Below are 72,089 nucleotides of genomic sequence, written 5' to 3'. Positions count from 1 at the left end.
ATGCTTTGGCATGCTACTTTTCTAAGCTATCGGTATCAATAATGATGGTTATCGAGCTTTTACCTGCCACTAGTATGTTGATTTTTTTTTGTTTGAATGTTGTGGTTTGAGTCTTTTGAGACTTAACTCTCCATTGTTTCATCGATTTTACAGTTTGCGGAGAGGATAAGTGCTCCTTTTTCTTCTAAATCCATTTCGTGTTAAGTTCCCTGCTAAAGGATGATCTTCTTTGTGTTTTGAACCTTGGAATCGTCTTTGATACTGTAGATGATGTTTTGAGTATCCAAATTTGAATCGGCTTGTCCTTAAGCTGTGCTTTTGATACCCAAATTTTCCTGACTCCTTGCATGCTACTTGTAGCATTTTCTTGTCTATAGGATGGAGAAGATTGATTGCTTTGTAGTTTGCTCTGCTGTTAACTTCCTTTCCATTCCTCCTTGCTTGGTGCAATTGGAATAATGAGTTGTTCGTCTTTAGCTGATAGCCTGAGTTGATTGGTATCCCTATTTGGTACTGTCTTGTGGGTTCGCATCCATAAGATTCCAAGAATCATTGTTTCATTCATGTGTTCATCTGGTAAGCATACAAATTGATGAGGACATGAACATCCATGTACTATCACATTTAAGTTGACTACTCCCAATGTCGGTGTTCGGTTTTTGTTGCATCCTTTAATAGTCGATATTCCTGTTGTCAAGGACTGACTTGTGGATTTCTTGTACGTGGAATAACTGACTGCATTTACTCGAGCTCGAATATCGACCAATGCATTTGTGCTATGATTGTTCAACTGTACTTTGATGCGAAGGTCCATTACATCCAACCATTTATCATCTGTTGACACTACATCTTTCGGTAATTTCCATAATCGTTCATGTAGTTCCAGAGTGTTGAAGGGAATAGGTATTCATTGATTTTTGAGAGCAACTTTTCTTTTGAGTATCTGAAGCCGTGCTTCCTCTTGAGCTTCATCAATAACCTGTTGTCGTTTTATCTTTCTTTGCTTTGTTGCATGCATCTTTTATAGCAATTCATTGGTTAGTGGCAATTTGTACTTATTTAAACGGTATCCACTAATCTAATTAGTCATTGGTTCACCATCTAGGGTGGACAACGTAACTGCTCCACTTGGAGATACATCTTCAATGATAAACAATCCGTTTTTCCTTTTTCTAAACTTGGGAATGTGTTGCTTAAGAGAATAGACTAGAACTAAGTCCCTTTTTTTGAAGATTTTTGTAATTAGCTATGAATGAAAAAACTGTTTTTGTTTCCGCTTTTGTGCATAGATGTGAGCTACAACACTTAATCTTTGCTCATCAAGCTTTTTTAAATCTTCAAGTCTCTGACAATTCATGTTCAGTCCACTCAAGATACTAAGCTACCCTTAGTGTCGACAATAAAAATTCTATTGGAAGTATGGCATCAAGACCATAAACAAGGTTAATGGATGTAACATTTAAAGTTGTTTTGAATGAAACTCTAAGTCCATAGAGCAGCATGGAGATTCATTTCCCAATCTGTCCGTCCTGAACTAACCACTTTAGTCAATATCGAGCTGAGAATTTTATTCGTATGTTCAACTTGTCCATTTGCTTGTGGGTGATAGGGAGCTGATTTATTATGGATGACCATAAATTCATTAAGCAGATACTCAATTACCTCATTGAGAAAATGAGTTCCTCTATCACTCACAATTTCTATTGGCAGTCCATATCTTGTGAACATATTCTCATTCAAGAATGCTGATGTGGTTCTGGCATCATTCTTTTGAGTTGCTTTAGCCTCTGTCCACTTGGTCAAATAGCCTGTAGCTACAATGATATATTGAGCTTGGGTTTTATAAGCAGGTGGTTGTATTGGCTCAACAAAGTCTATACCCCATTTTGCAAAAGCTCTAGCCCCCATCATTGGTCTTAAGGGCATGCTATCTACACGGATTGTCATTTTTGCTCTTTGACATGCATCACACCTTCAAACATATTCCTTGGCATCTGCAAAAAGTGTTGGCCACCATATACCTGTCATTAAGATTTCTCTTGCGTTGGTCTCACTAGAGAAGTGACCTCTAGCTAATTCAACATGTGCTTGTTTTATAATGGGATTATATTCGTCTTCATTTGTACAGACGCAGATGTTGATCTTTACCCCTCCGATACAATTGGTTTCCAATAAGAGTATAGTCTCTTGCTTCTGTTTCAATTGCTCTTTGGCGGCGTTTACTCATATCCTCAAGAAATGTTCAGCTTGATAAGTAAGTAACTAGATAGTTACTCCACTTAGGAACGAGTGATATTTGGAACAATGTTACATGAGGTATGGGTGCTTGTTTTTGGAATTGAGAACACTTTTTCACAAATGGGTGAACATCACTCCTCATATTTGGCCAAAATACTCCAAGTCTCAAGATCCTTTGCATAGTTTGGTCTTCCGCAAAGTGAAGTCCTACTATGGTAATATGTGCTTGACTTAGGTATTGGGTTTTCTCCTCAGGGTTAATGCATAAAATCAATATTCCATCTCGATTTCTTTTGTATAGCCTGCCAGCTAGTAATAAATATATAGCCAATTGCTCAATTAATCCGATTGTAATAGGAAGCGGAATTTGCAAATCCACTTGAGCTATGGTCATCAATGATACCATATTTTTCGACCATCGAGGTATCATTTCCACTAAGAACAGATATGCATCTGGTAGATCATCGTCTGCTCCCTTAGGTGGTTCTTCTGAGACAATCCTTGACAAATAATCTGATCCTTGATGAGTGGTGTCCTTTTTCACAACTACAGTGAAATCAAATTTCAGAAGAATGATGAACCATCTCATTATTCTTCCTGTGTTGCATGGCTTGTTGACCAAGTACAATAAGGCTTGGTGGTCCGGAACACAAATTTGTTAGCTAATAGGTAATGTCTATACTTTTTCATGGCATAGATCATTCCTAATTCTTCCCTTTCGGTGGTGGTATAGTTTTTATGTGCCAAATTCAATTGTTGGCTAGCATAAGAAATAGGAAAATCAATTTTTCCGTCTCTTGGTTGAGCTAGTATACACCCAATGGAAAAATTGGAAGCATTTACATGTATGTGGAATATCTTATTTCAATTTGGTGCTTTCAATAGTGGCACTGAAGTGAGAGATTGCTTAAGCTTCATGAAGGATTCTTCACACTCATCAGTCCATTCAAAGAGTGTAATCAAGTTGTACATGGGTTTTGCAATTATAGCGTACATATAAGTGAATCGTATGTAATATCCACAATGTCCTATGAAAGCTTGAACGTCTTTGACTGTTGTCGGTCTACACAAATTAACAATAACATGAATTTTATCCATATCAGTAGCTATGCCATTTTTAGACACTATATATTCAAGAAATTTTCCTTGTCTACCCATAAATGTACACTTTTCAGGATTTAAGCAATCCTATAAAGTCTATATTTTTCGAAAACCTTTTTGAGGTGTTCAAAATGATCAGCCCAAATTGATGAATGTACACATAGATCATCCATATATACTTTCAAGAAATTTTGAAGAAATTCTTTAAAAGGATGGCTCATCAATCTTTATGGCAGGAGCATTAGTGAACCCAAAAGGCATAACTCGATAGGCAAAAATATCCCATTCAGTTGCAAAGGAATTTTTATGGTGATCTTTGGGGTCAACCAAGAGTTGATTGTATCTCGAAAGCCCATCTAAAAAACTATAAGCTTCTTTTCCTGCAACTCGTTCTAAAACATGCTCAGTGATTGGAAGAGGAAAGTTGTCTCTAATGGTAGCTGCATTCACTTTCTTGAGATTGACACACACCCGTAATTTTTCATTTTTTTTGGGTACTACCACAATTGGAGAAACCCAATCTGTGTATTCAATTTCATAAATGAATTCGGCCTCCTTTAGCTTTTCAATCTCTTCTTTGATCTTTTGGGTGAATGTCTCATTATAAGTGTATGGTCTTTGTCTACTTGGTTTCACATCATCTCTCATCGGTATGGTATGTTGACAGATTTCTGGATCAACATCTTTGAGATCCTTATAAGACCAAACAAAGATATCTCGGTATTCTTTCAGTAAGCTTAACAAGAGCTCTTTTTCTTCGTCCGTTAGGTCATTTGCAATGTAGGCAAGTCTAGGCTCTTCTACTGGTTCGGCCAGATCTATCTTTTTTGCGTTTTCAGGTCCCTCGTAGGACTCGTCCTATTTTCGTAGTTCCCCGACAGGTTGTTCGACTATGATTTTTCGGTCTTGGAGAGTATATCTCTTGTAATGGGAAGGAGCACTTATTACATCTTTACCTTCCTCCACAGTGGTTTCCATTTCGGTTGTATATATCTCCTTTAGAGCTTTCTTCAATTCTTGATATTTTTTTCTTCGCTCAACTCGTGTCATAGTTGAATCTTTGTTCTGGTATTTAGGTTTTGCTTGAGTTTCCTTTATCATTTTTCTCAATGTTTTTGACATTTTCTAATTTTCGTTTAAAGTATATCTACCAGTGATTTTGTCTTTGACACAATTATGTGCATCTATCTGCATCAAAAACTATGTTCGACTGGAGACTACGACTGGAGACTAATGGCATAGGTATAGCTTTCATGTCTCTTTTTCTTCTATACCATTTCTGTCTTCTAGGTTTTTGGTTTGGAAAGTCAAAAAACTTTTCCTCTCCTCCTTTCATGAGTAGTTTAGTTTTCACATATTCTTTTTTCGACCTCGAATCATCTGAGGTAGATGAATGTTCTTCTAACTCATCTGTTGCATCATAATAGAGGTCTGAAAAGATTTGTTGAGTTTTCATCAAGTCCTTGGATTCTTGAATTTCGTTTTCAATGTGAAGGGTTGAGATCATTTGTATGGGAATTATGTCATAGCCGTCCTCATTGCAAAAGTGAGTAGGCCTAGACATATTTACACATACATCCATTGTTGTTAAAATTTGAGTCCACTTAAATGGCTCAAATAAATGCTCTGAAAAGGGTTCAGGTACATAGGCTTCATGTGTGCAATCCCTTTTTAAGATACATTCTTCTCGTTTTAAGCTCCCATTTTTCTAAGGCTCCACAAATTCAAATAGGTGTGTCTTTGTTCAACCAAGATGGAAGCTTAGTTTCAGCCGAAGAGGCTAAGATAATTGTTTCCCCAATCTTGGATAAGTTGTACTTGTCACATGAAAGGTCTTCACAAGATGATTTCATAATTGAGTTTCTTTCCAAAGTCTATTATTGCAAAAGTGTGTTGATATTCAATCCCACAGGAATTAACTATCTCTTTTTCAAGCAGTTATAAGGGTCTTTCAATGTATCCATCAACCAATTGCAATTTCATTCGAGTTTGTCTAATGGCTGCTTGCCCCCATGATTCCCATACTGCTTTCGTGGCTATGGCTATGCCTGTCCCACTATCCAGTATTGCCATGGTTTCTATATCATTATATCTCATTGGAAGGATTGTGTTTCTTTCTTTCCCTTCGTAGTATCTTTCGGCTTTGCTCATTGGAACGGATCTAATTTCTTTGTTATTCAATTTTTATTATAATTTTTTCAAAAAAAAATCGATTAGTCCTGTATCCCCACCTTCTCTATTGTTTTCTGTAGATCATTCCATAAATATGGTCTGATTTTTAACAATTCTCCTAAAGTAAGAGTGCATTGAATGGGTGTAGACATGATTGAATGGATGTTATCTACCTTTAGGGTCTATTTCGATCTCTTTATCTGAGTGGTTTTACACACTATGGATTTATCTTTGTTATCTCCCAAGTAAAAGGGTAGTGTTTTCAGAGTCAATGGTTTAGACATCTCTGGAGCTTGTCTAGTCAGGAGGTAGATTGTCTAACCAAACTTCCTCTATAGGAGCTGACTTCAGAGTTAGACTCCTATCATTAATTTCTCTAACTTTTTCTAATAAGTGTCATGGTCAGTCTTCTCTTACGAATGGAATTCCGTATAAGGCATCTTCACTATCAGGCACTATGAGTTCTAACTTTTTTTTCCAAGTGGGGTTCTACCATCACTTTGGAGTTCTCTTTACTGGTTCCTACCTCATGCTCCTCAGGTTTTGCCATACTCTTGAGCTTGGGTTTTTGCTTTTCCAGCATCTCTTGTGTAATTCTTATCAGATTTTGATAAGCTTCAAGCTTAGCTACTTCCATGTGGAGACAGATAGTTTTTCCAATTTTTTTCCATATTTTGGCCTGCTTTAAGTCCCGATTCGTAAGCTTTCAAGGCTACATTAATTGGTTCAAAAATTTTGTCTACCAAAATTGATTCTCCGGATTTCACGGTGGTTTCCTTGATTTCATTTCCAATTTCTTTCACCTTTTCCTGGAATAGTTTCTTGGCGTTCTCCTCAATTTCAGCCCTTTGTTTCTGTTTTCTCATCTCATACCTTTGCTTCTGCTTCTTTTGGTCTTTTGAGAGGAATTTTTAGTATTATTCAAATCATCAGAGGAGTTATGTTTCTTTTTCTTAGCCTGAGCTCTAGTGATTACCTTGATTGGAACAATCGGCTCACTCTCAGATGAGCTACTAGGTATCACTTGGACTACGTTCACTACTGTTTTACCCTTGTTTAAAGGATTTTTGGGACAATCTTCAGAGAAGTGTCCTCCCTTTTTGCAACATTGTATGCAATAAGATTCAACTGGCTTAATGTTCTTGTCAGGCTCTGGGCATTCATTTTTCCAATGATCATCTGCACCACAGTTATGACAGTTCCAGTTCTTGGCTTAATCATGGGTCTTACCATCGGAGGTTGAACACTTTGATTAGCTACATAGTACATCGGTGCAAGCTCTAGTGTAGTGTAATTCACAGGTTCTTCCATCGGTGGTAGATGTGAATTATACCACTCTGCTTCTACCATTACTGTAGATGGACTAGGATCAACATAGAGTGTAAGAGACATTAGTGCTTGTTCATCTATGACTCCCTCTGAATGCATGTACTTTACAGGCACTGCATTATGTCCCAGTATGGAGGTTGTGGATCCAATACGGGTTGAGGTCTTTCCATACCCATTGGTGGTCTTTGAGCTGGGGCCATATTAGGCTGATATCTGTACATGGATTGTCCTTGTGGCCTCATAGGCACGTATTGAACATTCCCACTATACTTTGGCCGGTAATAGCACTCATTGGTCTCATGGTTGGTGCATTTATCCTCGATTGCACACCATTTTTGCGGCATAATTGGTTGTCCCTGTTGAGGTATCACTTGCCCTATTCCCTTCATAGGTGCTTTTTGCATGTTATTCATCATGTCATTCATCCTTTTGAGCATGTCTTCTATGGCTGTAAGCGGTGCTCAACAGACGTTTCCACTTGTGCTGGTTTGGTGGATGTTGTTTTCTTACATTATCCTTAGGAACATCTTTCATTGAAAATATCATAATTTTCTCCTAAGTCAATAGCATTTGACACACACTCTTCTAGGGTCATATGTTTCTTACTATACAATATAGCATGAAGTTCTTTGTTTAGCAGTCCCTCTAGAAACAATGATACTAGTCTTTCTTCTGTAGGTATTTCTAGCTCTGGGCATTTTGCAATGTATTGTTTCATTCTAGTGCACAATCCCTAACAGACTCACCTTGTTTCTGTTTGAAGCTATAGATTTGAGCTACCGTATTATGTTTGATCCCCATTTTGGAACATGCAGCTACAAATCCTTGAGCTAATGTATTTAAGTCCACGATTGACCTTGGTGGAATGTTTTGGAACCATGTCAATGCTTTTCCTTACAATGTCATTCCAAATCCCTCGAACTGAGTATGAAAATCAAATATGCGTTCTGCTCTTAGCACTTGTTTAAATCTTGCTAAGTAGTTATATGGATCCACATATCCACTATGTTTTTTGACCCATTTTTGAAAATCAGATGGTCTGACATGTCTGTTTGGTTCAACTCCTGGCAGTTGGTCCTGTTCCGAGTCTTTCAAACCAATCTATTGGAAATAGTGACTCGTGTAGCTCTGGACTGACTTTAGCGTCACCCGGTTTTCTTCGTGATGAGGTGGTTTTTGATTTTTTAACATTACTCTCAAAAGATCTGTCGCAGAGTTCATCTCTTGGAATAGTTTCTGGTCCTTGGCCCAATATCCAATCCCTTATGGAGTACCCTTGGTGTTTGGTTTGTTCCATCTCCTCAAGAGTCATCATAACGAAGTTATTGTTATAACAATCCCTAAGTAGGTAGGTTGGTAGATCTGCTGAACCCTTTTCTTTTGATTTTGAAGATATAAATGATCTTCGTGGGTGTTATAACTGTCCTGATTTGGCATGAGAAAGTCATAGAAGATCTTTGACGTTTCTATCCTCCCAACAGTAGACTCCAATCCTAAGATTATCCGTACTAAGCCGTTTCAAAGGCTTCAAATCAACTTGATGTATCCCTCGAATTCTAAAGTCGGCGGTCCTTCTTTTGCTGCCATATCTGGAATTATGGCCCCTTTACGGTTGGCCCCGTGTTGAGATAGATTTGTAAGAACATGTCTATATTCTAATCCTTGTTCTTGTTTATTCTCTCAAATTAAATGATCGGTTTAATAATCATTTGGGTTAGTTAGATATTAGATTTTATGACAGGTACCATCGGGAGGTTCAGAGAAGTAGTGGTGGGCCACGATGGCCACTGAGAGGTGCAACGCAAGACGCAACAACGGGGGAGGGTGCGACGTGCCTTATGTAAGGAGACATGGTATTTGTACAATTTAAACAGCTTTGTAGTAGCAGCAACTCCACATCGTTTCTTTAGTGGTTACGGGAGTTTTCCTAATATCGACTTTAGTAAAATGTGTGAGTTTGACTCCATGTTCCCCTTTTTTGTAAGGGTAAGGGAGAAATTCTTGAGTGGCAAGGTTGGGATGGAGGGAATCGCGATACTAACAATTGATTTATAATTGTTCGTTCAATTCTCTTTTTGACATTGCGGCAGCAACCTAAATGCGGCATGCCCGATGTACAATATTGGTTCAAGATTGGTGATAAGGAAGAAAAGAATTAGTGAAATTCAATGTGTGAAACACTTGGAATGGATGTATCATAGACAATTTCTTAGGGATAATCCATCAAATTTGTGCGCGCACGTGTGTGTGTGTGTGTGTGTGTGTGTGTGTGTGTGTGTGTGTGTGTGTGTGTGTGTGTGTGTGTGTGAGAGAGAGAGAGAGAGAGAGAGAGAGAGATCACTTCATTGACTTACTATAGGAGCACACATGAAGGGTCAAAGGTGGCAATAGGATTGAGCTCATAACAAAGGAGTTGTATGGACGATCACAATAGCAAGAGTAACCTTTTCGAAAGTTCTGGGTGTAAGATAGATACCGAAATAGTGATGGCCTTACACAATAACGATGCCCATTGTTTTATAGTGTGCCCCTTGAATTGTCTCACAAGGTTATGTGCACAATGTGTAACGTAGTCAAAATGCAATTTTGCACACAACCAACGAGACCTTGGTTGACATGGAGCTTGCACTAAATCTTGGAAAAGGTGGGGAAAGATTTCTCTGAAGGCATGGTTGATTGTTTTAAGGTTTGTCTCATCTTTCTTAATTGGTTGACTCGATAAGATTTAAAGTTTTCGTGAATAGTGCCGGATAGAGTTGTATAGGGGATCAACAAGCTTAGGAAGTCTTAACCATGGTTCTAACATCAATCCTTTGCAGTGATAAATCAATGATAATCAAAGAAGCATAATTGTAAAGTTTATGAAGAGAAATCTACTTTTAACAATATTTCTCTCCATCTACAAACTATCATTGAAGGTGAAAGAGTGGGACATGCCAATACCAACCGATGTCTGGACCACTAGTCTCCCTAATATATCATACAATATGTTACTTGAAGCATGCTATAATCTCAACACTACTATAACATACAATTTTTTGCTTGATTTTTGTAGGAGGGAACAACTTCCACCTATTTAACTTTTTTGCTCACTTGGGTAGGCCTCGTGATTTTATCACTTGTTACGTATGGAGAATAGGTTTCATTTATACCACACACACACAAATGAGAGAGAAAAATAGAGAGGATACGCAAACTACCCTCTACTGATCTTATTTATTCTTTTGATTATATAGAACAACACACACACACACACACACACACACACACACACACACACTTGTATACTGTTCATTAGTGATATCTATTCAAAGAAACTTCCAAAAAGAAAAACAAAACAACCCCCCCTCCCCCCTTTTTTTTTGGGGCTCTTTCTTCCTGGACCATACTAGGTCTAAAGCTTAATAAATTGATTTTTTATTTGACCACTACTACCGGGGGCCAAGCCCTCTATTGAATGATGATGATCTGTCAAGCGTGATCAATGTCTACTACTCTCAAGGAGTAGTGCAGGCGGCCTTCCTTCCTCCCTCCTGACTGTCGATCCCCATTGAAAGCCATGGGCGTGTTGCTCGATGTTGTATCTCACACTCATGGTGGAGCATGGCCTTCTTCTCTCGATACCGTGACACTGCACACGGGCAAGACTTGCCTCCTCCTGCTATAAAACAGGTGAGGGCAAATCTCTGCTCCTCACTTAGCTATTGTGGGTGTGTTGAGTTATTTTTGTGAAAAAACCTCCTGTCTGCTTTCTACTACCAAGGAGAATGGAGATCTCCTCGGAGGTGACTCAGGTGTTCAATCCTACCTCAGCTGAGTTTACTGTTTTACTGCACTATTTTTGCTCATACTAAAGGTTTTAAAGAAGGTAGTCCTACCTTTTTCTTGATAAAAGCACGCATACTGTGTAGGTTTTTTGGCTATGGTATTCTTGCAAAATTTGTGCAAATGGTATTTTTTTCAAAGGACTTGACATGGTAAAACTAGGAATGGAGCATCCCTGCCTTGTATAAAAACTGCCCTGGACCTCGGACTGGTTTGATCGCTTCTGTGACGTACTGTAGGCTCTGTCGAATCTTGTAAATGGTTGCAGGTTGAGAAAGTTATAAGCTTGACTGGCTTTTCTTCTGCTGAAAGCCTAGACATTAAGGCTGACCATGGGTCTCTTATGCATAAAAAATGTTCATCCATGATTGTCTACATAAAAAAATGGGGCTGGCCTCAGTACGATGTAAAGGGCGTAGAAAATTGACCGTTGCAGTACTTCACCTCCACATAAAACATTTTGTATGTATGGCAGTATGTGTATGTGGGTATATGGTGGTGAGTATGATGGGTGGCTTGATGGCCGTTCATACTACAGTTGGACATGTATTAAAACGTGGGTTGTTACTGTGTCACCGACTGCATAAATAGTGGCTACAAGGGGAGATGGCCAATGGGCCACTTGGCTCTGACATTGGCGAAAATAAACAGCTGGTTCACAGCGCTGCGGTTACTAGCTTTTTCTAAAAAGCTAAAGGTATCTAATTATCTGACAGGTTTTGAAAACGAGAGGGTTCTTTTTTTATGTGATTAACTGGTTGCTTATCATAATTGGGAGCTCATATTAGGCCGAACACTACATATTGTGATAACTTGGCATTTTGTGAAGGTAAGTATACAACATCTCATTCTTTTGGCTTTGGAAATAAGGCTATGGTTGGTATGGCCGGACACTAATGTTCTTGATAATCAACAATGACTTTTTGATAAGAAGTTAAGTATATAGCCGAGGATGTTTTGGCTTGGGTATAGCTTCCAAACTTTTGGCAAAAAAATGATGAGGTTTCAAAAAAAAGGGGGGGAGTTTTGCTACTCTCTTAACTAATTACATTGTTGTCTTATTGGTGAAAAAAAACGAGGTAATCCCCACCATCATCCATAACCTCTGGTTGACAAAAAGATGTCGGATTTCACATCTCTTTATCTAAAAAAGTACCTTTGGTACCATGGGTTCTAGTGATTGTAAAGGTAAGTATATGGTTTCTTCTTTATGCATAGCCATTGAGCGGTGGCTCTTGGCTTTACTTTTGATGGACTTCACCATAGTCTATAAAGTAATAAAAAACTGCTAACATACCAAATGAGTAAACTAGCTTGTCTAAAGTAATTAAAACCTATAAGATGGACATGGATAACAATTGATATAGTCCATTGATACCTGTAAAACACATCCAAGGCTAACAGAATTGTTGTCTTGTTTGGATGGATGCAGGTAAGGACTCTATCTTATCTTGGATGGCTTTCTTTTCTTTGGCAAGCGACCTTTCTATAATGAATTACTCATTGAGGAACGGGGAAGTTCTTCTACTTCTAGTTTTACTGAAAGAGGATCTCTTTCTTATAATCATTGTACCTAAATAATTCTAATACTGAGTTATTTTTGTACATATCAGTTCATTTTTCCTTGGCCAGCTGTCTTTTCAATGTAAAAATTCAATTATGTCTACACACACACACACACACACACACACACACACACACACATATATATATATATATATATATATATATATATATATATATATATATATATATATATATATATATATATATATATATATATATATATATATATATATATGTATGTATGTATGTATGTATGTATGTATGTATGTATATGTGTGTGTGTATTTTTCATGTAGTTTTCATGCTTGTGAAGCGAATTTTTATGTCACTACTTTGATAAATAGAAGAAATGGACGTGTGGCCGTACTTTGGTGGTGAAAAATTGTAGACTTTGTGGTATGGTTTGGGGCTTCGAACATCATTACATCTAGTATCAACCTTATTAGAGGGGTCAAAAAATTTTAGGGATTGATATAAGGAGTTGTTGATGGGAAATCCTTGTTACACATCTTGGGTGTAGAGGAATTGCACTTTGATTTCTTTAGAAACTTCAAAGTATTGGAGGACACTAGTGACTACACCCACTTTTGATAAAATTTTGTATCTCAAGTGAATGTCCAATATAATGTTATTTATTTATTTTATTATTTTAGGTATTTATTTCCCTTATTGACTTGAGTCTCGGACGGCTAATTCATGTGAGGGGCATATACGATTTTCATAGTAGTATATAAGTGCACTTTAGCTAGCGAAAAAAGAAATCTATGTAATTCATTGCCTTCTGGGTTGATTTGAGTAAGATCTCTCTCTCTCTCTCTCTCTCTCTCTCTCTCTCTCTCTCTCTCTCTCTCTCTCTCTCCACATTTTCTCTATTTTTATGGCTGAACATCGGATGTATAGGTACTTAATTCATCTCTTTTCTCACCTATGATGGCAGGCACATTTGGTGCCACGGACAAAGTCTTGGCCTTTATCCAACAGTTTGAGGTGGCCTTTGGAGATGAGGGTTTCACGCAGTCCTCCAAGCTACGACATGTAGCCATGCATTTTCAAAGGTTCGCCAGGCAATGGTGGGCTAGCCTACAAGCTAACGACAAAGCTCCAAAAACATGGAAAACCCTAAGAGCTTCCATAATGAAGCAGTTTCTTGCAAGCGATGCCAAAGACAAAGTTCTCATTGAATGGTGAAGCTTGAAGTTGTCTCCCTACAAGTCTATCCACAAGTATATGGATAAGTTTTGGGATTTACATATCAAAGCCACTGTCTACAAAAAGATAGACTTTTCTAGAATAAAAATAACACTTTTGAGCTAGGCTTTTTGAAGGTATGGTCCAGTATGTCAACTCTCAATGGCTTAGGATCATCTTTGCGGTCATACACCATACTATGGTCACCTCGCAAATCAAATTCCAACAAGAGGCTAAGAGGAATTCTAAGCCCATGGAAATTAAAGAGCAAAATGAACCTAGAGAGAAGAATAATGCTCAAAATTCTTCCAGAGGCAACTCTAGCAACAACAATAAAGGTAACGAAAAAGGAGTCTCCCAAAGCAACAATCGTCTTTCTCTCGAGGAGGTAGAGAGTTATTGCAAAGATAACGGTGCTTTAACTGTGGGGAGCAAGGACATGCCTATCGTGCTTGCACCCAAAGAAATGTGCACAATGAGCCGCCTAGAGCCTCTATGGTTGAAGCTCCAAAAGAGGATGCTCATTGCCAAGGATTTCTCGTTTCCTATTCTTGGGGGAAGGTGTGAGATGTCTTTATTTTGTTTCACCCTGGTTTGACTCACAACTTCATATCCACAGAGTTGGCCACCAAGTTAGGCATACAAGTCCACAAGATGGGAGATGCATTGAAAGCCGATGGAGCTTTCAAGGGACAAGACGTCTCAATTACTCCCTTAATTGAAAAATTGAGGCTTCATGTCCAAAGCTATGTGGACAAAGAGGATTTCTTGATCTCCCCTCTCAAACATGAGGATGTTATCCTTGGAGCACCATGGTTCACTCGCAGGGCTACCACTATGAAGTTCCTTGAAAGGAGAATTTATTTCAATTATCGGAAAAAGGCTATGTACATAGATGCTAATGAGTCTAGGAACACTATATCCCTAGTAAATACACTTGCTTTTGGTAAGTCAATGAAAAACTCTATTTTTGCGTATATGATTTTTGTTAGAGAATCTGTAAATGATTTTAATGTTTTCACAATTAGCAATAAAGGGAATCATGAGGAATTAGAGTTGTCTAATTTCTTAAATGGATTCCAATATGTTTTCATTGATGACATCCCTAGTGAGTTACCTCAAAAATGAGGGGATGATGACCATGCAATAGAGATTTTACAGAAAGCTCATCGCCTAATAAAACTCCTTATCGAGTTTCACAAGCTCAACAAGAGGAGATCATGAGGCAAGTGCACGAATTGGTGGAAAAAGGGATGGTGAAGCCTATCTCCTCTCTATTATGTTCACTAGTACTTTTAGTGCAAAATAAAGACGACACATATCACAAGTGTGTCGACTATAGAGCACTAAATAAAATCACTATATTGAAAAAAAAAAATCGTGCCGCGGGTAGAAGATCTATTTGATAAGTTACAAGTTTTGGCCTAACAAATTCTCAAGCCGCATTCAAACTCATCATGGAAAAAAATCTTCAAGCCACTCAAATTATCTTGAGGAGCGACACCTCCAGGTAATTTTTCAAGTTGTAAGAGAGAATAAGCTTTTCATTAATAATAAAAAAGTGAATTTTTCCTACAATAGATTCAATATCTAGGTCACATTATCTCTAAAGATGGCATCCGTATGGATCCAACAAAGTTAGAGGCAATAAAAGAATGGCCTAATCCAAGGAATCTACAGGAGCTACGAAGCTTTATAGGTATGCGTGCATATTATAAACTCTTCATAGAAAAATTCTCGCTAATAGCAGGTTCATTAGATGACTTTATGAAAAAGAACGTTAGGTATTCATGGACTGCAAAAGAGCAAGAAGCTTTTGAGATGCTTAAGAAGAATCTTAATTTAACTTGTGCTTACACGACTAGATCTCTCAAATCCATTTGAGGTCCAATGTGATGCTTGTGGTGATTGCCTTGGAACTGTTTTGATTCAAGAAGGGCATGCCATAGCATATGAGAGTCAAAGACTCAACTCCAATAAACGAGTATTTAGAAAATATGAAAAAGAGATACTAGCCGTTCTATATGCCCTAGACACGTGTAAACACTAACTCTTGGGGACTCCATTCATCCTACGAGAACAGATCACAAAGTCTCAAGAACTTCATGACACAACCAAGATCTCCGACAAACAATGAGGTGGACAAATTTTCCTTTGCAATTTAAATTTCATATTGCTCACATTGCTGGCAAGCACAATCAAGTGGCCGATGCACTTTCACGATGGCCAAGGATAAATGTGATGTCAATAGCAACTCACAATGATCTATCTTTTATGATACATAAGTATGCTACTGACCGAGACTTTAAGTATGTAACTACAGCCTTTGCATTAGGAAACAAAAAGAACCATTCACTTTGGAGGATGATTATCTTATTAACGACAATAGGCTATGTGTTACTTACCCATACAATAAGAAACTCATGTATGAATCCCATGCTTCTCCTTATGTGGGGCAAAGAGAGATTCCACAATCTACTCTTCGAGGAGTAGAAATGTATTTATGTTGGCCTACCATGAAAAGTAAACATACAAGAGTATGTTTCAAAATGCGTAGTATGCCAAAAGTCAAAATTTGACCGAGGGAAGCAACTTTGATTATTTCAGTCAATAGGCTTAGCAAGAAAACATACTCTATGCCTGTCAAAAAGACTATTAAGTCACATCAAACGATAACCCTTTTCAGATCTCAAATTTTTAAGTATCATGGCTTGCCAAGATCCATAGTGTCGGACAATGATCCTAGAATGACCAGTAATTTTTGGAAGGGTCTCTTTGAGAATCTAAGAATTATATTAAATTTCTCTTTCGGCTAATCATCCACAAACGGATGACCAAAGTGAAATAACTAAACTAACAATTCTTGATCTACTAAAAGCCTATGTCATGGAAGTAGATCAACGTTCTCAATGAGAGAAGTAACTACCTCTTATAAAGTATGTGTAAAATGACATTGTACATACTTGTAGGGGAAAAGCACCTTTCGAGGTTAAAGAGGAAAGATCCAAAAGTCCCTTACTACTTAAAGTACATGGGAAGATATTCACTGCTGATGAATACAACCGATACTTATAAGAATCTTTTCCGAAAAGAGGTTATATACATCTCACAGCAAAGCAAAAAAGGGATGCTGCTAATAAACACAGAAGAGATTTACCCTCTAAGAAAAACATAATTGGGTCTTGCTAAAGTTTCTCAAGGCTCGTCTAAGACATACTATGAGAAAGAACTCTATGGGCCACCAAGAGTATTATGCTAAACTAGCAAAAAGTTACTATGGTCGTTTTTAAATTCTTAAGTCAATCAATGAGATGTATTATCAATTAAAGTTACCCAACCATTGGCTCATGCACAATGTTTTCCATGGGAGCCTACTTAAGCCTTACAAAAGAGCGCCACCATAAGAAGCAATAGTTGTTGTAGTCCCTCCAAAAACCGAAGATCAAGAAGAGGTACTTCAATCTGAGTCCATCCTACGATAAGAAGATAAGGTATTAAGAAATGGTAAGGTTATCAAATAATATCTTATAAATTTTAAGATATATTCTTTTAAAGATGCTAGATGGATGCAAGGAACCTAGCTTAAGGATATTATGAACCTTGTCAATGCTTACAACAATGCCTTAGAGTAAGCATATGAAATTTATTTTAACTGAACAATTTTTTTGTCTTATAATACTCTCTCTTTCTTTTATTGTGCACAAAATTCAAGAAGAATGCATGCTTAGGATCATGTTTGTGGCAACGACGTCTCCAAAATACCAAGTAGAACTTGTCACTTTACTTTTGAAGTATGATATGGACTAAAGAGTAGACATGCTTGTGGTAGTTAAGTCTCCCGAACACCAAATGGATTAGTCATCCATTTTGGAATGATTTCATAAGATAAAAAGAGATCCTTTGCCCGTAAAGGAACATGGAGTAATGACTAGGTTTTATCTTCTCCCTCATAGTCGAGGATGACTATGATTTCAAGAGAGAGGTAATGTCATAAAATATAATATCTAAATTCACCAAATGATTTCCTCATATTAAAATGATCATTTAATATGGGAAGATGAAAGGGGAACAAGAGTTAAGATATAGATATGTGCTTCTAGACCTATCTTTGCAGGGGACCTAAAGGAGAGATGGTTGCATCTCAATAGAGGTCCAAAAAGGATGGTCTACAAAAGAGAAATGTGCAATAAGTGCTTCTAGACTTACCTCAGCAGGGGACCAAGAGGAGATATGGTTACATCTCAATAGGTATCCAAAAGGAGATAGTCTATCAAAGAGCAACGTGCATCTAATGGAGCCTAAAAGACCACAGGGTTAGCTTCATTAACACTAGGTTGGTAATGGGACACTTTTATGTCCTGGGACACTTTTATGTCCTGTTAAGTGATCATTTTCCTTGAATTATGTCAAGAGTTTCAAAATGGATTTTGAGGTGCTATCTATCTAGAAAGTTGTCTCATGAGCTGAAAAAAACTCGACATTTTTTTGGAATATCAATTCCATCTTTAACCTTGTCCTTGCACAACATTTCACAACCTAAACTGTGTGAAAAAACGGGTCCTATTTTTGGCTTTTTTCAACTTTTTGCAACTATACCACTCTAGAATTCATGTTTGTGAGGTCTATTATTCTAGAGAACTATCTTTAGTAGTCCTCAACATGTCCTGATGCTTTTAGGGAGAAATAAATGTTAAAGTTGTAAGTTATGACCAAATTACAAAAATTGTCAAATCCTATTTTTTAACCAATTTTAGCTCTTCTATGATTTTTTTGGTGGCTTTCATGATATCCAAATGTAGTTTTGATTTTCTATGTCCCATATTGTAACATAAAGCTAATATTCCTTGAGTTTTGGGGCACCTAATACCCTATTTTGCATAGTACACAACGATGGTTGATTTTTTCTATTATAGAAGAAAACGAAACATTCTAGTATATCAAGTATACCTTTTTCAATATTGCTAATTTCTTGTGAAAACTATATGCATTTTGTAGGTAGTAACCATATCTAGTCATAAGGATCAAATTTGGCTAGATATTCAATAGTTGCTATGGGATTCTACAACTCATAATGTTGAACCCAGTTTTTTCATGTTTGTTGTATTTAGCACTTCATCTTTGTCCCCAACATTCCCCTCCACAAGAGATGTATTATTCTTTTGACATGCTCCATGGCTCCTTATGAACCTAAAGAACAATAGGGAACTAAGAAAACATGCATATATTATTTGTATTCAGCGTGGCTATAGAAACTTTGATGATAGGTTTGCAGAATGGTAAAAATTCAACTTTTTTGTACCTATTTCTTTTGACAAAACAAAAAATAGTGAGTGAGAAGCAATCATATGTTCTGAACACCAACCCATTGAAGTTAACTAGGGAATTTATCTCAAGTCCTACAAAAATCCCTAATCTTATTTTTATACAAAAAAACGTAAGAAATGACTGTTTTGATGAAAATGTATTGGTCCATCAACTTTGGAGGCTTGGTGTAACCAAAAGATGAGAAATTTTACAAGTCTCTTATTTTTTCCATGTGTAGTACGCCTTGAACTATGACCTCATGAAAGGATTTTACAAAATGAGTGGATCTACTATGGTTTTGGAGGTTTTTTTCAAAACCCTGAAAGGACACTTTTATGTCCTGTTAGGTTACCAACCTAGTGTTAAAGCCTCCAAAGTTTAGTGTTAAAAGTCCTCAGACCTAGGACCATTAGGTACTTTATACCTTAGGCAAGGTAGGCATGTGCTTGAGGTGCTTGAGCTAACTAAGGTGCTTGTCATACTTAATGACTAAGGTGCTTGAGGTGCTCGTCGTGCTTGTTGGCTAAGGTGCTTGAGGTGCGTGCCAGCTTGATGACTAAGCTGCTTGTTGTGCTTGATGATTAAGGTGCTTGAGATGCTTGTCTTGCTTGATGACTAAGGTGCTTGAGGTGCTTATTGTGCTTAATAACTAAGCTGCTTGAGGTGCTCAAGTCAAAGATTATCCCTAAAGGTAGGGGCATGAGAGCGCGCGCACACACACACACACACACACACACACACAGAGTAAGGCAAGCCCAATACTCGGTATGAAGGCCACATGCCAGGCCCTAGTATTATTACCCTCATAATGTTTCCGAATCCTATTGGATGACCTATAGGAAGGTCCAATGAGAATTTAGACTCAATTAAATAATTAAGATCTTTCTCTCAAAGGGGAAAGGAGGATACTTGTCCAAATGCTATAATTAAATAACTAAGATCTTTTTCTCAAAAGGGGGAAAGGAGGATACTTGTCCAAATTCTATACCCCTTGCTTGTTATGACTAGAGTCCTTCATTGGTTAGGCCACGGCTTGAGACAATAGGCTTGTAACAAGAGGAAAGTAGCAAAATCAAATCCTCTCTCTTTCTTATATACTCCACAAGACACACACACACTCCCCCATTGTGTGTTGTGCACACAAGTCATCTCCTTCCCCAAGCTTGAGAAGTGGAGAGATGGAATGCAAATTCAACCAAGATTTATGCTCAAAGAAATTCTTATCAATCTCTCCATCTTCATTATCACTATGCTAAGCTATTCTCTAAGAGTGATTACATGTGAGGATACTAATTCTTTATCGTAGAGATACATATTCTTCTCTTCATCTTCCTCACTCCCTGCTAGCTCTCTCCACCTTTGAAGGTGTTTGAGGTCTTGGGACTGCGGAAGGAGACAAGTTCTTGTTTATTGCAAGTAGATTATTGTTGTTTTAAGCATAAGTTTGGTGCATGAATATTTCCATCTTCATGGCACCAAAGAGGTCTTAAGGAACACAAAGATTGTATTGTACCAAGTCTCTCTTCATCATGGGAGAACCTATGATACAAAAGCTTATTGGAGGGGGGATTGGCTCCAAGTAAATCCGGTCCTCAATTGTTGTCAATTTCTCTATTTCTCTCTCTTTTGCAAGTTATTGCTTATGTCATGTTAATTAGGAATGTGTAAATTGTTGCTATCTCCAACCTAGCGCTCTCTCTATCTTCATTAGGAATCTTCTTAATGAAATTCTCACTATGGCTAATCTATTTCCGCTACACTCAAAGTTATTAGCATTATCCATTACAATTGGCACCTTTGCCTACGATGAGATCTTTTGTGATGGGAAAAGACTTCGTGTTACTTGATAGTCCATCTTAGGAGACACTAGATAACTTTGAGGATGAAGATAAACTTTGGCTTTGACGGTTTCTCTTTCTTTGCTTTGATATTGAGCACTTTTTTTTGCTTGACACACCATGCTTTTTAGAGATGGGAGAGCTTCATGATCGGCTTCTTTAACTATCACGGTCCTGATCATTTCATTTCCCTTTGAAGAGCTTTTCCCATTTGCTTCATTTTGTTTGATGAAGAATTTTTCATTTTTCACATTTTCTTTTTTGCATTTTTTAATTTGAGAAGGTGCTCTCGGATCTACCGATTCTCCTATTAAACATTTTGAAGAGTTTGCTATATAGCACTTTCTTACTCCATTAGTAACAATAATTACGCCCAAAAATCATGTACTTAAGCAATGTCTATAATCACTACATGAGTAGGAGTCAGGATCAAGCCAAAGCTTTGACTCCATTGTAAGGGCTCTGTATATATATATATATATATATATATATATATATATATATATATATATATATATATATATATATATATTACAAATAGAAAGAGAGAATAGAGAGAGAATGAGGAATGAATATGGGCAACCTCTCTCTAAAGGAAATGAATTTATGCTCAACCCAAGTACCTTAGGATTGAACTCAATTAGAATTAACCCAAGAGTCAATTTAAGTAACTCACAATCGTAATTTATGCAAGATATCATATGGCATGTGTACACATGCATAAACATAAACCAAACAAAAGAGAAAATATGTAATATTTACACACACAAACACACACACACACACACACACATATACATACAAGAGCCCATTCTAAAGAGAAGGTAGTAGGGCATCTTCTGGACTGCATCTATGGTGAATCTTAAACTTACAAATGCCCTTATAAGTAAGTCTTTTTAGGCTTGCCACATGTCAAAATTCTCAAATTGGTCAAAGGGCTTTCATTTAATTCCTCTATGGCTTTTTGTTAGCAATTTTTCTTTTAAAAGCTTCTTGAAGATTCTAGGAGGATGATTTTAGAAGATCAAGTAAAAGGACACTTGTTGGGACACTTGTCCACTCTTTTACATAATTCAAAGGATACATATTGCAAAGCTGGGATACTTCTTCAACTTTTTTGACATGTGGTTGGACACTTATCACAAGGATCCTCTTTTCTCCTTTGTTCTTCATGCCACTTCACCTATATATACAATCCTTTCCCATCACTTGAGCATGATACCTCTTGCTTAATTTTCAACTCAACATCATTCGAAGAGGCCTTCACACCATCCCTACCGTTTCCCACTACATCTCCCTTCCCTCCATCTTGAAAGAACCCATTCCCTCTCTTTACCTTGTTGTTTTTACTGCAGTCAACCCGAGAATATGAACATTCAAAAAGGGATCATGGATCAGGAAACTAGAGGAAATGTTATAACAAATCCATAAATTGCCAAGAAAGACCTTTAGTTAAGAAGATGGAGATTTGGTGCTCAAAGTGCAGCTCAAAAGATCATAGATCTCATGAGTGTTCACAATGTACCCACTGCGAGGCCTATGGACATGTCTAGAATAATTGTGGCATTAGAATCAATCACTTTAAAAATGGAAAGGATATGTCAATGATTGCATTAACAAAACCTGAGGCAACAAAAGCAGATGGAGCCAATGGGTCTAAGGACAATGAGACCAGCACACAAGTACTGGTACTGGCAGGGGTAGGTACCAGGGAGGTACTAGTCAACGCAGGGGTAGAGGATACTTTGAAAAACGGAGCCTAAAGCCCTATTCTTGAATTTGAAGTTCTTCCCTTCCATGGCATTTTTTAGAGGGACTAAAAGCTCTTATTTTGTAGCATTTCTCTGCACTTTGAAGCTTTTCATAGCCATATCTACTTTGGGGGAGCCTCTTTTCATCATCATTTCTATATATACGAAGCTATTTTTCATCAAAATAGTTCATTATACTGTTGAATTATTTTTCAACACCTTTCTTGCAATTTAGCCATCCCTCTTTGATGATCATGTGGAAGCTCTCTCCTCAACCTATATCGACAATGAAAGAGTTTCATTTCAATCATTCAACAACTTCCGTAAATAAGGGTTGATTGAATCAACTCTAGTAGAGGCATTCTTGTCCTACGTGCTTGCGAAGATTATGGCTTTTTTTTGGAAGGCAATTGCATGTCTCGGGGGGGTCTCTATGTATGAATTTTTTATATCGCGTGCGTTCAAGGACTTTTTTTAAAAATCCATATCTGTGAAATTTTTACAAATAAAATACAACCTAATTCTATTCAATCTGTAATTTTTTTTTACCAACTCCATTTTATGGGACCCATCTATTTGTAAAAATGTGAGAAAAAGTGAAATTAAATAATCCCTTATGCTGCACTCACGCGAGTCGCATAATTACTAAGCGCTATGACCAGTTGATATTGTGCTAATTCTTTTCATCTTTTGTGGTGCATATGCCCTATCAACTACCTCATCTTTGTGCTAATCTTTTTTATTAATGCTTGTTTTAGTGCTAGGCTTCATTATGGTTGAGTCTGCCCTTGATATTCGGAGACATGACAGAAACTCAGTATGCTGAACTTTGTGTTGATGTATGCTCATGTGTGTGTGTGTGTGTGTGTGTGTGTGTGTGTGTGTGTGTGTGTGTGTGTGTGTGTGTGTGTGGTGTTTGTAAGCATATGTTAGTACCTAGTTCTACACCCACTATTGGGCACTGACAACATTACTGGGGATGTCGTGGTATTTAGTCAATACTATGCATGACGGAGGTGATGGTTATATTGTCTTTGTGACTGCCATGGGTCTTTACCTTGCACTTTTCTTTAAGGGTGAATCGGGGCTTATTGTGGATTCATCTAGGTATATTTTTTAGTCTGCATAGTGGACATGCAGACTTCACATTGTGAAGTTTTTGTCCGAGTTGAAACCAGTTGATATTGTGATAATTTTTTTCCATCTTTTGTGGTGTGTATGCCCTATCAACTACCTCATTTTTGTGCTAATATTTCCGATTTAATGCTTGTTTTAGTGCTAAGCTTCATTATGGCTGAGTCTGCCCTTGATCTCCGGAGTCATGATAGCAGCAAGCTAAAATTTGTGTTGATGTATGCTTGTGTGTGTGTGTGTGTGTGTGTGTGTGTGTGTGTGTGTGTGTGTGTGTGTGTGTGTGTGTGTGTGTGTGTGTGTGTGTGTGTGTGTGTGTGTGTGTGTGTGTGTGTGTGTGTGTGTTTGGGAGCATATGTTAGTACCTAGTCCTACGCCCGCTATTGGGCACTGACAACGTTAGTGGGGATGTTGTGGTATTTAGTCAATACTATGCATGACGGAGGTGATGGTTATATTGTCTTGTGGGTGACTTCCATGGGTCTTTACCTTGCACTTTCGTTTAAGGGTAAATCTGGGCTTATCTTGGATTCATCTAGGTATATTTTTTAGTCTCATAGCGGACATGCAAAAATCACATTGTGAAGTTTTCGTCCGAGTTACAACCAATAGATATTGTGCTAATTCTTTCCATCTTTTGTGGTGCGTATGCCCTATCAACTACCTCATTTTTGTGCTAATATTTCCGATTTGATGCTTGTTTTATTGCTAGGCTTCATTATGACTGAGTATGCCCTTGATATCCGGAGTCATGACAGAAACATAGTACACTGAACTTTGTGTTGATGTATGCTCACTTGTCTGTGTGTGTGGTGTTTGGGAGCATATGTTAGTACCTAGCTCTACGCCCACTATTGGGCTCTGATGACATTAGTGGGATGTCGTGGTATTTAGTCAATACTATGCATGATGGAGTTGATGGTTATATTGTCTTGTTGGGTGACTACCATGGGTCTTTAACTTGCACTTTCCTTTAGGGTGAATTTGGGCTTCTCCTGGATTTATCTAGGTAATAAAAATTATGAAGTGACCCCCCCTGAGTTGTAAGTAAGTTTAGGACAATTTGGGCACTTTAGAAAGTAGATGTATGCTCGTGTGTGTGTGTGTGTGTGTGTGTGTGTGTGTTTGGGAGCATATGTTAGTACCTAGTTCTACACCCACTATTGGGCACTGATGATGTTAGTGGGGATGTCGTGGTATTTAGTCAATACTATGCATGATGGAGCTGATGATTATATTGTCTCGTGGGTGACTACCATGGGTCTTTACCTTGCGCTTTCCTTTAAAACTAGAGTGGTAACCTAACAGGACATAAAAGTGTCCTTTCAGGGTTTTGGAAAAAATTTCCAAAACCATAGTAGATCCACTCATTTTGAAAAATCCTTTCATGAGCTTATAGTCCAATAACTACTACATATGGGAAAAATGAGAAACTTGTAATTTTTCTCATCCCTTGGTCACTACAAGCCTCCAAAAATGATGGACCAGTGCATTTTGCCCAAAACAGCAATTTCTTACGGTTGATTGCATATAAATAAGAGTGGGGATTTTTGTAGGACATGAGATAAAATGCCCCGTTAACTTCAATGGGTTGGTGATCAAAACATATGGTTGCTTTTACCTCACTAAATTTTTTTTGGGCAAAAAAAATAGGTACAAAAAAGTTTCATTTTTTCCATTCTGCGGCCTATCATCAAAGTTTCTATAGTCACGCTCAATACAGATACTATATACATGTTTTCTTAGTTCCCTTTGGGCCTTTGGATTCAAAAGGAACCATGGAGCATGTCAAAAGGATAATGGATCTCTTACAATTGGAACCTTGGGGGCAATGATAAAGTGCTAAATACAACAAACGTGAAAAAAATGGGTTTAGCATTATGACCTCTAGAAACCCATAGAAACTACTCAATATCTAGCCAAGTTTGTAGTCTGCGATTAGATATGGTTACTACCTACAAAATACACACAATTGGCCTAAGAAACTAGCAATATTGAGAAAGTTATACTTGCTACTCTAAAATGTATTGTATTCTTCAGCAATCAAAAAACTCAACCATCATCATATACTATGCTATATAGCATATTAGGTCCCCCAAAACTCAAGGAAGATTAGCTTTATGTTATACATTACACTTACACAATCAAAATTACACTTACACAATCAAAATTGAATTTGAATATCAAGAAAGACACCAAAAAAATCATAAAAGTGCTAATTTTGGCCAAAAAACATGATTATGCAATTCTTGTAAATTGGTTATAACTTTCAATTTTAACACTTAACTCTCCCTACAAGCATCAAAACATGTTGAGAACTATGAAGTCCTAACCTCTAGCCATCTAAACCTCACAAACCTGAAGTTTAGAGTGGTATAGTTGCCAAAAATTGAAAAAAAAGCCAAAAACAGGACCCGGTTTTTCACACAGTTTAGGTTCAAAAATGTTGTGCAAGAGTAAGGTTAATGGTGAGATCGATACTCCAAAAAAAATGCTAAGTTTTTTTCAGGTCATAAGGCAACTTTGTGGATATATAGCACCTAGAAATTCATTTTCATACTCTTCAAATAATTCAAGCAAAATGGTCACTTAACAGGACACAAAAGTGTCCAAGGACATAAAAGTGTCATGTTACCATTCTAGTGTTAAGGGTGAATCTGGGCTTATCCTGGATTCATCTAGGTATAAAAATTATTAAGTGACCCCACCGAGTTTCAAGTAAGTGTAGGAAATTGTGGGCACTTCAGAAAGTAGATAAAAGGAACAAGAGGCTTGGTGGAGAATTGACTTCGACATTCACTTGTTTGCAATGCTGAATTTTTCACATGCGTCGGTATGCAAGTTTGGCATTGTATTGCTCATGATACTATGTACAATTTTCCCATAAATAAAGAAACGTATGGTCATAGGTTTTGACTCATTGTGTGACTTGTTTCATTTTGGCTGTCTTTGAGCTATACAAGTGTTTGTCCTCTTAACCCAGTAACACCCTTGACGAATGAAATGGGAAAGAGTGAATATGTGATCATGAGTAGAGAAGACTGTGTGAATTAGGCTTGTCTCTGAGGATACAAGCCCTCCGTCTTCATGAGTTAAACTCTTATTTCCTTAAATCTTGTGCAAGGTTTTGCCGATCATGATAGTCATGTAGGTGCATGAATCAAAATTTTCTTAGACTTGTGGATGGGCACAATGCTTTGCATAGTCCACTATGGTGGAACTATACATAAAATGCAGTATGTAATCGGTATGTAAAGTACACAATCTTGCATGGATTGAGGTTTGAGGTACGTAAAAATAGCATTATTGATAAATAATAATAATTTAATGATTAGAAAAAAATAGGAATTTTGCAGTAAAAAATTAAAAACATATAAACTATCACCTTATAGCTGATCAGACAGATCTACCTACCTAGAATATCAATCAAGTTGCTTTTGACTTGTGACTTGTACGCTAACAATTACAAAATATCCATTACCACTTCAAACACAATAATTGTGACTTTTGTGATGATAAAATCTTGAATTAAAATACCACAAAGTGAAAATTGGTCAATGCTCATTGCCAAAACTACACCGTAAACCTTAATCAAGACTTGTTGATTATAATTTTTGCTCCAAACTAAAGTCGGCTTCAAACTCCAGTAAAAGGAATGGAAAAAACCTTGCTCCACCTAGCAGAACTCATACGGACAATCAAGCTTGAGGAGGGGGGGGGGGGGGGGGGGGGGGGAACAAAAGAAAAAAAAATCATAGGGATCATACTCATATAGTATCGGTCCGTACTATATGATGTACCATATGGATTGGATTCGTAAAAACTGTAGGTGCATGGTAAATTTCCATGCGTAGTCATGCCATCAAGGTTCCTTGATGGGGTTGGGTGGACGAGGCTTTCGTGGCTTGCGCCATGCTATGGTGAGTCTCTACTCATGAGTAACTGGAATAGATCTCGATCGAGAGCTTTCTCCAATTCCAACCTTTTATAGAAGGTTAGGGTCCTCATCTCTCTATGGGCTTGTTGGGAGTCCATGTTCTCATTTAATGTATTGTGTGTGCCAACTCACCTATATATATATTTGTTGAGACATAATTATACATTTATATAAGTGATGGTGCCATTTGGTTTGTGTCATTCATTTGAGTGTTGTGATAGTAAAGGTTGGAAAGATGGATAGAATCTAGATAATGAGTATTTCTAGAGGTGATGAGGGGCCTTAACTAGTAGATGCCATTACGTATAGAGGTGTAGACATCTAATATCTACATGCTGGAGGTGGTTTGTATGTAGGACCTAGTGTGGTTTCAAAAGTGTGAATTATGTGTTATGTGCATTAATGGATAGTGGCGATGTAACTAGATTGTAGGTTGTAATTGATCAATAATGGATAGTACACAATTGACCAATTCCTACACTTCTTACATTGCATGTTTTATTCAATAATGGATTGGGTAGGAGCCATTGCTAAAGAGGTGTGGTTTGGTGCAAATACTTCGTGCATTATCCCTAATGTTGACTTGAATTTCCTCTCCTTTACTACATCTCTTGTTTTATTGGGTGCATCACCCATTGTTGGATTCTCTATTCTCTTGCCAACCAAAGGGGGTAGGAGATATGCTGGAGGGGTGTACGCTTGGTTCGTCACCAAGGTCTGTAGGATGGATTGATCCACCTCCACTCCACAATTGCACTCTCATTGCACATGTTTATATATGTAGTTGTTTTCTTGAGCTTCTTATTTTATATTATTGTTCATCACCTTATTCATCCTTTATATGATGTTTTTAAACACACTTAAAAGATTTTCATATATGAGATACATGATTCAAGGGGCTAATATGTAGATGATCCTTTTTACGCTTGACAATCACATTTTTATTGAGAAGATCTACTCTCGAGGGGGTCACTATGTATAAATTGTGTATATCGCATGCATTCAAGGATTATTATCTATAAATTTTTAGCAAATAAAATGCATCCTTTTTCTATTAAATCTATATAATTTTTTCCAATTTCATTTTATGATACCCTTCTATATATGAAAAATGTGAAAAAAATAAAGATAAATAACCCCTTCTGTTGCACTCACGTGATAGCCACATAATTATTAACTAACCCCCCCCCCCCCCCCCCCCCCCCCCCCTCCCGATCTATCTACTTGAACGAGAGATCACAAGGTTTTTTAAATATGGTCCTTGTTTCTATTGTCAATTTTATGAACTTGATGGTGTGGAGTTTCTAATGTTTTCAAACACCCTTAACAAATTTTCATACATCCTATATGATATAGATAGTTTAAGGGCAGGGATTTTAATTACGCGATGACGCATTTTGTTAAATGTTCATTATTGTTGTTATTATCACTATTTTTTTCATGTTAATAACATATCTACTATCATGACCTACGAAAACCGGTAGAAAACGTAGAACCGGCGGGGCAACCAACAATCCCGGCGGGCTTATGAAGAAACCCGGTGGGCCCGATGGGCACAGCAAGAATCCCACCGGCCCCATCATGTACCCCCTCCATATTTGGCGGCTCTATATAACCCTGTAGTAGATATCACATCACATCACCGCTTCCTCTAAATTTGGTCATCCTTTAAAATTTAGAAGAAAAACTAAAGGTAAAAAAATGAATAGTCTTTAAAAAAAATTAAAACTTAATGTAACTCTGATCATGGATCATTAGTTCTTTTTTGGACTGAACTGATTCTTGAAAGGAGGTAGAAAGGTGAAAGTTTGGGTCGGTATCTCTACATTTGGGATGGACTAATCTCATGTTTGGTTCACCGTTATATTTGCTAAATTGATTGCTATATTGATTAGAACTTCTATCATGGGTCATTAGTTCTTTTTTGGACTGAACTGATTCTTGAAAAGAGATAGAAAGGTGAATCTTTGGGTCGATATCTCTACTTTTGAGATAGACTGATCACATGTTTGATTCACCGTTGTATTTGCTTGCTATTCCGATTAGAGCTCCAATCATGGGTCATTAGTTCTTTTTTGGACTGGACTGATTCATGAAAGGAGGTAGAAAGGTGAATCTTTGGGTCGATATCTCTACTTTTGGGATGGACAGATCACATGTTTGATTCACCGCTGTATTTGCTTGCTATTCCGATTAGAGCTCCAATCATGGGTCATTAGTTCTTTTTTGGACTGGACTAATTCATGAAAGGAGGTAGGAAGGTGAATCTTTGGGTCGATATCTCTACTTTTGGGATGGACTGATCACATGTTTGATTCACCACTATATTTTCTTGCTATTTCGATTAGAGCTCCAATCATGGGTCATTAGTTCTTTTTTGGACTGGACTGATTCATGAAAGGGGTAGGAAGGTGAATCTTTGGGTCGATTATCTCTACTTTTGGGATGGACTGATCACATATTTGATTCACCGTTGTATTTGCTTGCTCATGTTTGAGTAGATTGAGGTTTATTCCCTTCAGGCTTCACTACTACGCTTGTGTGTGATATTGATTATAACACTAATGTTTGGTTTGAATAATACTTGAAAGAAGAGATAGCATACTGAGCTATGTTATTGGTATTGCAGTCATCCAATAAGTATGTCTTCCACCGGGAATGTGAGCGGTGATGTTGGTGTCTCAAGCCTGGCTTCCTTGAGGAGACCTCCTACCTCAATGCCAGGTCCTGCTTCGCAGGGCACCACTTCGCAGGGCAAGCGAAAGGCGGGTGGAAAAAGTCCAGGACCCAAGTGGAATTTTGCCACAAATTTAAATAAGTATCAAGATTGGAAATGTAACTTTTGTGGCAAAGAGAAATCTGGAGGAGCACCAAGAATAAGGGATCATTTGCTAGGTGGCAATACCAAAATCCAAGGAGGAAAGTGCAAGGGCTTAGGTGCAGAAGAAGCAGCTATGCGCTTAAAAGCTTTAATTGGTAAGCTAATTTCCACGAGCAAAAGATCAAAACTCTCTACTTGCGACCATCACACCCCAGTATCGATAAGATCAAACCAGTATGAGGGATCATTGGGTGTAACGCCCACCAATGGAAGCACTCAAAGCAGGGAACCAACTTCTCATATCGATGGAACTACACCTCCAAACCATGGATCTTCTGACTTTCAGGTAAGATCGTCAAAAAGTAGACAGGTTAGCTTACAGACGAGCTTCAAAATGCTTGCCTTAGAAGAAGCACAACTTGCACTAGCTAAAGCCGTCTATTTCACTGGGGGATCATTGGCCATTGTCACCCGTGATGCATGGAAGTCAGCTTGGAAACGCATTGGGGAGTATGGTGCTGGATTTACCCCTCCAACATATCACCATATGAGAAACCAACTGTTGGATAAATGTTACACAAGCACACAATAGGATATTCAAAGGGTAATATTAAATGCAACAGAACAATCTGGATACACCATAGTTAATGATGGTTGGTGGTCCAACGTTCAAAGGCGGCCATTGATCAACATCATGCTTGTATGTCCTCGTGGTGAATGTTTTATCAAAGCTATGGATAGCTCTGGTCAAATAAAGTCTGACAGTTTTATAGCTGACATCATTGGCGACGCAGTTGAGGAACTTGGAAAAGAAAATGTTGTCCAAGTAATCATGGACAATGCCAAAAATTGCAGGGTTGCAGGTAGGACACTTGAAAGTCGCTTCTCTCACCTATATAGTGCTGGTTGCAGTACACACAGCTTGAACTTGGTATTGCAAGATTGGTACAAGAGGGAGGACACAGAGTGGTTCAAATGTATAGTAGACAATGCTCGCTTAATAGTCAAGTTTGTTTTGAAGCGTCAGAGGGTTCTTGACATGTACCGTCAGAGGATGTCTACTATGTTAAAACTGTCATGCAAAACTAGATTTTGCACCAACTACTATACGGTAGAATCACTAATAAAAAATAAGAATGCTGTGATGGAGACATTTGTTTGTGCCACTTTTTCAGAATGGGAGACTGGTCAAAGGGAGAAGATAAAAAGCAAAATAGGGGTGATCAGAGATCTACTAGCTGATCGCCACTTCTGGGATGATGTGGTGGATGTGCACAATGTCATGATGCCAATTATGCTCGCATTACGCCAACTGGATTCTGCCTTGCCTAACATAGGTAAGGTGTGGATGGCTTGGTGGACTGTTCAAGAAAGCCTTGCAAATCCAGAGGAGCCCCAGGAGCCAATTGTGAAGCCTTGGAAGACACCATTCACTCAAAAGAGGAGAGAAATTTTGAGAAAGTATGTGCATGGTCGATGGGTTGGAGCACATAGTCCACTACACAGCGTAGCTTTCTTATTCGATCCAGAGTATTGGGCAATGGAAATAGACAAAGTTGATGAGGAGGTGCTGGAAGACTTTTATGATGTGATAGGCAGGTTTTATGATGATCTTGATGAGCATGCATCAGCTGTTACTGATCTTACGAAGTTTAAACTCAAAGAGGATAAGTTTGGTACAGAATTTGTGAAGAAACTTGCCACGGAGCAACCAGCGTGGAAGTGGTGGATGATGAATGGTGGTAGTGCACCCTCCCTTAAACGCCTAGCTGTTAGAATCCTAGCCCAATGTGCATCCAACTCAAATTCTGAGAGAAACTGGAGTACATATAAATATGTACATTCCACCATCAGAAACCGCCTTCTATATTCAAGAGCTGAAAAATTGGTGTATATGTACTGCAACCATCGACTATTGGCAAGAGTGCAAGCTGAGAACTACAAAGAGGAGATGCCATGCTGGACTTATGATGTAACCAATGATGAGGTGGACGAAGACAGTGAGCTGCAAGGGGAATCTCATGAAGTAGAAACTACATGTAATTTAGAAGAGATTGAAGAGAATTTGGAAATTGAACCAACTTTGACTCATCGCAGCAAGCGACGGTGGTTTAATTAATAGATTATCGAATCCATTGAGTGACTTCTGGTTAAGTTCAGAAATTGTTTATCTTATAAGCTTTTTTTTATATTTAGTTTAAGGTTTAGACATTTGCTTAATAATAAACGAAGCCCTTAAAAACCTTTACAAGGCCACAAATCACTATTAAAGCTTCATAATATACAAAGCCCTAACAAATCATTGCATTATCACATATCATAATTGAAGTTGAAGTGAAGACAATTCACAATTCACTAATAAATTCTCGCAAGACAACGAGTAAATGTTTTCAAATGTTACAAAAACTATCCAAGTGATAGTGAAATATTTGTGAGAATATCTTCATTCTCCTGTTCACGCTGACCTTTAAGCTTATTATAGTCTTCAGCCATTTTGAACATTGCATATAGCTTTTTGGATATCTCATACTCACATATAGCACAATGAAAGTTATTCATCATGCTTTGCATCAAGCATGATATATGATACATATGTTCGCATGGCAAGCTGAAGTGACCACACCACTCATGAAAGAATGATCTACATATGGGGCAAGGACCACCGTGCTCACCAGAAGCTGGAGGGGCCTCAATAGATGTTGGGTGCTCAATCAATGTGGCAACATTTTGTTTTTTTATAGTTGCCTCTAACTCTTTTACGTGGCGAGATAGCACCTTCACCTCCCTTTTCAAGTCTCTATTTAGGGTTTCTTCTGCATGAGAGCCTTGTGTAGCTTGTGATTCTTGCCTGAGTTGAGTTTGAAGCTCCTCCTTAACTTGGTGCACTTCCATTGATGCACCTTCTAGTGCCAATGACATCTCTTGCCGTGTGACGGTGATTGCAGTACTGCGAATGTCCTCAACCGTCATGTGAGGTGTCCTTGAGCTAAAGTCCACTGCTTCACCCAAGACATAATGCATGTATAACATCTTGGCAAACCACAATGGACAATCCATATGATACATAGGATGACCCATAACATCGAGATATATGTTCTCTCCATTGTCTCGTATGTCTGCATTAATGCATTGTGATAGCTTAAGTCGGCCTTTCTTGATGTTGTCATCTGCAACGCCTGGCCATATGGATTTGACCATTTCTTGGTCAATCCTAGTGTTCACCTCTTTCCATTATGTACCCACTGGGTTGGCCCACTGGGAGCAACGAGCTGCAATTCGAGCGGTGTCGTTCACTCCACCGCCTTGACACATGGATCTGAGATGCTCAAAAGCGTGCTTAGCCCTTTGATTATCATTATCCATATCCTGATTAAACACTATACTTCAGTTACGGCATACAAACTTAATGATAATCAATTGCTATAAGAGTAACCACCATTTTATGACAATCAATTGCTATAATTTTAACCACCATTTTATAACAATCAATTGATATTAGAATAACCACCATCTTACGACAATCAATTGATATAAGAGTAACCACCATTTTTTAAATCAATGAATGACAATCAGTGACTCCACGTGGCTTATTGCTTGAAACTTAAGAGAAAAAACAAAACTCATAGAAAATTTGTTGTCTATTGAGACATAACAAAGTGTTTTTATTACTCATACATCATCCATGGCGCATAAAACCCAATTTTTAAAAGTGCTTTTATAAGTCAAAAGTCTCAGAAAACCCTGCTTCATAAAGTACATCATATATCCATAAAAAAAAGGCTACACTCATTTCAGAGGGAGGGCGTAAGCATCGTTCTGGCTGGGCTTCAAATCTTTCTAATTCTTCGTCCAAAAGTGCCAAGGTCTTTCTGTCTGTGGATTTCTTCCTCACCCAACCTTCCACAACAATTCTAGATATGGCTTGTACCTCCACTAAAACCTTATGTTTGAACCAATCTGTGTTGTAGTAGTTAAAGAACTCTCCACAAAACTTACAAAATTGCCATATCACCCATCCTATGGCGTACACATCTGTGGCCTGGGTCCATGGGCATAAATTCTTGCCATCTAGTAACTCAGGAGCTCGCCAAGGATGAAGCTTTTTCCAGTTTTCATCGGTATTGTTGGTCTTTTGTGTCTCTAAGCCAACACGCAGAGCCAATCCCAAATCAGTTATTCCAATACGGGGAGTGAGATCCTTGGTAAAGTCCAACATGATGTTCCATGGATGGAGATCATTGTGGATCACTCCCACGTCATGTGCGAATCGCAATGCCTTCACCAAGGCATGGATCAACGAGGGAGCATGATTGCACAGGCTCTTGATACGTGTTTTCTTGTCTTCAGAGGGCTGCTCCCATTTAAAGTCTTCAGGGATCTTTCCTTTCCCCTCTTGATGCGCTACAAGCGTCATGAAAGAGCCATGTAGAAGGGGCACTGTCTCCATAAGATCACCTAAAGTTCCCCCATTGAAGTAGGGGAATATCAGAAACGATGGCAACGTTACAGAGTGGGCAATACTCCTCACAATCCCTCTATGGTTGAGATCTACCGCACTTTCTGATGCAAAGCTTTTCCACTGATGCTTGGCCTGTCCTTTGAACTCCTTTGCACAATAAGTATTCGTTGCAGGAAGGAAACTGATCCCTTTGATTTGAACTTTCCACCCTGTGCCATAAGCCCCTGACCCAAGTTTCTTGATCTTCTTAATGGACTTATTTGGAATGCTCAGAGTCATACTACATTCAGAATTGTATATACTGCTCTCCAGGTGACTGGCAGAAGCAGTAGAACCCTATGTTCCCTCAATGGCAGCCTCCTCAATAAACGGTTCTCCAACTTGGCTGCTCCCCATAACTCTGGTGATAGCCATTCGCATTTTCTTGCTTAGGCCAAATTGTGTGTCTATGTGGGATGCTCGCCTTGACCTCTCCTTTTCAGCTCTCCATCTCGTGTTCCAATGCTCTAGCTTACCCTTGTCTACTTCTTGAGGGCATTCCTCTTTCAAATCAGAGGCCACCTTGGGCAAATTGCCCACCCAACTGCTCAGTAATGAGATTATTGATTCGGTTGTTTTGTCTGGATATAACAAAAACATTTTGCGGGCAATCTCACTGTATAATGATTGCAATCTAGACTCATCTACAACAATCTGCGCTATATCGTCGGGATCTAGTGCACTGACGATTGTAATCAACAATTGTCTAATTTTCTTTTTGAACTCTATCATTGAAGTAGCAGAAGGATCCATTTTTCCTGCAATGGTATTATTGCAAACAACACCTTGTGAAATATAACTATGTGCCACTGCATTTGGATCTTTTCTACGTGAAAGAAAAAGTGCAGTATAGACCATAGATCTCGTACGCTTTTGCAGTGACACACCTAATCACAATTGCAACCATGTGCCAATGCCTCACCGTACAACAACTTACAAACAGATGCTCCTGTCATTCTAGCAGCAACACACCTAGTCGCAATTGCAACCATGTGCCGAAGCATGAATGACTGGGAGCAACATAAAACATAGTCACCCTACGCTTTTGCAATGACACACCTAGCCGCAATTGCAACCATGTGCCAGTGCATCCACGCACGGTGACTTCTTTCAAACAGATGCTCCTGTCATTCTAGCAGCAACACACCTAGTCGCAATTGCAACCATGTGCCGAAGCATGAATGACTAGGAGCAACATAAAACATAGTCACCCTATGCTTTTGCAATGACACACCTAGCCGCAATTGCAACCATGTGCCAGTGCATCCCCGCACGGTGGCTTCTTTCAAGCAGATGCTCCTGTCATTCTAGCAGCAACACACCTAGTCGCAATTGCAACCATGTGCCGATGCATGAATGACTGGGAGCAACATAAAACATAGTGATCCTACGCTTTTGCAATGACACACCTAGTCGCAATTGCAACCATGTGCCAGTGCATCCATGCACGATGTCTTCTTTCAATATTCAAGCATATGAAGCATTATGAAATTATTTGAGCACACATTCATGCATTAGATGCTATCGTCAATCTAGCAGCAACACACCTAGTCGCAATTGCAACCATGTGCCGAAGCATGAATGACGTGAAGCAACATAAAACATAGTCATTTTGCGTTTTTGCAATGACACACCTAGCCGCAATTGCAACCATGTGCCAGTGCATCCACGCACGGTGACTTCTTTCAAATAGATGCTCCTGTCATTCTAGCAACAACACACCTAGTTGCATTTGCAACCATGTGCCGAAGCATGAATGACTGGGAGCAACATAAAACATAATCACCCTACGCTTTTTCAATGACACACCTAGCCGCAATTGCAATCATTTGCCAATGCATCCACGCACGGTTACTTCTTTCAAACAAATGCTCCTATCATTCTAGCAGCAACACACCTAGTCGCAATTGCAACCATGTGCCGAAGCATGAATGACTGGGAGCAATATAAAACATAATCATCGTACGCTTTTGCAATGACACACCTAGCCGCAATTGCAACCATATGCCAGTGCATCCACGTACGATGATTTGATGAAAGAAATTTTATACATTTAAGTTTCAACGCAAAAAACTCAAAAAAACATCAATAAAATAAGGAAGGGATTTAAAAATTAATGCTACACTGCTTTGAGAATGTGGAAACCTGCAAGAAAGTTTGGTGAAGAAGACTTTTCAATGTACCTCTTTTGTGAAAAAGACAAGCACCGGCGTCGCATTTATATAGCCACGGCGGGACCGGCGAGGAAATAGCTTTACCCGGCGGGCCTCGAGCCGGTCTCCAGGTCTCCTTGGAGGTCAAAAAAGATGAATGTCAATTAACATAATATTTGTTATTTTGCATTTCTATTGTTATTAACCTGCAATTATAGTGTGATCACGTCATTTTGAAATCCCTGTTTAAGGGGCTACGTAGATGATCTTTTTTCTTGTTAGTTCATTTTCACGTGAGTAGATCTACTCGATCAGAGGCCATTATAGGGAATCTGCACCGGATTCCTTCTTTCCCTCTAATGAGTAAAGAATCCCCCAAAAACGCGCTTCCTTTCTCTCTCTACTCTCTCTCCTCTGCTTCCCTCTCTGCACGGCCTAGAGCTCCCGCTCAGCCTCGCCTCTCTCTCCATCCTGCAACGCTCCATGTCTGCAACTGCAATCCTCAAGGATATCCTGCTTAATGGGCCACTCCCCCCACCTCCACCTTCTCCTCCTCCTCCTACTCCTCCGCGCACCACTGTCCGATGCACCCCCCCCCCCCCCCTCTCTCTCTCTCTCTCTCTCTCTCTCTCTCTCTCTCCTCTCTCTCTCTCTCTCTCTCTCTCTCTCTCTCTCTCTCTCTCTCTTCTCTCTCTCCTCTCTCTCTCTCTCTCTCTCAGGGCTTGCGAATGAGTAGATATGGCGTCGGGTATGGCACGATTGTCCCTTTGCACCATAGCTCAGACTGCATATCCTCTGTTCCAATAGCTCAAATCAACTACATCCGCACTGGCTCAGATGACAAAGAGAGTAGATGCATCATATATCCCCCCCCCCTCCCCCCTTCTTTCATACGAACAGGGTAGCCCTATAGAGCTGCAAGCCCTAGCACAAGAGATGCGCTCCCAGCGTATGATGTGTCTCCTCCCCTACGCATAGGGCGGACACACACACACACACACACACACACCACACACACACACACACACACACACGGGTCTCTCCCCACGACCGTGTTCTCCATGTGCCTGGCGGCCTCCTTCACCCCTACTGCCCTCGTCAGACACGATGCAGACAGGGAGAGACCTCCCCCTGCGCCAGAGAGAGAGAGAGAGAGAGAGAGAGAGAGAGAGAGAGAGAGAGAGAGAGAGAGAGAGAAGAAGAAGAAGAAGAAGAAGAAGAAGAAGAGTTTTAACGTCCTAGGAAACTATTCGAAGAGACCTTAAAGATCTAGCCAACAAGGAGAGTTGAACTCAAGACTTGTTATTCAAGACCTGCGCCAGAGAGAGAGAGAGAGAGAGAGAGAGAGAGAGAGAGAGAGAGAGAGAGAGAGTGGATTCCTTTGCATGGGAGTCAATCTTCCCCCTCCACTCCCAACTTGCCCCGTCCATTGATACAACTGGTTAAATTCCGAAGTACCACAGATCTAATTCATATTCTCATTCCCACTCCCCAGCTCCTCCAATCGGACTTGCAGACGGAGAGAGAGAGAGAGAGAGAGAGAGAGAGAGAGAGAGCTCATAGAAGCAAGACCTTGCAATTGCACACAAAAAAATCTCTCTCTCTCTTAGAGGGATATTTTGGTAATTTTCCCAATAAACACCTGCCACGATGCCATCCATAAGGTATTTTGAGAATTTTTGAAATTTGAGGGATATTTTGGGGATTTTCACAAATTAGATTAGAGGGGTATTTTGGTACTACACGTGAAAAGCGAGATTTTTTTTTTTGCCCACCTTTTCCTCTTGAGCGCCAAGCCAAGGGATCTTTGTTGATTCCCCCTAATGAGACACTTTGGCAAACCTACCTGAATGAGAGATCAAACATGTGCCTCTAATTTTGCAAGCATGTCAAATTATAGGGTATCTCATGGGATACCGTTGAAAAACCGAAGCAGAAGGAGACTGAAAGTGACATATGTGTGTGTGGTGTGTGTTGTGGGGGGTGTGGGGGGGGGGGGGGGGGGGGGGGGGGGGGGGGGGGGGGGGGGGGGGGGGGGGGGGGGGGGGGGGGGGGGGGGGGGGGGGGGGGGGGGGGGAGGGGGGGGGAGAGAGAGGCAACGTGTGAGTAGGTGCTTGTGAGGGAGCGATATTTTTGTACGTATCTTGAGGAGAGAACATTGCGAGGTCGCGGCGGTGGCAGGTGTGTCAATGCGAGATTTTTTGCACGCGGATAGAATGGCGATGCAAGGAAGGGTAGGTGTGGGGATTTTTGCATAAGTACAGTCAGAGCGCAGGAGCAGGAAGAGACAGACGACAAGCTATTTCTCCATTTGTGTGTCTGAGTTGCGCTCCTGCCTCTCCGTGTTTCTTCTCTCTAATCTCGGGAGCCTGCAGGCATGGAGACCTCTGTGTTTGTGTTTGTGTCCCGAGTGCCATGACAAAGGGCAAGAGGACGAGAGACCTGGATATGGCGCAAGGCAAAGAGTATGCATGTGTGTCATGCAAGAATGAAGGTGAGCAAGGCGAGTGCAGCCAGCGGGAGGTGTGAGGATGGAGGGAGTACGTGGGAATGAAGGAGAGTGAACTTTGACTTTTGAGAATGAGAAGATGGAATCTTCACGCTTAATTAATTAATGAATTGCATTTGGACCCAATATGTAGAACATACTACTACCTATGTACAACATAATGCTCAGTCTATTCTCAACTTTCATTAATTAATTAGATCGTAAGATTCCTACCCGACCCTCTTTGAAAGCAAAAGTCCTGCGCTCCTATTGTTCCCACGCAATCGCCCTCCCCTCGGCGCACAGTTGCCCCTGCACCTTCCCCCATTCTCGCATCTGTCTCGCTCCCTTGCTTTGGACTGTGTGTTCGCTCTCCATCGTGCCCTCGTCACAATTACTCTTTAGACCTATTCGCCTCCACTGTCTTGCCACACACGGCTCGCATTTGCAATAATCCCCTCTTTCTCTTGTAGGTCCTCACGCACGTCGCATGCCTGCCTTTTCCAGTAGAGCAACATGGTGCTTCTCCAAGTGCTCCAACCCAGGCTTGCCTTGCAGAGGAAAGAGAGAGAGAGAGAGAGAGAGAGAGAGAGAGAGAAAGAGAGAGAGAAAGGAGCTTGCATGGCATTTTTGCTCGTGTGTGCCCTCCTCTCTACTCACTCAGGCAACAAGCCCCCCCCCCCCCCCCCCCCCGGATCGCGCTGTCAGCCTCGCCTTGGGCGACACCTAGCCTCGATTGCGTCTGCAAATTGTGGCACCACTATTCTGCCAACTACCCCATCTTCATGCTGACGAGATAACACACCCTTGCTTCGACTTTCGCAAAGCAAACCCAGTAATACTTTGCCATAAATTCCCAAAATGCCCTTCAAATTTTCCGAAACTCCCAAAATACCTCCAGTTGTGAGGGGCAGACGCGACAGGGGCACAAGAGCACACAACGAGAGAAGAAGAAGAAGAAGAAGAATAGTATTTTATGGTCGCGGGAAACTATCCCAAGAGACCTTAAAGATCTACCCAACAAGCACTACAAGAGGCTCTTCACATTAGCGACGCTCACACAGCGACGCTCAAAAAAAAAAAATCCCGGCGTCGCTATGAGCGTCGCAAATTTACAAAGAAGTTTGCGACGCTCATAGCGACGCTTATAGCGACGCTCATAGCGACGCCAGCTGGGGTAAAAAAAATAACCGAGCGCGCCCAAAAACTCAGATCTCAGATCTGAGTTTTTCGGCGCCCTCAAGCAAAGAGCAGGTAACGCTCTCCCTCACTCTCTCTCTCTCTCTCTCTCTCTCTCTCTCTCTCTTTTTCTTTTACACACACACACACACACACACACACACACACACACACGAGGAGAGGAAAGAGAGCCAGGTATGCTCCTTCCCTCTCCTCATTCTCATGTTCCCTTCCCCTCTTTCTCTCTCCCTCGCTCTCTCTCTCACACACACACATACACACACACATAGTGTTTTTGAGAGAGAGAGAGAGAGAGAGAGAGAGAGAGTGCAAAAACGCACAACACATACATAAACAAAGAATGCACACACACATTGAGAGAGAAAAAGAGAGAGAGAGCATGCATAAACAAAAAACGCACGCATTGAGAGAGGAAAAGAGAGAGAAACATGCATAAACAAAAAACGCACACATTGAGAGAGGAAAAGAGAAAGAAAACATGCATACGATCCAAAAAAACGCACACACATTGAGAGAGAAAGAAAGAGAAACTAAGGGAGCGTCGTAGAAACTAATTAAAATTAAAAGACCTAAAGATCTAGCCGACGAGGAGTTGAACTGAAGACCTATTATTCAAGAGAGAAATGGCATAATCAATCTATCATACTTGGCATGGGTGATAGAAAGGTTATACCATTTATCTCTTTTTATTGGCACACACATCCACACACGCGCACACACACAGGAAGAAGAGAGTTATAACGTCGTAGGAAACTATCTTAAAAGACGTTAAAGATTAGGTTATATGTAGACTTACATTAAATTAGATTTAGGTTTATTTTTAACTAGATTTACGTTTATTTAAGCTAGATTTAGATTTACGTTATATTAGATTAGATGCGGTCTCCATAGACTGCGATGCCTGCATGAAGCGGGTGAAGAAAGCCCTCAATGGAATATAGGGTATTGCTGCCTTCACTCATGGTGGGCTCCGTCGATCCAAAAGTACTGGTGAAATGTCTTCAGAAGATAGGGAAGAAGGTGGATCTTCAGGGCGGCAAGAGTCACTACATCCCCGACACAATGACCATCTAGACAACCTCTAGTCATTAGACTTACGTTAAATTAGATTTAGCTTTATTTTTAGTTAGATTTACGTTTATTTAGATTTACGCTTATTTACGTTAGATCGAGTCCACGCAAGAATTACTTACGGTTTAGGGTTTAGAGTTAGACGAACAGTGAAAAGATCTACTGTGAAAAGATGTTAAGATGAAGTGAAGTGCTACAGCTAGAGAAGAGGCAAAGGGATTTTGTCCACTACATGCAGTATCATGTAGACGTGGGTGTCTAGATTTCTTGTACCCACAAATATAGGTATTGACCAATAAAGACGAGATTATAACCCGGTGGTTCTGATCTCCGTGCACCTCTAGACCGAGGTGTGCGGGGATTGGACATGACTAGAGAATGTGAGGTAGAGAGAGAGAGAGAGAGAGAGAGAGAGAGAGAGAGAGAGAGAGAGAGATAAGACGAAGAATGCCAATAGAATATTAAATTTGTTGTCTAGGTTATAAGTTTTTATCCTCATTATGAGTAGCGACGAGGATGTGGGACCGTCCAACCGAAACACCTATCTCTCAACGAGGGTCTTATGTCCTTGTAATCAATGCAAGCATGCTGTGCGACGGACAAGACGTGTTTCTTTGCAGCACGTTCGCGAATTTGGCGAGTTCGATCCATCTATTATAGATCGAGTTGTTGCCAATTATAACTCGTCGGACTCTGACGCTGGCCAACAAGCAGCAATCTTGCAACCCAATAGAGACGTATTCGCAGGCGCTTTGGTCAAGCAGCATATGTGAGGCCACAAGATGTAGCCTCTGACAGCTCGGGGGATGATCATGCAGAGCACATTCCCAACGAGACAATGTTTGAGCCCGAGATTGATGAAATGATCGAGACGATCATGGATTCAGAAAGGCTTATCTATGATGATATGAAAAGTGAAGCCGATACATCATTGTATAATGGAGCACGTATGTCTAGATTGAAAGCACTCCTGGTTCTTCTCAACATGCAGGCAAAGTTTGGATGGAGTGACACTAGCGTCACAGCGCTTTTCAGGTGATCTATTACAATTAGTTTACTTTAATAGAACTCTAAATGTATAATGATCTGATAGATTTTTACACGACTGTATCATATTTTTATGTTGTGTAGATTGCTGAAAGAGCACATTCTACCAGCTGACAATGTGATGCCAGATTCCCGAGATGAAGCAAGAAAGATTTTGCAAAACTTGGGGATGGATTACAATTCTATCCACGCTTGTCCTAATGACTGCATTCTTTTCAGAGGGGAATACACAGACATGGAGAAGTGTCCGAAATGTGATTCCGAAAGATATCGAGTAGATCTCCACGGGACAAAAATTCCACAAAAGGTTTTGCGACATTTTCCTTTGCTTCCTCGCATCAAGCATTTCTTCGAATGTAAGTCCATGGCCGCCCTAGCATCATGGCATGAGGAGAATAAATCTTCGGATGGTGTGCTACGAATTCCTGCAGATTGCGCAGCCTGGAAACATATAGATGGAACATGGTCGGATTTTGCCAGGGAAGCTCGAAATTTGCGCTTAGGCCTGGCTATGGATGGCGTAAATCCATTTGGTCAAAGATCAACATCTTACAGTGTATGGCCCGTTGTCATCGTCAACTACAACATTCCCCCGTGGTTGACTACGAAGAAGGGGCACCTATGGCTAAGCTTGATTGTGCCAGGGCGATATAAAGTGGGGAATATGGATGTGTATCTTCGTCCACTATTGGAAGAGCTACAACAATTGTGGATTGGCATAGAGGTGGTGGATATGAGCCGACACACAGGACGACGGAATGCTTTGATCAGAGGTATTCTAATGTGGACCATGCATGACTATCCCGGGCTAACAGAATGCTCAGGTGATCTATTGACACTCCTCTCTCAGACACTGTAAATCTTGTTTTTTCCCATAGTTGATCTATTATCATGTGTATACATGCAGGGCTTCAAACAAGCGGATACAGAGCATGTGTCACATGTGGACCTAGACTGAATGCACGTAGGGCACCCTCACTAAAGAAGCAAATCTACGAAGGTCATCAAGCGTATCTTCCAGAGAATCATGTGTTACGCGACGGCTTTTTTGGAAGAGAGCCACCAAGGATGTCTGCACAAGCATGGTTAGAGCAGAAGGAGATGTGCGATGACGGATTGCCTCCAGGATGAAGAGACTATCTCTATGGTACGAGTTACCATACTGGCCCCGACTCGTGATCAATCACTTGCTCGATCCAATGCACATATTCAAGAATGTGGGTAATCTACTATGGGACCATTTGACCGCAAGAAAGATACTTTGGGAGCCAGAGTTGACCTTAGAAATGTGGATCGTATGGAGCAATATTGGCCGCAAACAGCGTCTGATGGATCGATAAAACTTCCTAAAGCACCATGGATTTTCACAGGAGCCCAAGAACGCAAAGTAAAAGAGGCCATTCGATCTTTGCGGACCCCCACTGGCGTAATGCACTCGCTCCGAACGTGTTTTACTAAAGAAGGAAAGCTTACCGGTTTGAAGTCACACGATTGGCATAAAATGTGTCAGGTACGTTCATAGTGGACTTTAATATCATTGCATAAAATGTGGACTTTAATATCATTGCTGCACATACTTTACAGTTTATTTTACCGGTTGCCATTGAGGGATGTTTGTCTCTCGACATCCGTAACACAATCTACAAACTTGCAAAGCTGGTGCAATGGATCTCACAAAAGGAGATCGACGTAGACTCCATACCATTCGCCAAACTAAATGCTGCGGAGCTTTTGAGGATCGATTACAGAGGATTTTTTGTCGACTTGTTCGACGTGCAATGGTTCAAGATAATCATGGAGGGTCGAAACGCTACTGTGCGTAGAGGAGAGTCTGGTTTTCTTGAGGTGGATTCTACTAAGAAATGGACTGACCTAAGAGACACTTTCGTACTACCCGAGCATTGTGAACAAGTAAGTATATAAATAGTTAACATCCCCCTTTTACAAGTTATGTGCTTGAAAGCTCTCATGTAAGTTATGTGGCTCTGGCAGGTAGTATTTCATCCTACAAAGTCTACATCAAACTGGTGGTACGTCATAGAGGTAGCCCTCGTAGTGCAAGGACGTATGAAGGCTACCATGTGCCAATCACAACGACATCAATGGAGGAGATCAGAGAAGATGCTCAATCAGAAGCCGCTGCGGTGGTGCCAGACGAGCATCAAGATGCTACTACTCTATATGGGGTGCATGCAGAGGAGCTACAAAATGAAACAGAGGATATGTGTTTAAACGGAGAGCTCTATATAGATATAGGAAGTTATGCTGAGTTATGCGAGGATGAGAGAGAGATCTCTTAAAGCCACAAATATTGTATTTGAACAATTTTGCTCCGTGCTGTAAAAGCTCTAGCTCTCTAAGTAGCTTCCATGGTGTGTAACGCTCTTTTCTACTCGCGCTCACATCTTTTGATTGAAAATTCTGAGTTTTCGACTTGCCTCTTCTACCACTCGATTCATTGCGTCATTGTATTTATATGCGTCATTACGTCATTGTATTTAATGGTCTTTGCGTCATTGTCTACTCTATTCATTCAATATTAAGTTTAAATATTCGTGTGTTTAATGCAGGTATGGATGATGAGGAGTTTCTTTCTTCTTTGTCACCGCAGCAGAGACAGTGGTACGTGGAGCGTCATCGCTCTGGCGCATCATCGCGCGTTCCTACACCATCCGCATCTCCCTCTCTTTCGGAGCATTCGGCGCGCTCCGAAGCTTCGGCGTCGACGAGACGAGCGTCACACTCGTCTAGACACCGGCGCTCTAGTGGTGGCGGTGGCGGTTGTTGTGGGGATTCCGCCACCGATGCCTCCACACCGCCTCGTGTTCGACGAGGCTCTTTACCCTCCCCTTCTTTGCCCGCCCCCACACCAGCCACAGCATCGCCATCTACGCCAGGTTTTGCACGGCTGACTATTCCTAGAAGCTACACACCTCTACCTACTCCGCCAGGAGCCACCCCACTCGACACTCCTCGCTTCGGGGCCCAGACGCCGGTGGAGACACCTGACGTCCGTACCCCCATCGACACGCCGCTAGAGACCCCTGCCGGGACACCCAGGTTCACGCGTCACCGGCCAGAGGGCTTGCCTTACTCCGTCGACATCAGCGGCGGCATCATCATGGATGATGACGGCAAGAAGGTGATCTCGCGCATGCGTGGTCTTTGCTCTCAGCTGTTTAGACACTATATACTAAACAAATGGAGTGAAGTACCAAGTGATTTAAAAAACAGAGTCATCAGCATACTTCATGATGAGTTTCCCGTTCCAACACGGGATCAGCGCTTCAATGAAGACCTGATGAAGATTCGAATGCGCGAATACTGCAAACACAAGCGTTCCGAAGTGCAAAAAGCAATCAAGAATGGGTGGAATAGGCCAGATTGGCTGGCCAAAGAAGATTGGAAGAATGCGAAGAAAGCAGCGCGCGAGAATCCCGACAAGTGGAAGCAACAAAAGGATGCAGCCAGAGCGCGAGTAGAGGCAGGGAGCTCGCACCACTTGGGGAGCGGTGGATGGGCATCATTTGAGGCCGATTTTGTAAGTCTTTTCACATTGCTCTTTATGCATGTTCGATAGTTTAGGGTTTATGAGTTTTTTAGTTCTAACATAATGAAATCTTTGTATGTTTTGACAGTGGTCGATGACAGGACGTGATCCCACACCGTACGAGCGCGAGTACGCAGGCAGGAAGGGCTTAAACGCCCTGATGGACATTCTCAGTTCTCGCGGCGGCATGGTTGGTTAGTATTAGGGTTTACTCTTTTTTATTTTTGTATTGTTTTATAAATGTCGTTATATGTTTATATTTACTGAAAACTGTCTTATTGTCTTTTTTTGCAGAATCCGACAGATACGCCGCTTGGACGCGATGAGACGTCTGATTAGACGACGTCAGTTTAGCCGTAGCTAGATAGCATTAGTTTAGGGTTTCTCATAGCTTATGTATCATGAGACAGATTTTATACGTCTTTTTGAACCATGTATATTATTACATTTGTCACCGCAATTCCTTTTGCCAATCAATTCTTTATGCCTATGATGTTGTACAATTGTCATTATTACATTTGCCAATCAATTCAGTTTGTCTATGATGTGTACAATTGTCAATTTTGCAAACAATGCGTCTTGTGGGTGACTATTTTGGGTCTATTATTTACCTTTGCACTTTTTTAAAAAAGTGAATCAAGTACAATATGGTTGATGGGTGGCAGGGCATTCAATGCCCTGCCACCAAAAAAATATTCTCTCAGGCGTCGCTATAAGCGTCGCTATTTATGGCTCTGTAGCGTCGCTATATGCGTCGCTATACTCTTCTGTGAGAGCGTCGCTATCTACGTCGCTATAGGCGTCGCTATGAGCGTCGCTATATAGCGACGCCTATAGCGACGCGTATAGCGACGCCTATAGCGACGCTCTCGTAGCGACGCTTTTAGCGACGGTTATAGCGACGCCGGGGGTTATAAAAACCCAGTGTATTTCCGTCGCTAAGAGCGTCACAAGAGCACACAACCTCTTGTAGTGAAGGACAGTTGAACTCAAGACATGTTATTCAAGAGGGAAATGGCATTTTTGAAACTAAAAACAACACGATATCAAGCGGAGATGCATTTTCCCCGAACATTGTTGCCCTGGAAAAAAGTTTGCCGCTTTTCCGAAAACTCTTTCCCTCTCTCTGTCTCATCGATGTCCCATGCCCATGGGAACACCCCCCCCCCCCCCCCCCCCCCCCCCTCTCTATCTAGATTACCTTTCATCCAAGCTTTGAAAGAAGCTTCTGTGATTCCTATAAAAACTAATGAAAAAAAACGTTTGTGAGACCTAAAAAATTACTCGGTCTACTTTCAAAAAAGGCATTAATTTGACAGATTCGATTCCAAACGAATCCGCTTAGTTTGTAATCCCCTCTGTCATGCACCTCCTACTCCACTCTAAACATCCTCCTCACCTGATCACCCAAGAACCAACCGAATGCACATTTCTCCTGCCTCCCTCCTCCACGTGTCGGCATTGGCTGCACTATTGAAGCATGCTACATACAAACTAGAGATAGAGAGAGAGAGAGAGAGAGAGAGAGAGAGAGAGAGAGAGAGAGAGAGAGAGAGAACGAACCATTCCCTCAGGAGCCCATGCGTCGCTCTCTTGCTCTCTATTCCTGCTTGTCACTCACAGCCCGACGCAACCTGCTTGCGCTCTTTGTGCGTCGATTCTCTGTGCACTATACAACGCAACGCTCCACCGTCCTGTCCCGCTCGTGTGCCCTGCTCCTCCTGCACACACTGCAAAGGCACGTTGCATGGGCCTTTTTCATCGCTCGCTTACCTCTCAACGCCACACTCGCATAGTAGTCATCTCTCCTCCATGGTCGCCTTTGCCTCCTGCCTCCCTTCCTTTCCTTGCGTAACAAAATGCTTAATGATTCTCCCCCCTTGCACTTTGCAGGGGCCTGCTGCCAACTGTCGTTGCACATGACCTCCTCTCTACTTCACCAACCAAGCCCTCAACCGTTTCTCTTGTAGATTCGTCTCTCCTTCACCAACCAATGAAGACACACACACACACACACACACACACACACACACACACACACACCTGCTTGCTCTATTTGTTGCTCCCCTTTTCGAGGAAAGTTTCCCCCTCCACTTGATCGGGCCAAAGTACACAGCCACAGGTGCACATCTTGCTCCGGCTTTTGTCCCAACTTGCAGTTGGTGGACGACACTCCCGTGGGATCTGGCACTGCATGATGGATCAGCTGCCATCCTGACACATGAATCTCGTCGATTCCCCGCCTACTACTCCTGCGGAAGTTGAGGGAACAAAAGCAGGCATGAGAAGCTTCCAAGGGTTTCCCAATTGCATGGGTACCATAGATTGCACACATATAAAGATGGAACGCCCACCAAAGGAGCTTGCAAGCAATTGGTATGATCGGAAAGGCAATTATTCAATGATGCTCCAAGGGATCGTCGATGCAAACCTGCGTTTCCTAGATATCTATGCAGGTTTTCCAGGTCCACCCAATGACAAGAGAGTGTTGTAGAACAGCTCAATCTTTCGGCTAGCAAAAGCAAACCAAAGGTTGGAGGGAGCCCCCTTTTGCCATCGTGGCTACAGTATTCGTGAGTACATCATTGGGGATGGTGGTTATTACCATTTGCCTTGGTTGCTTGTGCCATTTCCGGAGCCTTTCACACCATCGCAGTCTCGATACAACTTCCGCCTATCCTCCTCACGCATGGTTGTTGAGCGCTCCTTTGGATGAATTAAGAATGCTTGGAGAATCCTAGATGGCAAAATCAAGAGCCCCAATGTCGTCAAATTCCGGAAGGTGATGGCTGTCTCTTGTATGTTGCACAAATTGGCCATTGATCACGGCATGGATGTGGACAATGAAATGGATCACGAACTTGCAAGATACAATGATCACGATGGCCATGCGCACAACACAGAAAATGCGATCAAAGCGAAAACAGTCACGAACTAGTTGGATGAGTTGCATGGAACTCACCTATGAGTGTTGCTCGAGTAGCGAGCGGTTTTTGGATAGCTTTTGGCATATTGTTCAGCATGCAACTTGACCTCAATAACCTTGAAGTCTTTTTCACTTCATGCTCTGTTTTTTGGGCTACCTGAATTTTAGTCTTTGCATTTGAAACAGTCTCTGTGTGGTATGTAAGACTCAATAAATTTAGTAGTAGTGATTGTGTAGCTGAAGTCTTTTTAACCTTGAAGTCTTTTACACTTCATGCTCTCTTTTTTTGGCTAGTTGAATGCATTTGAGACAATCTCTTTGTGGTATGTAAGACTCAATAAATTTAGTAGTAGTGATTGTGTAGTTGTGTCACTCTCAACCAAGAATTCTTCTCCGCTTGGTTTACTTGGTGAGTGTGAGAAGTTGTCCTTGAGAAGTTGGTTGTCGTTGGACAGGAAGCCCCGCAACCCATTGGTGTGGAGAGCTTCATGGCAGTTTCTCCTTGAGCAGGTGCATGGCTGAACCTGCTAGCGTTGTTAGAAGGTGGCGTTGGTTCTTGCAGGAGGTGAAACATGCAAAACGTGAACTGGAAAGAGCAGGTAAAATTATCGCTAACTATGCTGTGGGAATGCAACAAGTGTTTTAAGGTCCTCCTTTAGGCATAGTAGAAAAAGTTAAAACATGAGTTTCAAACCCACCATGTGCAAGCCCTTTTACTCTTCGCAATTGCTTCCGTTTCCAGCACGCGCGTGCACGTGCGCCCACACAGACACCCAAGTCCCTGGTCAATGCGCACACATGACCACGTCTCCTGCTCGATGTTGCACTCATCCAATACAGTCTCTACAAATTTGTGCCCATTTTTAGTGCCTACACAATTCTCCTGCCCATTGCCCTTCACGCGTAGCTCCTTCAACGCTCATTCAAAAGAGACACACACACACACACACACACACACACACACACACACACATCGCATGCCACTCCCACCTCAGAGACAACAACAAATATCTTTCCATGCCATTGGACTTCGTCTTTAATTTGATGTGGATTTGCTCTATAATTCGATTTACAAGAAAGACGCATCTCTCTCCTGTATGTGCCACCACCTTCACTTTTTTGCTCAAAGCCACAAAAGGAATCTCCACGTGGTTTGTTCCCTCTTTTTTCCCTCAAGACAGAAGATAGCATCTCAATAGATTCGCTTTAATTCAACCCAAACACAACGTTTGTGAGACCTATTATGCACCTTGAATGAGAGATCAAGGTGGAAGAATTTCTAAGGCATGTTTTGTGATCTTTATCACACTAGAAACCCTAGCTATCAAATCTTTTTAGACCCTGGGAACCTTTGAACTGGTAATTTGGGTTCAACACATATTTGTAATAACCATCGTGAAGAGAGCATGCAAATCACATTTCTTTCGAAACTTTTTCTCTTTCATTAAATTTAGTATCGTTGGTGAAAGTGTGTAGATCTTCTTAACTTTAGAAGTTTATTAATGTAAATTAATATTGCTTTTGCTGGTAAATTGTGTGGTTTCATTTCTTGTATACATTATAGCATTCTTGCTCTACGGTTGATTCAATTTTTACTACGCTTCTCTAAGGTGTAATCAAAAGAAAACTGTTTCTTTTAGCTAACCCAATTTTAACTCTTTTTTCCTCTTCAGATAATTTCCTTCATAATAGCGATCTTACATAGTTCTAGAATTTTCTTTTTAATGTTTTATTTTTCAAGAAGTGATCAGTGTTGCTCTATGTGGCAACATTTCAATTGACTACCAGCTTGAACATGCATGCTTAAGTTATTGATTGAAATTATTTTGTTTTATGGGGTATTTTTTGAATACTATTGGAAATAGATGTTTTTACTTTTTTTTCTTGTGTTACTTTGGATATTATTGAGGATAGACGTTTTGGGTTTTGGGGCTATTTTGTCATTACATATGTGAATATAAATTTTATTCTTGTGCTACTTTCAAAATAAATTCAATTAGTTTAGTTAGTGAGTGATCAATCTTTAACAAAGAAGAGACCTTAGCAAACTTTCTTTATCACTATATTTGGACTTTAAATTAATAAGATTTACTTTCATTGAGAAGCTATACATTTATTGTTCATTTTTTTACTATTACTTACACATTTCAACATATAAATATTGTAATATATCTCTTGTAAAATCATCAAGCACCACTTTTCAAAAATCTCTTTCGAATGATTGAGAGCGATTTTTACTCTTGTATTGTTTTTACGTAAATATCATTGAGCCTTAAAGCACACTGGTAAAATGGCGTCGCCTTTGGCGGTGGCATGGTCCTTCTTACCCTCAAGCTCTTCACTGTTGACAAATTTCACAAAAGAAGATTAAAAAAATACTCTCTCTTTTTTTTTCTATCTTATCTCCCCAGTGTCCCTCGCCCCAGCCTCCCCCCCCCCCGTCTCTCTCTCTCTCTCTCTCTCTCTCTCTCTCTCTCTCTCTCTTTTCAAAGCAAGGGGAAAAGGAGAAATTCCACCCCAAAATAGAGTAAAATAGTGTAAAATCCCAAAAAATAAACCTAAGTTTCTAAAATTTCCTCTCTCCTCTCTCTCTCTCTCTCTCTCTACAGCTCTCTGTCTCGCTCTCCCTCTTTCTCTGAGCCCGCCTCTGAGTCTGCTGCCTCTCTCTCTCTCTCTCTCTCTCTCTCTCTCTCTCTCTCTCTCTCTCTCTCTCTCTCTCTCTCTTCGCCGTTTTCAATTTCAAAAATGCCAATTGAGGGCGAGGGGAAAAGGAGAAATTCCGCCCCAGAATAGAGAAAAACAATGTAAAAAACCAAAAAAATAACCTCTCTCTCTCTCTCTCTCTCTCTCTCTCTCTCTCTCTCTCTCTCTCGTACGTGTGGCCGTTTGGTAACGCGAGCACGGGGGAGCAGGAGTGCGCAGTGCCGGCGGCCCACCTTGCGTCCCGTCTCTCTCTTGCGATGCGCACAGTCAAGGCTCATTTTGCGTTCTCTCTCTCTCTCTCTCTCTCTCTCTCTCTCTCTCTCTATTGTGAGACGTACGCAGTGTTCGGGAAAAATGTGTCTCAGCTTAACATCATGCCCTTTTCAATTTCAAAAATGCCGGTTGAGGGCGAGGGGAAAAGGAGAAATTCCGCCCCAAAATAGAGAAAAACAATGTAAAAAACCAAAAAAATAACCCCTCTCTCTCTCTCTCTCTCTCTCTCTCTCTCTCTCTCTCTCTCTCTCGTACGTGTGGCCGTTTGGTAACGCGAGCACGTGGGAGTAGGAGTGTGCAGTGCCGGCGGCCCGCCTCGCGTCCCGTCTCTCTCTTGCGATGTGCACAGTCAAGGCTCATTTTTGAAGGGTAACCCTACCCTTCATTAAGCTATATTTAGGCAAAAATTAGAAGGGCTACTCATAGATTTTTCAATATTCTACCCTTCTTTTGAAGGGTAAAAATATTTTTGCCCTTCACTGAAGGGTAAAAGTGCCTTCGAAGGGCATCGAAGCCTTCAAAAATGAGGCATGGCGGCGCAGTCCCCTCTCTCTCAGGCTCGCGTCCCGTCTCTCTCTTGCGTTGCGCGAATAGTGGCGGAATAGCACGTTTGGCTCAGAGGCCACTGCCCCGAGGGCGCCGGTTCAAGCAGACAGTGATGCGTGGCGGGGGGGGGGCGAACTTCCTCCCCCTTTATCTGTAGTATAGATATGATAATTTTAGTGTGATTATCCGCCAGGTCCACCAAAAATGTTTCGCGAACCCTGCTTGGCCTTTGAAGATTTTCACCTTTTTTATTTTTTGGGGTCTAGCGATGGCAGCTTGATCGCATGAAATGGCCCTCCGCTTTCTTGCCTGCGATGGATTGCATCTTGCTCGTCGAGGCAAGGAAGAAGGGTGCCCTACATGACCATGGAGGAGTGCTCGAAAAAAACCTAGGTGTAGTGTAATCCCACCTACAAATATTGAAATTTACCTCTAAATTTTATTTTTGAAAGTGGAAAAACCTACAAAATTTCGCGAAAATGTTTCGCGAACCCTACTTGGCCTCTGAAGATTTCACCTTTTTTATTTTTTTGGGGTGTAGCGATGGCAGCTTGACATGAAATGGCCCCCCGCTCTCTTGCCCGCGATGGATCGCATCTTGCTCGTCGAGGTAGGGAAGAAGGGCGCCTTCCACGACCGTGGACTCGTGGAGCTCAGGCCGGACTTCGGAGGAGATCGTGTGTAGAGCAAGGCATGAAGGCAGTGTTTGGGAAAAGTGTGCCTCAGCTTAGCCTTGAGCCGATTGCAAAATCAAAGTAGCCAGTTGAGGGGAGGGCAAGAAGGAGAAAATTGCACTTAAAAATACATGAAAAATAGTGTAATTTTTTAAAAATGATGGCTAGTATTGTAAAATTTCCGGTTCAAGTCTGTCTTGGAGGGATTTTTGGATGTTTGTGAAAATGAATTTTCTCGAACACTGCATGATGAAGGCCGCCTCTCTCTCTCTCTCTCTCTCTCTCTCTCTCTCTCTCTCTCTCTCTCTCTGCACACTAGCGCGCGACTGCAAAAGGCACGTCTCGATACGCGTGGCAAGGGGGGCGGGGGGCTCAAAACGGTGCTTGACAGGCGACAACAGTCACTCTCTCTTTCTTGCTCTGAGCGCGCTATGCTGCGGGATTGCAGGCGCCACTGACCAGTTGAAGCAGCACTCGCCATGTGGAAGGGGGGGGGGGCGCGGGAATTTCCTCCCCCTTCATCTCTAGTATAGATGCATATGACTTGAATATAAGGCCTTTGGAAGCCTATGTTCAAGTTATCATCTTCTTTATGATTAAAGTATGATTAAAGGTTATTCAAGTAAAAGTTGTATGAGATTATTGAACAAATACTCTATTCTATTGAGACTTGGATTTGAAATTTTGGAGATTGATGATTGCGAGAGGTCTTCAGCGTGTGTGTATATTATAATTCATTAGTTTTACACATTTATACATTTGAGATTCGTTGTCTGAATGATTGGTTTTTTATTATTATTTATTATTAGTATATTGAAATTAAGCTATGGAGTCTTTTTTTAGAAAAGGTTTAATCATTTACTAGTTGCATTTACACAGACATGAATATGTGTTGTTCTTTGTGTGTGAGCATGTTTAGTGGGACTTGTAGTTTGTATTCATTTTTATTATGACACAAAACACGTTTATCATGCAATGTAGCACATGTTTCACTTTAGTAACTTGGATATCTCCTTGTTATGGGAAAAAAAAAAAAAATGCACACGCACGCGCGCACACACATACATATATAGTGTGTCTATGCGTACACACACATGTATATATCTACTAACATAATATGGCGGAGGGGATCACCTTTTACAAGTGGCGCGAGCTGCGACGTTCCAAAAGAGAGAGAGAGAGAGAGAGAGAGAGGACGCGTGGGGGAGAAAGAAAGAGAGACCGTGAACCTCAGGGTCAGTCAGGCACGAGTCGGCCGCACGACAGAGCTTTGGATTCAGCTCGAACGGCAGCCTCAATTTGAAATGCTCTCTCCATCTCTCTCTCTTTCTTTCCGCTTCTGCGACCCCCAATTTGAAAGGTTCTCTCTCTCTCTCTCTCTCTCTCATCACACATATCTGCACAGCCTTTGCGACAGAGAGGTGGAGGGAGGCATGCATAGCCTTGAGAGAGGTAGGCTCGATGATGGCATAGCAGGTTGATGAGGGATGCAGGCTCCTACGAGCAGGTTCTCCTGTGGCATTCTCTCTCTCTCTCTCTCTCTCTCTCTCTCTCCCCTGTCCAATCAAAAGATTGGTGGCTGGATGCAACTTCAAGTGTAGGCAGTCCCATTGCTTCAATGTGCTCAACAATACTGCGATAGGACCTAACAAGCCACCTGCAGGTCACTATGCTTATATTCTGTCCCCGGTTTTTCAGCCATACCGTCTTGGAAAGCAGCCTCACAAAGAAGGAATATTGTGTTTTGCAGACATACCGTCTTAGAAAGCAGCCTCACAAAGAAGTCAATGCTGAGATAAACAAGTCAGGTACTGGGTTTGCTGACAAGTTGGGGAGGCACACGTCCACTCTCTGCGTCGTCAACAGACAGGCGACCCCAACCCCCTCTCACCTCCAAAGCTCCGCCCAGCTGTTAAATGATTGATATCCCCTTCCTGCGCCCACTCTCCAAGTAAGCATTTTCTCGGCCTTTGCCTTCTTGGGTTCTCTATCATGGAGCTAAAGATAACTATCAAGCATGTCAAAAGCAGTGAACTTTCAAAGTTCAAGAGCCTGGCAGTATGATGTGCAGATGGCAGGTCCACATCTACACTTCAGTATGCATTTCTCAAAAGCAACAAGTTGCCATCGTTTTCCTAAGGGTATGAATGTATGACATTAATGAAAGTGTATTTGTGTGTCTTTAGAAGCTGCATAAGATCTTCATACTGTCTTTCAATCTCTCTCTTTGGCCATATCTCTCTGCCATCATCATGCAATGTGTTCTTTTGGGACATGATTTAGTATGCTTGCTTGCCTTAGAATTTATTGTTAGTTGTGATTTTAAGTAGTGATTACTTTTGACGGGTTTGCTTGTACTTTGAAAAGGATTATTGCACGCAAATTTTATACGAGTTTGTAGATGTGGTTTTGGGCCCAACCTCGCCACTCAATAGTAATAATACATTGTAGCCCATACAGGGCTAGGGGCAGGACATGTGAACCAAGTTGGGGCTGTGTGGAGACCTTTTTGCTGGTGGCGTGATTGCGCACACAATTCATCACAATCATCACGCACACAGATTTTGAGCCACTTGATAGCGAAGTAAATGTCTACTGACCAACTTTTGATAGGTGAGTGAAAAACAGTGATGTCACCATCTTGCCATTGATCATCCTCAATGCCATGTTGCCTTAGGATCATTCAACAACTTTGATGACAAGCTGGATGTGTGTGTGAAGCTCTACGCCGCTATCATCAGCATCATCTCAAGGATGAAAAGGGGTGAGAAGCTCCTAGGAGTAGCTACTCAATCATTGGCTTTGTTTTATTTGTAGGTGAGAGATGGAGTTGAGGGGCTTTGGACCAACAGAGAGGCTCTCGCATGCACCATGTAGTACGGGGGGTGGGTTCACATGTTTGCAGGGCTCCCTCTCTCCTAGCTCTCTGTGACACACAACGCCATGCCGGCAACGTCCTCTATCTCCCATCTTTTGTAGCTACGTAGGCAGCACGAGGGAGATTGTTTGTCACTCTATGGGTGCCAAATGTGGTGCACTTTGTAAAGCACAAAAAGTGCTTGAGGAGGGGATGTCGTATCGATTTTCGGATATGTCCAACTTGGGCAGGGCCATGCAGCTTTGGGTTGCTTTTAGCATATGCGAAGCGAGGGTGTCTCTCCAGATGCAATCACATATACTTTGGGCAGTTTTCAACTAAAGTGAGGGTGTCTTTCTTGGTGTCTATATAGATGCAATGATTGCAAGATATGTCCAATAGGGTGAGGGTAATGTATGCCAAGTGTGGTGCACTTCATAAAGCACAAAAAGTGCTTTAGGAGCTTCCTATCCGGGATGTCGTATCTTGAAATGCATTGATTGCGGGATATGCCCAACTTGAGCAGGGCCAAGGAGCTATGGGCTGTTTTCAGTGGCTGCAAAGCGAGGGTGCCTCTCCAGATGCAATTGCATACACTTCCGGCTGTTTTTCAGCTAATACAAAGCGAGGGTGTCTCTCGAGGTGTCTCTCCATATGCAATGTTGTCTCATGGACTGCATTGATTGCAGGATATGTCCAACAGGATCAGAGTCAACAAGAGAGAGCTGTTTTTAGCAGATGCATGGTGAGAGAGGGCATCTCTCCAAATGAAATCACGTAAACTTGCACCTTGAGAAAGTCTGGATGTCGTCTCTCAAAATGCACTTAATTGCAAGAAAAACCCAACTTGGGCAGGGCTAAAGAGCTCTGGGTGTTTTTCAGCGTGTGCGAAGCGAGGGTGTCTCTCAAGATGCAATCACATACGCTCTGGGCTGTTATCAGCTGATGCAAAGCGAGGGTGTCTCTTTGGATGCATGTTGTCTCATGGAGTGCATTGATTGCTTGATATGTCCAACAAGGTCAGGGTCAAGAAGAAAAGAACTATTTTGAGCAGATGCAGAGAGAGGGTATCTGTCCAAATGCAATCATGTACACTTGCACCTTGAGGGCATGTGGCATTACACAAGCGTGTCTTCAGGTTACACAAGGAGTGCATGGATTGCAGGATATGTCCAAATGTGGCTTTCTGCAGTGGATGCGAAGCAAGGGTGTCTCTCCAGGTGCAATCACATACGCTTTACGCTGTTTTTAGCTGATGCAAAGCCACGGTGTCTCTCCAGATGCATGTTGTCTCATGGAGTGCATTGATTGCAATATATGTCCAACAAGGTAAGGATCAAGAAGAAAAAGAACTGTTTTCAAAAGATGCAGAGAGAGGACATCACGACAAATGCAATCACGTACATTGCACCTTGAAGGCATGTGGCATTACACAAGCGTGTCGTTGGGTTACACAAGGAGTGCATGGATTGGAGGATATGTCCAAATGTGGCTTTTTGCAGTCGATGCGAAGCGAGGGTGTCTCTCCAGATGCAATCACATACGCTCTCGGTTGTTTTCAGTTGATGCAAAGCCAAGGTGTCTCTCCAGCAACATGTTGTCTCATGTAGTGCATTGATTGCAAGATATGTCGTGCTTGCCACTGCCTTGGTCAACATGTATGCCAAATGTGGTGCACTTTATAAGCTTGAGGAGCTTCATGTCTTCGATGTCGTCTCTTGAAATGCACTGATTGAGAAATGGGCAAGGCCAAGGAGCTCTGGGCGTTTTTCAACTGTTGCGAAGCAATGGTGTCTCTCCAGATGCAATCACATAAGATCTGGGCTGTCTTCAGCTGATGCGAAGCGACGGTGTCTCTCTAGCTGTCGTCTCTTGAAATGCACCGATTGTGAAATGGAGAAGGCCAAGGAGCTCTGAGCATTTTTCAGCGGATGCGAAGAGATGGTGTCTCTCCAGATGCAATCACATACCATCTAGGTTGTTTTTAGCTGATGCGAAGCGAGGATGTCTCTCCAAATGCATGTTGTCTCATGGAGTGCATTGATTCTAGGATATGTCCAATAAGGTCAGGGTTAGGAAGAAAAAACGTTGTTTTCAGCAGATGCAAAGAGAGGGCATCTCTCCAATGCAATCACTTACACATGCACCTTGAAGGCATGTGGCAATACACAAGCGTGTCGTTGGGTTACACAAGGAGCACATGGATTGCAGGATATGTTCAATATGGCTTTCTGCAATGGATGCGAAGCGAGGGTGTGTTACTGATGGAAGCAGCAACACCCTAGGCTGCAGTGGCAAAATACGGTTGCGAGCTTCCATGGTCGTGTCCCAGGAAAGGCACTGTAGATGGAGCAAAGCAAGGGCAGGAAGCTGAGGACTCTAGAGCAGAATCTGTGTACTTTAGAAATGATGCACGCAACCAGTCAAGTAGGTCTTTGTGTAGCTTCTGTCTTGCCCGATTGCAAGCTGATCGGGCCCAAAGTGCCACCAAAGCGCTTCACATATCGCCCTCTGTCAATGACCAAGCATTATGTTGCTCCTTACACCCACCAATTGAGCAAAGAAATCACGAGCTAACCTCCCATTTATGCATCCGTGCATGTCTTCAACTTCCATCCCCATAACAAGCCCGATTCTTTCATCCAGAGGCTAAAAGCTTCCCACATTTTGCCAAGGTGTCTCTCCATCAACATGTTGTCTCAGGGAGTGCATTGATTGAAAGATATGTCGTGCTTGGCACTGCCTTGGTCGACATGTATGCCAAATGTGGTGCACTTCATAAGCTTGAGGAGCTTCCTGTCTTGGATGTCGTCTCTTGAAATGCATTGATTGCGAAATGGGCAAGGCCAAGGAGCTCTGGGCGTTTTTCAGCGGATGCGAATCAAGGGTGTCTCTACAGATGCAATCACATACGATTTGGGTGTCTCTCTAGATGTTGTCTCTTGAAATGCACCGATTGCGAAATGGGCAAGGCCAAGGAGCTCCGGGCATTTTTCAACGGATGCGAAGCGATGGTCTCTCTCCAGATGCAATCACATACGATTTGGGTTATTTTAAGTTGATGCAAAGCGAGGGTGTCTCTCCAGATGCAAGTTGTCTCATGGAGTGCAAAGAAATCATGAGCTAACCTCCCATTTATGCATCCATGCATGTCTTCAACTTCCATCCTTATAACGAGCCGTATTCTTTCTTCCAAAGGCCGAAAGGTTCCCACTTTTAGCCAAGGTGTTTCTCCAGCAACATGTTGTCTCATGGAGTGCATTGATTGCAAGATATGTCGTGCTTGGCACTGCCTTGGTCAACATGTATGCCAAATGTGGTGCACTTCATAAGCTTGAGGAGCTTCTTGTCTTGGATGTCGTCTCTTGAAATGCACTGATTGCGAAATGGGCAAGGCCAAGGAGCTCTGGGCATTTTTCAGTGGATGCGAAGCAATGGTGTCTCTTCAGATGCAATCACATATGATCTGGGCTGTCTTCAGCTGATGCGAAGCGAGGGTGTCTCTCTAGATGTCGTCTCTTCAAATGCACCGATTGCGAAATGGCCAAGGCCAAGGAGCTTTGGGTATTTTTCTGCAGATGCGAAGCAATGGTGTCTCTCTAGATGCAATCACATACAATTATTTTCATCTGATACGAAGCGAGGGTGTCTCTCCAGATGCATGTTGTCTCATGGAGTGCATTGATTCCAAGATATGTCCAATAGGGTCAGGGTTAGGAAGGAAAAGAGTTGTTTTCAGCAGATGCAAAGAGAGGGCATCTTTCCAGTGCAATCACGTACACATGCACCTTGAAGGCATGTGGCATTACACAAGTGTGTCGCTGGGTTACACAAGGAGCGCATGGATTGCAGGATATGTCCAAATGTGGCTTTTTGCAATGGATGTGAAGCGAGGGTTAGTTACTGATGGAAGCAGCAACACCCTACGCTGCAGTGGCAAAATACGATTGCGAGCTTCAGCAAAATACGATCTGGGCTGTCTTCAGCTGATGCGAAGCGAGGGTGTCTTTCTATATGTCGTCTATTGAAATGCACCGATTGCGAAATGTGCAAGGCCAAGGAGCTCTGGGCATTTTTCAGCGTATGCGAAGCGATTGTGTCTCTACAGATGCAATCACATACCATCTGGGCTGTTTTCAGCTGATGCGGAGTGAGCGTGTCTCTCCAAATGCATGTTGTCTCAAGGAGTGCATTGATTGCATTGGAGAGATGCTCTCTCTTTGCATCTACTGAAAACAACTCTTTTCCTTCCTAACCCTAACCCTACGCTGCAGTGGCAAAATACGATTGCGAGCTTCAGCAAAATACGATCTGGGTTGTCTTCAGTTGATGCGAAGTGAGGGTGTCTTTCTATATGTCGTCTATTGAAATGCACTGTTTGCGAAATGGGCAAGGCCAAGGAGCTCTGGGCATTTTTCAGCGGATGCGAAGCGATTGTGTCTCTACAGATGCAATCACATACCATCTGGGCTGTTTTCAGCTGATGCGAAGTGAGTGTGTCTCTCCAAATGCATGTTGTCTCAATGAGTGCATTGATTGCATTGGAGAGATGCTCTCTCTTTGCATCTACTGAAAACAACTCTTTTCCTTCCTAACCCTAACCCTATGCTGCAGTGGCAAAATACGATTGCGAGCTTCAGCAAAATACGATCTAGGTTGTCTTCAGCTGATGCGAAGCGAGGGTGTCTTTCTATATGTCGTCTATTGAAATGCACTCTTTGCGAAATGGGCAAGGCCAAGGAGCTCTTGGCATTTTTCAGCGGATGCGAAGCGATTGTGTCTCTACAGATGCAATCACATACCATCTGGGCTGTTTTCAGCTGATGCGAAGTGAGTGTGTCTCTCCAAATGCATGTTGTCTCAAGGAGTGCATTGATTGCATTGGAGAGATGCTCTCTCTTTGCATCTACTGAAAACAACTCTTTTCCTTCCTAACCCTAACCCTATGTTGCAGTGGCAAAATACGATTGCGAGCTTCAGCAAAATACGATCTGGGCTGTCTTCAGCTGATGCGAAGCGAGGGTGTCTTTCTATATGTCGTCTATTGAAATGCACCAATTGCGAAATGGGCAAGGCCAAGGAGCTCTGGGTTATTTTCAGCGGATACGAAGCGATTGTGTCTCTACAGATGCAATCACATACCATCCGGGCTGTTTTCAGCTGATGCGAAGTGAGTGTGTCTCTCCAAATGCATGTTGTCTCAAGGAGTGCATTGATTCCAGGATATGTCCAAAAGGGTTAGGGTTAGGAAGGAAAAGAGTTGTTTTCAGTAGATGCAAAGAGAGAGCATCTCTCCAATGCAATCACGTACACGTGCACTTTGAAGACATGTGGCATTACACAAGCGTTTTGCTGGGTTACACAAGGAGCACAGGATTGCAGGATATGTCTAAATGTGGCTTTTTGCAACAGATGCGACGCGAGGGTGTGTTATTGATGAAAGCAACAACACCCTAGGCTGCCATGATCATGTCCCGGGAAAGGCACTGTAGATGGCGCAAAGCAAGGGCAGGAGGCTGAACACTCTAGAGCATAATCTGTGTACTTTAGAAATGAGGCAGGCAGCCAATCAGGTAGGTCTTTGCGTAGCTTCCGTCTTGCCCAATTGCAAGTTGATCGTGCCCAAAGTGCCACCGAAGAGCCACACACCTCGCCCTCTGTCAATGACCAAGCATTATGTTGCTCCTTACGCCGACCAACTGAGAAAAGAAATCATGAGCTAACCTCGCATTTATGCATCCATGCATATCTTCAACTTCCATCCGCATAACAAGCCTGATTCTTTCATCCAGGGGCCGAATGCTTCCCACATTTTGCCAAGGAGTCTGTCCAGCAACATGTTGTCTCATGGAGTGCATTGATTGCAAGATATGTCGTGCTTGGCACTGCCTTGGTCAACATGTATGCCAAATGTGGTCCACTTCATAAGCTTGAGGAGCTTCCTGTCTTGGATGTCGTCTCTTGAAATGCACTGATTGCGAAATGGGCAAGGCCAAGGAGCTTTGGGCGTTTTTCAGCAGTTTTGAAGCAATGGTGTCTCTCCAGATGCAATCACATACGATCTGGGCTGTCTTCAGCTGATGCGAAGCGAGGGTGTCTCTCTAGATGTCGTCTCTTGAAATGCACCGATTGCGAAATAGGCAAGGCCAAGGAGTTCAGCGGATGTGAAGCGATGGTGTCTCTCCAGATGCAATCACATACGATCTAGGTTGTTTCAGCTGATGCGAAGCGTGGGTGTCTCTCCAAATGCATGTTGTCTCATGGAGTGCATTGATTCCAGGATATGTCCAACAGGGTCAGGGTTAGAAAGGAAAAGAGTTGTTTTTAGTAGATGCAAAGAGAGGACATCTCTCCTATGCAATCACGTACACGTGCACCTTGAAGGCATGTGGCATTACACAAGCGTGTCGCTGGGTTACACAAGGAGCGCATGGACTGCAGGATATTTCCAATGTGGCTTTTTGCAACGCATGCGAAGCGAGTGTGTTACTGATGGAAGCAGCAACACCCTAGGCTGCAGTGTCAAAATACAGTTGCGAGCTTCCATGGTCGTGTCTCCCCCCCAATGGCGAAGTGGGACAAACTATCTGGTACTTAGAATATGGTCATATGGTACCCACTTTGTACAAGGTCATACACCAATGAGATATGGGTTAAAGGTATTTTTTGTGAGCAATGACAAATCCAAGTCTTATAAACATCATGTGTGTCATGGTAAGAGCGAGCAAGATTTACTCAAGTTGGGTTCAAAAAATAGTCTCAAGAGAAGTGTGTAGAGCTCCAGCTCAATATCTTGATCCTGTTGAAATAGCACGAGTAAGAGTGCTATGCAGATAAATTCCTTAGCCTTTTTGGCAATAATGTAGACAAAAACTGTTTTTGTTTGAAATATGTCTCTTTAGTGATGTTCTTTTATGTAATGTGTGTGTGTGTGTGTGTGTGTGCAGATGCGCGCAAAAGGGGGAAGGAGAAGAGAAAGATGCAAAAAGGATAAATATAACAGGAGTAGTCTCAAGGGGCCAAAGATAGAGTGAGACAAAAACTTGCATTTGAACAATGGATAAAAAAGTATCCGTAGGTTATTGGTGATAGTGTTGATCGTGTGTGTGTCATTTTAAGAGCGAGCGAGACCCGCCGGTAGGCGGGTCGTGTGAGCTAGTGTATGTATGTGAGTACATGCATGTATGTTATGTTTTTTATATCTAAGTTACAAACTTTTTTAAAAAGGCAAGAAATAAGCAGTCTTACACTTCGTGATTGAGATCTCGAAGGGCAATCTCTCTCTCTCTCTCTCTCTCTCTCTCTCTCTCTCTAACATGGGGTGCTCTAGAGGGGATCTAGGGACTAAATCGAAGGGTACAACGTTGGCTTCATCTGTGTTGCCAAATTATCAAGTAAATTAGGGGTAAAGTAGATTGAACTATTGAGTAAACTAGGGTGCACATAGGGTAAATGGATTAATGGTGTGATGGTAAGGCTTTCTCATGGGGACCATGAGGTCCAAGTTTCAGCCCCATGCAATCCAAGTGTGTTGAAGTAGGTGGCGAGCTAGGGTAAACTAGGGGTGTTATTTTGCTACTAGCATTGATAGTTTTCTATAAGTCAAATTTTTTTCAAGGGTGGTGTGAGGTCTTTGTTATGTGCCATAAGTGTATTATTTGATTTTGTTGTCTATTATGTTTACTAGTATAGCCAGCGGCTTCGTCGCCTCTCTCTCTCTCTCTCTCTCTCTCTCTCTCTCTCTCTCTCTCTCTCTCTCTCTGCGTCACTGTGCTCCCAGAGCTGCAGGCCACACCTGCCGGTTGAAAGAGGATCTAACGGTTGAAGGGGGGAGAACCGGAATTCCGTTTCCCTTTATCCTTAGTATAGATTATTACGTATGTAATGCTTATACTATCTTGGTAGGATTGGTAAAAAAACCTAGTAGGTCTGTACGCATGTCCTTTATATTGGTAACTCATAGTGTAAATTTTGACAAATTTATTAGAGAGGTAGGTACCGGAGATTTATGGAGTGCAAGAGAGAATAAGCGAGGATACAACATTGTGGAATTTATTTTGTGAATATAACCGACCAAACCTCATTTAGAGGCTCTGGCAATCACTCACCAAAGAGAAACATACAACGGTATCAATTATTCAATGCTTTTGTGCCTCACCTTTTTTTTTTAATCTTGTATTGTCTTGTTGTTCCTAACGGTGGATCTCATGTTGTGTCAACATGTATGCTCTACATAGCTAAAATAATTTCTTTATTTAGTACACATTTTTCACATAAATTGTAGTTATGATTGATTCATGTGCATCGTCCATGTGCACAACACACACGTTCTCCTTACATTACCTTTTTTTGGAGACAAATAATGCATCCAATGGTTCAACGTTCTTTTAATTGCAATATTGCCAATATAATATACACACAGGATTGGTAATTGATTTTTTTTTTTTTTCATGAGTACTATTGAAAGTGAGCTCTCTTCTTTTTTAAATCTCCTTGCTATTTGAATGGAACACTTTTGTTGCATATAGGTTTTGTAGAAATGTCTATTTGGAATTTGGCTCATTTTAGTAATCCTTCATACCTGGGTCTACTTCCAAAAAGTTCATTAATTTTGCATGAAGATTCCAACGAATCTGCAAAAATTGGAAGGAAAAGTTCTCGTAGTCGTTGTTCACGCATGCCCATGCTTTTTTCCATGTGTGCCCTCCAACCTCTCCTAGGCTCCATCGTCCAGCCTGCATGCTCGCCATCAACCCCTCTTTATAGCCAGCTCTCTCTCTCTCTCTCTCTCTCTCTCTCTCTCTCTCTCCATCCTGTTTGCACCATGTGCTCCCCTTCCTCCTATCTCGCAACCACACAAGTCGAGAGTCTCTCCGTCGATACTCATCGTTCCTACACAGGCAGCAAGGTCCAACTGCTTGCGACAACCATTGATGCAAACGGCCCGGGGGCTGCCTTAGACAAGCTCCTGCTGCACTGTCACCCTCTACACACAAACCTGAGGGAGCCACGCTCTTCCCCGTCCCTGTGCACTTCAATCAAGTAGTATCCTACAGACGAATGAGACGAAAAACTGCCTCTCTCTGGTTGACGTGCTACAGGGTCCTCCCTTCCGGTGATGGCAACCCTTCCTAGCCAACCTGCATACACCATTCTCGATGCCGATGACCGCCACCATTGACTCTCAGTGTAGACAAAACTCTCTCTCTCTCTCTCTCTCTCTCTCTCTGTCTCTGTGTGTGTGTGTGTGTGTGTGTGTGTGTGTGTGTCTATCCCTGACTTCGCAACCAACCTGCAGACCGAAGGGAACAAACTGACCTCATGCCTTGCATCCCAAATTCTCACCTGGCCTCAAGACGGATTCTGCTCTTTTGCCCTCTGTCTCCACCCCTAGCCCATATCTCACACGGGCATGGGAGGAGATGGGATCTACGGTGGATGATTGAGGACCGTAGATCCCGGGTTTTCGTGGACAATGTAAACTCAAGAAAAATGTAAACTCGGGTACCTGAGTTTACTTCGCCCCTCCCCCCCGCCCCACGGGATTGAACCCACAACCTAGGGTTTGAGGGCCATGTGGCCTATCCACCACGCCCGCGCACGTCACTGTGGAATGTACACGTTTCCATGGAGTTTTGACGTGCAAAAGTATCGGGGCGAGCAAAAGTAAACTCGGGTATTTTTGTAAACTCGGGTACCCGAGTTTACAAAATACCCGAGTTTACTTTTGCGACAAGATCTACGGCGCGCGCCTAATGTCGGGGCCCAAAAGTGATGGGAGCCTTTGATCCCATCTCCCATGCCCGTGTTAGATATAGCTGAGGGTCTCCACCCTCATGTCTTCTTTCGATGCCATTCACTTTCTACAGTCCATGGTGCCAGTGCAACTTTTCTCATCCTCCTTAAAGATTCTATCTTCTTGCTAAATAGACATGGGAGGTAAGTTGGAGTGCGATTCTCTCTCTCTCTCTCTCTCTCTCTCTCTCTCTCTCTCTCTCTCTCTCTCTCTCTCTCTCTCGCGATGGATACCTGTGCAAACCTCAGAAAAAAATATCTGCCTCTTCCCGCTCATGTTGAGGCACTGAATGAGTCTCATTCCCTCCCTTCCACCACGTGCCCCCCACCCCTATTTTCCCCAAGAGCATCTATTGAGATTTCTATTAATCACCCCCAAACGAAAATTGACCGGGGCTATTTGGCTCTATCGTGCAAGTCATTAATTAATTAAGAGTGAAGATTCTCCGGCCTCTCATTTGCAAAACCAAAACTTCTCTCTTGCCGCATTCCCACGCAGTGCCTCTATCCCCACACCTCGCGCTCGAGTTCATCCTTGTCCTCTGCCATTCTAGGTCCGAGAACGAGTGCAGTTTCTATCCCAATGGTCTCCATGCCTAGCTCACAGACACAGAGCGACTCAGCTTGTCGACTGTTGCTTGCTGCTCGTACACACGTCCCTGCTGTCGGTCCAAGACCTGTCTACGAGTCGTCCGCACCTGTCTACCACCCCGCGAGATCACTCGTCTGCAATGCGCGCTCGTCCTCTTGTCCACTGCCCGACGCGAGACCTTAGCTGGAAAAATCTGGTTCTCTCTCCACGGGCATCTTGACACATGAAAAAGTCATTGTCGGCATGCGGCGTCTCTCTCTCCCTCTCTCTCTCTCTCTACACGTGCCTCCCCCACCGTCCACGGTTCTTTTCCTTCAGAGCTCCAACAGCATCTATTGACGTTCTCCTAAAAACAAATGCGAAAAAGATTGTAAGACGTTGGCACGACCTACTCCTTCCATCGGTCGTTTCAAGTGAGAGGCCCAAGTTCCAACACAACTCTTCACCACACGTGTGTGCACACATGTGTGCTGCTATTACTTTGTTGAGGGCCACCAAGAATAAGAGCATTCAATCATTTCATGAAAGGGAAGTATCCTTTAAGTCTAACGTCTAATCTACTTATGAAACGAATGGCTTGCATAAATTACATGTGATGAATCCTAGGAAAGTAATGAAATGTCTCTATATCTATTGTCACAACAAATATATTACTCGGGCAATTCGAATCTTGAATTAAGACAATGTCCATAGTGCCATCTGTCATTGACAAAGATAATGTGCAAACCATTGAGAAAATTTGTTGTTCAACGTAGTCTTTTAAGAAAGTATAGCTAAGTCCCAGCTCCATCCATCGTCTCATATATAGCTTCCACCTTGTGTAAGAAAAGGAAATCGACCTATTGTGACATGCCATGTGGTATTCCAAAATTAGCATCTTAGACATTTTCAAAGCGCTGACGTGTTAGGGCATCTCAAGACACTTGATCTTCTTGACATGGCAGTGAGCCAAAAATCATGGCCTAGATCTTGACTCAAAACCTAGGGCAGTATCCGTACATGTTGACATGATACAATACTGATGTGGTAGTGTTTTTTGACAAGTTTTGGAAAGAGTTGATGTTTTTCTAGGGCTTCTTGCTTTTGTATTATTGGCTTTATATGTGATCCTTGAGAGTTAGTTTAGTTAGATTAAGTGTGCATGGTTGCATTCGAGAGTAGAACTGCACCATTGCGTGCCTCCTGTCTATCGTGGGGTGTTCTCTCTTTCAAGTGCTTTGCCGTTTTGATTGAAGTGATTATGTCTCTTTGCGAGTGGCTGATGGCAGTGGTATTTGAGATCAAAACAATTGTTCTTCCGAGAGAAATCCATTCTACAGTTGCAACAATCAATTGTTGTTTGATTGTTGCATATGAAGCATTTTACGTAAATTGTTGTTTGAAGAAATCTTCTTCAAACATTTTATAGAAATTTCTTTTGAAGAAGCTGCTTTTACAAAAGTTTCTTTTTGAGAAAGTTTTTTTTTAAAGAAATCTTCTCTTTTGAAGATATTAGAAGAAAGTGTTGTTTGGAGGGAGGTCCCTTTAGGGAGATTGTGCTTTTTGCAGACATTGCTTTAGTTGGAGAAACCGACAACGGGAATGAATACGTTGAGGGAAAAGCATTTGCAAAAATCGGTAAGGACTATTAACATAAAATTGAGAAAATCAATACAAAAGATAGTGAAGGTCAATCGCTTGGCAAAGTTGTTTGTCTCACATATTTTTTTGATTATATATGGGATGTCTAAGTCTATTACTTTAGATGAGGACTTCAAATATACGGTTACTTGGGAGAGTAGTGTGTGAATATGTGGCTAAGAAGCATATGCTCAAATTGTTTCATCCATAGATTGATGAGAAGTCGCAAACAACCACCTTTTTGGTATCGATTTGTTGAAGTGCCATATTTTTTATAATACTATTGTCTAAAAAAAGTATTTGCCAATAACACCATTGATAATTCTACGAGGAAGGCACCATCAGAGATTGTCAAGGGTGGCAAAAATGTTGGTGCACCAAGGACAAGATTTTCTAGAGAGAGCATTTCGTACAAGCACTAGAGAAGGTCTTGCATGTTGACAAGTATCGACGTAAGTTTGTAGTTGAAGAGGAATGATTAGGTGCTTCTTCATTTTGAGAAGGCACGCCTTAGAGAGAGGAAGGGTAAGGAGATGCTTTTCCCAAAGCTAAGTATGCGATGTCTTCGCCCTTGTAGGTTTTGGAAAAGGTCAACAATGTGACCTTTAGACTGAGATTTTGAAATACATAGTAGATGTACAATGCTTTTTATGTGAGTTTGGAATGAGATGGTCATGTTCAGACAAATATTCCAGAGTGGTTGTTGGAGTTAGTTGCCATCAGACTTAAGGACTTCAAATCAGATTACAGAATATTGGAAGACAAAACTAAAAATGGGAATGAAATGTCACTAGAAACATGTACTGGAATTGGTATTGTATTACTCAGAGACTGTACAAAGTACACTGGAAGTAGTACTGGAAAAGCTTCAACATTAGCCAATGGCTCAAGATATCATAGTACAAGGCTTGGGTTAAGTCTAGATAATAGCAAGAGATCTACTCCAGGAGCTAGAGATACCGAGAGTCAAAGAGAGCGAGAGAGACCCAAAATAAAATAGTGGGTCCTATTTATAGTCCCTCGGATTGGTGTCTAAATGTGTACTGCCATTTACTGTTGGTAAATATCTGATTACTGCCTCTAGAAGCTTCCGACGCAGTTTTCGGCGAGCCGCTTACTAAGAGTTGTTCCCACCTTCTATATTTCTACTCCCCTTTCTTGAATTTTGGTATAATACCAAAATTTTCAAAAAGTGTTAGTGTCAAAGGTAGCTTCACTGCTTCCTTTTATATCTTGTATTTGTGCATCAAGCCCTCCTATGTGAGCATAGGACTCCAATGTGAAATCCTGTCAGCATAGGACTCCAAAGTGAAGTCCTCCAATGTCAGCATAGTAGTTCATTCTGAGATCCTGTCAGCATAGGACTCCAGAGTAAAGCCTTCCCATGTCACCATAGGACTCGAGTGTTGTGCCCATGCCAGAACACTTCAGTGGTTTAATCAGTGTCTAACAAGCGGACCTTCTTGTGAAGGATTCATGGGCATTGAGATTTGCATTGTCTTTCTGAATTAATCTGAGTATGGCCTCTTGCTCCAACTGCTCCTTCCGAGCTATCTTCATTTCTACTTCATAGGGCATTAGTGGATTCCATGTCTTGGTGTCAGCATCATATAGAGTACGTTTGCCCTTTGTCAGCCTAGCCCTGGCTAGATTATGGCAATAGGATGGAGTGCGCATCCATCCTTGAGGCAATGGCTGGTTACATTTGACGTGTGCTTCGAACAAAATCTCTGCCATTTCTTTGAACTAGGGTTTAGAGCTTGCCTTATATTTAAGTCCTTTTTCGGGATCTTAGAGGCTTCGATTGTTAGCCGAAGAAGCTAGTTTGTGATCTTAATGAGCCTTCTAATATGAACTTTCTATTGACCCATTAAGAGTTGAAAACTTTGTAGATCCGCAATCAACTTAGTTGCCACAGTCTTCTTCAGTGCGTCCTTCAATACTTAATTCCATGCCTGCCACTCCGAGGAAGCTCCTCATACCAGACCCTGATCCCATTTGCTATCTGAACATACCTTTGCTGGTTTGCATGTTGAGTGTGAGGTGGGTAAAGCGATGGAAAGAAGCAAGGAAACACAGCTTCAGTGGCTGTAATGGCATATAAGAGCGTTGGAGAATTAGGTACAAATTCCAAGAAATTCATTATCATCCGATTCTCTTGCTGCATCATTTTTTTGAAAATCCACACTAGATGATATAAAATTTTCAAGTGCATTTCCTGCTTATTGAGAGTTATCTGGGGCTTAAGCCCTCGACTGCTCGTTGCATTATTCTCTAACAGAGTTTTGACCCTTCGATCCAGAATTTCCCTGGCATTTTGCATTAGGATGAGCATCTCTTTAATCTGCACCCTGATATCCTTCATACATTGGTACGTTGGTCTGGTGCTCAATAACAACTCTACCTGTATTCCCAGAGGATGAGGGTCCACCATTGTTAAGTCTTTGTCGGCTGGGTGTACCACTTTATCATCATTTTTTAAGCTCCATACTGGAACCCTATCTAGTACTTGGACACAAATCGGATGTGGTGGAAGTTGACATATTGTTTATTCATTTGTTTATGATAACTGGCCAGCTTCCAGTCTGCCACCATATGTTTGGCTCCTATAGAAAGCATCTGAAATCTTTCCAGATCTGAGTAAATTGTGTCATTGTCCAAGTATTGTTGAATCTGAAGATGCTTATGTCTTCTTAAGCTCTTATTCAAGGCTACTAGTTCAGTTGAGTATTAAAAACTATCAGACTCTACTTCAGTGATAATGGCTTTGCCTTTGCTATCTTTATGCTGACAGGTGCTATCGGTTGCCCCGTTTGCTGACTTGGTGGATTCAGTTGTTGAGTCTCTCCAGGAGGTGGTGGTTGATAAGCCATATGCCCGTTCTTGGGCCTAATCTGAGGATGATGCTCCAGTCGGTGTTTCCCCACCTCCAGTTGTCCCTGCGTTATGTTTACCTTGATTATCATCGTCATTGTCCTCCCTCTGCTGCTTCTGCTGGGCTTCATTCTAATTATTATCATCTCGTTTCTCATCCTCATCCTCCTCCTCTTGATTCTTCTAATTTTCTAAATACTTTGTAAGTGCTACATTTACCAGAGCTGTAATGAATGAGATGATATTTTCTAGGTCAGTCATTTAAGGTTAGATCGCCATCCTTATTGGTTATCTGTGCCACTGAGTGATAAATGTATTTTTTCATTATGGCATCTTTTGTCAAGTGATGCTTTTGGTACAATTTTTTGTAATCAGCTCTTTTTTCTTTTAGCAGCGTCTAGAATCAATCAGCATTTTGCTAAAGCTGTTCATTTCTTGCTGCGTAACTTCTTTCTCCTCCTACAACACCATGTTTATATCCCTTAATTTTTCAACCTTCTTCTAAAGAACTTGCAGTTCTTTGTCATGGTTCTGCTATTGAATTTGTAATGTGAGAAGTTCTTGAGTCCATTGAGCTTTATCTATCCGAGCTTGATCCAGTGATTTTTTCATCATCCTCTCTTTTTGTAATTTTTCGATGTCCGCACTGCACCCAGATGCTTGTGCTTCATCATTTGGTCGATGGAGTTAACGATGATGTTCCATCCAGACTGTATGGCTGCTGCACATCCCTGAGTCACTGTCTCTAGAGGAGTGTGGTTTGACTCGTAGATTGTCATGGAAAATGCATAGGGTAGAGCAGCTCTGTCAGGTTTCTTCATTACGAGCCTTCCTTTGAGTGGTTGTGTGTAGAGTCTTTGGAGCATGTCCAGCTTAATGATTGGCAACTCGCTATGTCCAGGCTCCGGTCCACTACCTGTTACCTCCTCAGGTCGTTTGGCACTGGTTTGAGCTCTCTCTACACTAGCATTATTTGTGTTGTCCTCTTTTCCATGCGCTTGTTTGTTGATGCTCACTAGCC

The 72,089-nt window shown here is 41.5% G+C and overlaps 1 long non-coding RNA gene across 5 annotated transcripts; it reads left to right on the top strand.

The window, feature by feature from the left end:
- The first annotated feature begins 54,478 nt into the window (after nt 1–54,478).
- Nucleotides 54,479–63,452, top strand: LOC147461511 (uncharacterized). 5 transcript variants are annotated; one of them, XR_015187602.1, is made up of 3 exons: nt 54,479–54,993; nt 55,081–55,471; nt 63,135–63,452. It is a non-coding gene; the product is annotated as an uncharacterized LOC147461511 (long non-coding RNA). The 5 variants fall into 5 exon arrangements; XR_015187603.1 differs by lacking the exon at nt 63,135–63,452 and adding an exon at nt 61,600–63,085; XR_015187605.1 differs by lacking the exon at nt 63,135–63,452 and adding an exon at nt 56,148–56,314.
- The last annotated feature ends 8,637 nt before the right edge of the window (nt 63,453–72,089 follow it).

The sequence above is a fragment of the Adiantum capillus-veneris genome, chromosome 3 (genome assembly GCF_014529385.1).
Source record: "Adiantum capillus-veneris isolate H3 chromosome 3, ASM1452938v2, whole genome shotgun sequence".
Classification (NCBI taxonomy): Eukaryota; Viridiplantae; Streptophyta; class Polypodiopsida; order Polypodiales; family Pteridaceae; genus Adiantum; species Adiantum capillus-veneris.
Note: the sequence above shows the minus strand (reverse complement) of the source record. Positions and strands in the feature narration are given on the sequence as shown.